Here is a 72,089-nt window from a genome sequence, read left to right on the forward strand (position 1 = left end):
TCTACGCCCACTGCAGGGCCAAGGCCTCTCCCATTATTCTCCAATTACCCCGGTTCTGTGCAACTGTGACAAATTCATCCCCGAAAGTTTCTTGATCTCATCTGCCCATCTCACTTTCTGCCGCCCCCTGCAACGCTTGCCTTCTCTAGCGATCCACTCTCTTACCATTATTGACCAACGGTTATCTTGCCTTCGCATTACATGCCACGCCCACGTCCATTTCTTCTTCCTAATTTATACTAATATGCCCTTAACACGCATTTGTTCCCTGACCCACTCCGCTCTCTTCTTGTCCCTTAATGTTACACTTATTATCTTCCACTCCATCGCTCACTAAATCATTCTCTATTTAATTTAAACCCTCTTAGTGAGCCTCTGTGAGGAGGGAAGGAACCCCCTCTGCGGGTTCTTGAGTAGTGTGTATTCAGTGGCGACTGGGGGTAGACACAGTAACCAGTTAATCAGACGAGGGCGCTTTGAGAGGTTATAAAGAAAACATGTATTACAGAACAAAGCACGATGCAGACAATAATACTTAGACGATAGACTACCAGAGAGCTAACAAAACACAAAACGTCTAACTAATGCACAGGAAACCCTATAAACCTAAGCGCTAGAAAAGTGCTACAAAAAAGTTCATAACGAGTTCACCGTGACGTGGCGTAGGACTCTGGGCGTCGGGTTGTCTCGCTGCGTTGCGCTGAGGGCCGCGTCGGGAAGTCTTGCGTGCTGGGCCGTTGACGGTGCAGCTCCGTCGCTGCTCCTCCAAGAACGGTACTTGCCGGGAGTGGTCGTGGCCGGAACGGTCTTGGCCACGTCACGGAAGGCCGCGGGGAGTCGGCACCCGGGAGCCGCCGGTAGACGATGCTCTCCAGGCCATGGTCTTTCAGGACCGGGGCACGACGCAGCGCGTGTGCCTGCCACGGGCCAGGGCACTGGCGAATAGGACGCTGGTCAGGGGAGGCCTTGGCGTCAGGTAGATCCCTCCGAGCTTGGGTCCCAGAGACCCGATGAGCCCTCGATCTGCGCCTGGACGCCGCTCTCCTCGAACCGTCCTCTCCGAACTTCTCCACTGAAATGGCCGTCCTTCTTCGTCCCCGTCTGGCCTCATAACCGCTCCGTTGTGGCCGGCTCTCATAGGCCACTCGCGTTCACCGTCATCGGCTCGTGTAGCCTGCCACTTCTTTTTCGGCCCTGCCAAACCGAGGACAATCCCTTCACGGGCATGTGTCCGCGACGTCGTCGTCGTCGTCCCCGCCGACTGAGCGCTTGACCTTACAGCCTCCCAGTCTCTGCCCCACAGGTGAGTACCGGTAAAATGCAGCCGTCATACACTTTCTTCTTCAGGGACAATGGTAGGCTGCTATTCATTATCTGACAATGTCTGCCGTATGCACTCCACGCCATTCTTATCCTTCTAATTATCTCTGCCTCATGGTTGGGATCCGGGGTCACAACTTGGCCTAAGTAGATATATTCGCTTACCACTTCACTGTCTCGCCCCGTATCATAAAACGCTGTGCTGTCCCCAGGTTATTGATCATTACTTTGGCTTTCTGCATATTAGCCATTACCTAAACACAAATGAGGCAATTCCAAACAAAAAGAATAATAGCTTAACGTTGAATTTTTATGACTGTGGCTAAGGCGTTGCGGTGCTGAGCACGAGGTCGCGGGTTCGATTCCCGGCTGCGACGGTGCCTTTTCTGATGGAGGCAAAAAGCAAAAACGCCCTTGTGTACGAGATTTTGGTGCCTCTTAAAGATCCCCAGGTGGTCAAAATTATTAGCCCTCCACTATGGCGCGCCTCATCACCTGCGTTGCGTCGGCGTGTTAAACCCTACAATCCATCAATAATTTTTGAGGACCGATACATTTCCTAGATATCTGCCCTTGAAACCTGCTGGGCATTTTCCGCTGCAATATTTTCCTGTCGGTTTAGTTACATTATATCTCAAGTGGAGGCACCGGGAAACCGATTAGGCACAAAATAATATGCCACCCATGAGGGGGATCTCGAGTTGCGTTTCATGGCTTGAAATAGGGCACGGTTTTAAGCGCATAGCTTCCCTTAATTCAAAATCGGTGGATATGGTTCTGCTGACGACTGAGAGTGATAATGCAAGTAGCGTCATGGTACAGCCAAGCGCTGCTTTCCAAAATGGTATTGTCCAGTGAGACGCGGAACAGGCGCGGTGAATACAGATATCAGAACGGGCATCAACTGCATTGTGCAAGCATACCCGGAACGCCGCTTTTTGCTTTTCATTGGCGTTCCTAGGTGGCACCGCGTTGCAATTCGGCCACCGTTATCGTTCTCTGTTTACTTCTGCACGGTCTCCTACAGTTAAAGCTGAATAGTGAAACCATCCACAATGTTGTCGACAGATGGATCTTCATATTTGGCGTGACGCTGCACGAGGGTGGAGAGGAAACCGAGTGGATGCGGTAGATAAAATTGGTTTGGAAGCACGAGATTCTATTCAGTATAAGAATCGGAGGCCGATTCAGAAGCGCGACAGCGCAGTTCTTGCGCATGTTCCCGGAGGCCGTGCAGGCATCGAATGCCGGTTAAATCACGATATATGGTTCGCCCCTATTAAAGCACGATATCATCAATTCACCATGCCATATTTGAAAATCCTGAGGGTACGTACTGGCCTACCTAAAAGCACAGCGACATAAAATAAAACCGTTCCACTCATTGTGAAAGCTGTCGGAAGTGCAGAGCAGTGATACGCCATACAGGGCTGCACCGCCGTTATCCGTTTACTGCTACCACACGATGCAAATAAAATTTCCCGCCGTCGCAGTGCTCGCGCGCCACCTGCCTCCAACTGCTCCAGCGGGAGTTCTGTTCTCTTTGTGCTTCTCTCCCCGCAAGTGCCCACGTTGCACTGCCACATTTTCCGCAAACGCAACGATAGGACTGGATGGCAGTGGATTGGATTGGATTGGCTTGGCTCGGGTTGGATTGGTTTTGAATTGGATTGGATTTGGATTGGATTGGATTGGATTGGATTCGCATTGGATTTGGATTGGATTACAAGCAGCAGTAACCATGATAATCAGCTAATCATCGACAATTAGGAAAGTTAAGAATAACCAGCTGAACCTTAGCTCACCCTACGTATATCCTGTCATAGCCGAGCTAAGGCATTCCTGAGCGCCAGTGGTTCACGAGTTTCGAGCGCTTATGACTATATAAGCGCTCGAATATCTGTCGACAACCTTCTGGATGGTTTCACTATTCAGGTTTAACTGCAGAAGACCGTGCAGAAGTAAACAGAGAACGATAACGGTGGCCGAATTGCAACGCGGCGCCACCTAGGAACGCCAATGAAAAGCAAAAAGCGGCGTTCCGGGTATGCACGCACAATGCAGTTGACGCCCGTTCTGATATCTGTATTCACCGCGCCTGTTGCGCGTCTCACTGGACAATACCATTTTGGAAAGCAGCGCTTGGCTGTACAATGACGCTACTTGCATTATCACTCTCAGTCGTCAGCAGAACCGTATCCACTGAAAACCGCTTGGCTTTCGAAGCCTCTGGGTTAAGCCGTGCTGAAGGGACCGTGAGAGGCTACCCATAACGCTGTGGCGATACAGGGCGTACGGATAGGCCAGGTGGCGCGCCGGAGGGCTACTAATAGCGCCGGGCGCGGGGGAAAATCGCCCTAAGGCGGCGTACGCGTACCGGGCTGCCGTGCGGCCGGTGCTGGTTTCGCCCGCTCTTGTCGAATGTCTTGGCTGTCAGAAGCTAAGTACACAAAGATGTGGATACTAAATTGACTTTTTGCATTCGGATCTGCGGTCATACACGGTCCGTAGCATCCGGGACGTGCTCTTGAAAGGCGGGAAACATCAGCCGCTGTAAGCATGCCGCGGCTGTCTGCGCCTAGCTGAATGAGGCAACTGACGAGACCTGCACACGCAGACTCAAGCAGTGGGGAAAACCATCGAAAAAAAAAACCGAAGCCGTACGCGAACAAGAGCGTCGCGGACCTATTCCCAGGTAATTTGATTAGGAATGCATTCGCGGCACTCACCCCCTCACCATGGTTTCATGTTTGATCGATTACATAGACGAAAATGCTTGCCGTAGTGCAGGATTCCGAATTAATTTTGACCTCCTGAGTATCTTTAAAGTGCGCCGAAATATCGAACACACGGGCATTTTTTCTTTCCCCCTGCATCAGAAAAGGGGCCGCCGCTGGCGGGACGGGGCGCTCGCGGCCGCGGCGTCGACGCTCGACTACCGTGGCCGTCGACGCTCCACTAACACGGAACTCGACGCCCATGACCGCGGCGGCCGCGAGCGTCGCCTTCCGCCTCAGTAAAAAGCAGCAAGCCCTGCTACAAAGCTTTTAGTGGAGAATTCATGTCTGGCGAGGCCTCGCTCTTCGACGTGTTCAAAAGCACGTCCACAGGTGAAAATTTCTCAGGCGGATTTGGCGAGGTCAAGTTTCGAGCAGCGTATCGACTCCGCTTCGCCCACCTTCCGTAAACGGAGGGCGCGTATAAGTCAAGGCGAAATATGGTCGATTCTAAGCTTCATCTTACCTCTCGTGTCTCGCACCGCTTACCCGCCGCGTTTTGTAAACATCGGGAAACAAAGTCGGCAGGTAGGCTTAGTTGGCCTGGCTCTCACTCCTTGCGTTGTTTACGAAGTGCCTGCTGCATATTCGTGCGTCTTTTTTGGCAGCCACGGGGAGCCATCAGAGATATTAGAAAACAAGGTAATTTAGTGAAGTTGAGCTACTCAGTCATAGAAGAGAGGAAGAGAAATGCTCACTCACTTTGTCAGCCGCACAGCCCTAATCCAGACTTCCCAGCGAGCTGTCTCGAACCACTTTGCCTTTCGTGTTTTAGACGCTGTTGTGGCACCCAACTACACAACAGTATCTAGTGCCCTGTGCTTTTGCCTTAGGCATGCTAGTTTCCATTACGACAAAGCAGGAAGCAGCGTCCGACAAGCTAATCTCCGCAAGAGCGTACCCCGTGTACGCCGACGAAATGTGAGCGAAGCCTGCAAGGGGAGTAAACGGCGCTGCATCTGCGCGGTGAAACTTGAGCCGTACGCCCCATTGCTTGGTTCCAGCGAAAGAGCTAGGACGACAAGGCGAGTGCCTAAAGTGCTTAGCACTTAAAACACTCTACGGCTATTAACAGCTTCTCGACATCGAGCAATTATTACCGAGAGGGCTGATGAACCCAACACCATACAAGGATCGACACAAATTGACGCCGTAGGAAATATTATCCAAATTCAATAAAAAAACACATTCAAATACCAAACAAACCAATCTCAGTTTGTTTCTAGGAGTCTTTCGGGCTAATAACTGTCATTAAATCATCACTAAAAATGTGTACGACATTTTCTTTGAGCAAAGGCCCCAAACAGTTTTTTTAGACCTCCAGTGTTTGTCTGGGGAGTTTCTGCTCGCAAGTGGTAGTCGCGTTGGAAAACAATCTTTTCGTTTTCTTGGTTTCCGTGATCCTATTTTTATGACCTAGTCATCCCGCAAGAATGTTTTTTTACCTAGCGCGACGCCTATTTCTTTTAGGCAGGGCGTTCGATGATACGGTAAAAAACATCGTTGATGACATCGTTTCACTCGGCGCAGGCAAGCGACAGTAGACGTGAGGGTTACCGACAATTGAAAGAGCGGATGTTCGCATCCAAATCTAATAAAGCTCGGTTTTGCTGAAGAAACATTTGAAATGATGAAATTTATATTTTTTATGAAGGGCTCCCGCAATCAAGAAAAGTTTGTGTATTCTATAGCATGCCACTGGGGATGGCCCCGGTCGCATTTTTGGTATCGTTCCTGACAGATTATATTGGACGATCTCTTGGACTGCAGCTAGCAAGCACCAATTTCGGATAAAATTATTAGGGGCATTTTCAGACAACTGAGAAAACGTCTTGAGCTTGATCTCAGCCATGCAAAGTCAGACACTTATCAATGTTACGGTCAGCGCACTGGCGAACAAGGAACATGTCCTTACCAGTCAGTGAAGAAATTTGATCTATAGCAATAAAACTGAGCGGCTCTTGCAGTGATAGGAAACTGAAAAAAATTGGGACTTCTAAGCAATACTGAGGGTGTAACCAATGCGAAATAAAAATTACGGAACCAATATGCCAGTATTCCGGGCGCTATCATAGCGGCGGGTAGATATGGCGGCTATCGCGCATAGGGGTGAGACTGCGTCGAATTGTGTGGCTCGCCGCAACGTGCGCTGAAATATCTTGTGTTCTCATCATCATCGCCATTCTCTCTCATTTGCGCCTTATACTTCCTCCGATAACAATATCTGATATCGCTTTCGGGAGGCCTGTATGTAGGCCTAATATAAGGCATCCGTTAGGTTGAGAACTACGACATACAAGCAGTCAAACATTGTACGTTGATCTTCAGGTACAGGCTTGGAACATTTCAGCTGAATTGTGACGTTAGGCCTAATCTCATTCTTGCGTATGATGGCACTCGCGTCATCCAAGAAGTCATTTAGCAGGAACGTACTCTGATAGATGTCTAGTTTGTACTTCTGTGATTAGGGTGTTTCAGTTACTCATGCAGGTCTCTGCACGTGTCTCTAAAACACTATTGTATACCAACGACCAGAACACACTTACGAGATGCACTTCAGGCAGCTATAGTCATCGAGTCGTTGCTACATTGGGGATGCGCCTGTGCCTAGCTTTCGGATGTCCCTGGGTTTCACTAACTGTACACTTAAAAGTACCCAGTTTTCGTTTCAACTGCATTACTATATAGTTCTCCCTCGTTATCACAAAATGGCATTACTCGAAATATCATTTTTTTCGAACTTTCTTGTCGTCCCAACCCAGACGCATGCATTTTAGGCCGCATTGCTCGAAGAGCACGAAGAACTTCACCCGCTTAGAGCGAAGTGGTGAGCGGTGGCGTGGCCTAGCGGCGGCGACCCAGCGGCGAGTCAGGCTGTCAACATGGCGTGTCAACGCACAATGGTGTTTTCCAGGCGCTTTTCGTGAGCCGGTCATGCTCGATTTGCACCATCCAACTTTGAACTTTGGATTCTCTATCTAAACATTGGTTAATGGCGGGGACGCGACGGTGCGGGAACACCCACATTCGAACCGTAGAATTAGCAGTGTGGTCGACAACGGGACGTCGGAAAACTCTTGTTTTGCAAACTGCACGGATGCACACCTCGGGAAAAAAAATGCCCACTGGTCATGCAAAGCGAAGAGTGCCAAAACAGGTCAGTTTTAATGATTGTGGTGGGTACCCACAATGAGCGGTTAATATTTTTCTTCAGCTCAGCAAACACAACCTCATGCTCGAGAAACGGCATTTCCGGCGCTTTCCAGCACGAAACCCTCGTACCGTTCCGTGACGCCCGCACCTCCGCGCACCCACCTACCGCCCCCTCCTGAAAATTGGCGTTATCCTCCTGCTGCTCTAGTCACTGCTCTAGCTTGCACACTTGATGTCAACTCCTCGCCCCCTTGCTGCCCGTTTCGACGTCGCCCGCTGCGTTTACTGCCTTTGGCGCTGACGGAACGTGCCTTTGGATGCGGGACTAGGACTACCTACGTTACCTGCGAAATAAATTTGTATGCATAAGCGGCGACCAAAGCCTTATGCTATGCCTGGTCAAACAGTAGCTTGGGTTGCTCGCTCCTGGCAGGCAGTTGAAATAGCCAAAGCTCACTGCCTTTTTTGTCCGTGACTGATGTTTCACTTCACTGAATACATTGTGTTTTGTTTCTTCACAGTTCTAACGCAATAAAAGCTCAACTACTTCAGGTTTTTTAGAGTGGTCGCTTGTATTGTAATACCGCCTGTACCAAAATTTTTTGCTGTCCCGCTCACTTCGTTATAACGAGGGATTACTGTTTTCGGACCGGTTTTGAGCCAGTAAGTTTAGATTACCAATGGCGAGAACTTAGAGGGCACTTTTAAAATCGCTAGTTTTAAGAACTAGTTGGCTTCTGTTGGCTCTTGTAATACATGTATAACAACTCAATTAGTATTCATGAGGATTAATGTGTCGATGCGAGATAGTTGGTGAGCCATCATGTGAACTGGTTTAAACGCCAAGCACAACTTCGTGGTTTTCCCAGGACAGAGGTGCCCTAACAACTATGCTTTATTTCGCGTTAGCACAGAGGCCCAGAACACAGCTCATGCAGTCTCCACCGCGTGAAGATAATACGCTTCGTGTTCAGAGAACAAGGGTACGGTATGTGCCCCCGGGCAACTTTTTATTTTTCTCTTTCTTAGTAGGCCACTTCCCCCTCAGCGAAGGAATTCTAGTCCCGAAACTTCTCGAGCGCGTTAATCCTCTTACGTGTGTTTATAAGCCAACTCAGAAGGCACGTGCGCACTCGCGTTCGCACAGAGGCCCAGGACCCAGCTTATGCAGTCTCCGCCGCGTGAAGATAATACGCTACGTTTTCAGAGAACAAGGTTACGGTATGTGCCCCCGGGAAACTTTTATTTTAGGGGCGAAGCTCCTAAAGCCGTGGGTCTGTCCATCCCTTGTGTCTCGTGGTATGTGACCGCCGCATGCTTTCGGAGATGTCGCAAAGTGGGCCGCGTTGCATGCGCAAGAACCGGCTGCAACCGGCAGCGCAAACTCGGCACCGGGAGCGCGAGCTTGTCTGTGTTCGCCAACGGAGGCGCGAGCGCACGTGCACTGCGAGGGGGAGATCACGCAAGAGATTACGCCACGAACGCAGGCAGTCGTTTTCGGAGATCGAACGAGACGCAAGGACCTTTGCTCGTTTCCTCTCGTCTTGTTCGGGCACAAGTTCGCCCTAAATAGAAGTTCTTTCTTTACCGTTGTGTCCCATCCTACGTGACAAATTGTGGTGGAGGTGCGGGGTAGTCCTCGATGGCGCGTGGTCTTTCACCAAGTCTGGGCCTGGGAGCATTGACTCCGAAAATAAATTTGATTTGTACAATGTACGCACACAGTCTTACGTCTTTCTTAATGATGTAATGGGCGAACTTTCACGGGAGAGTTACGGTTACCGATGATCTCCCCCTCTCGAGCTTCGCCCCACTTATCATCATTCATTCCGTGGATATGGCGTGATTTTTTTCTCTTTTTTAGTAGGCCACTTGCCCCTCAGCGAAGGAATTCTAATCCCGAAACTTCTCTAACGCGTAAATCCTCTGACGTTTGTTTAAAAGCCAGCTCAGAGGGCACGGGCACACTCGCGTTCGCACAGAGGCCCAGGACCCAGCTCATGCAGTCTCCGCCGCGTAAAGATAATACGCTGCGTGTTCAGAGAACAAGGGTACCGTATGTGCCCCCGGGCAACCTTTTATTTTTCTCTTTCTTAGAAAAGCCACTTGCCCCTCAGCAAAAGAATTCTAATCCCGAAACTTCTCGAACGCGTTAATCCCCTGACGTGTGTTTAAAGGGACCCTGCAAAACTCTTCGTGCAGTGCAAGTAAACCTGCGCGACGTTTAGATTAGACTTCCAGGAACACCCGAGTCAAATATTACACGTGTACATGAAGCGGTAAGCGCGCAAATCGCTGTGAAAGACGCGGAAAAACCAACCGCGCTTTCTTCAATTCTCCTTATTATGCACCCCTGGCATGGGCTCCGCGACGTCAATCGGATCATGCCTGTCCTGGCTGTCCTATTGGCTGTCGCTGTTCAACTTCGCGGCTAAATTCTGGCATTTCCTGTGCCGATCAGCCGTCGCCGGCACTGTGTATGCACCTCTTTTATGTCTGAACCTGTCCGCATGCTTTTGGTGTTTCTTTTGTTTTGGGTGCGCGCGGAGTTTGAGTGATGAACTAAATATTCCACTTTCAACGAGCCCACTCGACAACAAACGTTATTGCTCCAAAAACGCCCTACCAGCCTGAGCGCTTGCTTGCGAGCAGGCCACAATGCCTGCTTTTTTTGTGGCACCAGACCGGAAATAGACACGTCCACGTTGCGGGGGAAAAGGACGAAACTCCCCGGCCTGTGACATATCGAAGGCCGCCGAACAGAACACCGCGCGCCGCCCCCCTCTCCGGGAGAGAGCGCGCAGCTTTCGTCGCGTTGTCCGCGGTTGAGTTGAGAGGGAACATTTACGCGCGATTTTTCATCGCACGTAGTTTCGTAGAACAGTGCTGCCAGTGTTCTTCTTGCCAAACGTAACTCTTTGATTGGAGCTACACGGGGTTGTGCAGTCAGTAGCGTAGATTATCTTGTCCCATCGTGTGCAACCATACTATATATGCTGCCATGTATGTATGCTGCTGCATTCGCATCGGCATACACATGCAGCTTATGCGATTCGACTAATTTGTCCTTGCGTGCGTACCATCGTAGAATTTGTTGCACTCACAGTTTCTCCGCCTCCGACATGAGTCTACTCCACTCAGCGCATTATGTTTAGTCTTGTTTTGGGAGTAAATCGTCTCCCGTTACGTCAGTCTTTCATCGTCATTGAAAACTTATCTTGGCGCGGATCGTAAACGTGAAGTAAGCCAAGCTGGTCAAATATCTTGGCCGCTTCTTGTAACACTGTCCTTTTGATCAAGCGCGTGTTGTCTGCGAAGGAAACCCTTTTCTCCACAGGGAAGAATATTACGTTATTTCACTGCTTCCACATCACGACGAAACGCATTGTGTTTCCCTTCGAGCGGATCTTCACGTGATCACTTTTCCTTTAATTTTCGTGGATCATTTGGTTGAGTCTTTCTACATTGGATGTCCAATTTTATAAATTCATGGCCGCCTCGTTGACCACTTGTTTTGTCTTTTTGTACAGCTTGACCGCAGTTTCAAACGTGGCGGCCAAATCATTACACCATCCTCGGAGATCGCTTGTCGAAGGATTTTTGTTGTCTCTAAATGCCTTGCAGACACTTGGTTTATGCGATGATCGATTGTAGCTGCAAGGAAAAACGGGCTTGGTGTCGTGCCAAACGTCACTTAGCCATGGGCCATGTTTGAACTTCGTTTAGTAGCTGTCATTCAGTGTCTTGCTCGCACCACATAAATCTCATGGCGTCCCTTTCCTGTTCGTGGATGGAAATTTCTAGGAACGCCTTTTCTACATCTCCTACTAGGGCCATCTTCTCTTTGCGGAAATCGATGAGCCCCAACAGCATATCCTCATTGAAGTTAGGTCCTACTTCTAGGTTGCCGTTTAACGGCGTTTCATTTTACGTGTGTGACGAGGCGCCAAATGCTACACGAACGTTTGTCGTAGCTCACTCCTCTTGAATAAACCCGTAATGTACGATGTAGTTACATAGCCCAGTAAATGGTTCCGACGAATCTTGCACCTCTTGCACGACTCCAATCCTTACATATTCTGATATCACCTGGCCGTTTCAATGCAGCGTGGCTTCGTTTTTTTTTAACCTTTTCGTAGTGTTGGAAGAGTATTTGTTTAGAGCTTTTCCTTTTTGTCTCCAGATTGGGCTCTCCTTCCACGGCAAGCTAACTTGATAGAGACCATTTCGGTGCGCTATCTTCCGCTCGAAGTCTTCTGCGATTTCCCTTTCCTGACTATTGAACTGGGATTTCTGATGACTATTTATTCCAGTCTCCACAACTGCTGTACGTCTTGTTCAAGTTCTGTTTCCGGCGTTTCGACTTTCAGAAGCATGACTGCTTGGTTTTGCGTTAGTCACGTTTTACGTTTTCCCGAGGGACTTTGCACTATCCAACCTAAAGTTGTTTCGACTCTCATTAGTCTGCTTTCAAATAGATGTGTTTTAACAGTACGGAACTCTCAATAATAATCGGAGCCGACTACTATACCTGTCGCCTATGTTTCTGTCCTCTTGGGCCTGTCATCAGCTACGTGTAGCTGCAGTTCTATTTTTCGCTGATGTTCAATTGGGATGAGGTTACCTACGGGGCCATATCACGACGATCTGTAGAGCTTCGAATAATGTTGCTTTTTGATTGTCTCGGTGTGCTATAGTCACTTGAACTACGTCCATGTATTTGATTTTCTCGTCTCCTGCGAATCAACCGATTGTCAGCTTTTCCTGACGTAATAATTTTGTGTCTATTTCTTTGTCAATCCAGATTCATTTATTATAGAGTTATAGCAGATCGGAAAAACGGTTCCGGTACGGTAACGTCTACCGTCTGGACGCCACTGCGCATGCGCAGAACCCTACCGTATACCGGAGCGACTTGGCCGCGCGGTACCGAGACATACCGTGTCCGTCGTTCGAAAGCGGGCGGCCGCTTTGGAAGAGTTTAGGATACGTACGATTGGCTCACGCCTAGTCGAACGGATTGTAAATATGAGATCGTTTAAAAAAAATAAGGTTGCAACAAGTGAAATCCACGGGATTCTGACAGCTCAAGCAGCAAGCGAAACACGGTCCCGGCCCAACTGCCGTGGCTTGTGCCGTCGAACGACGCATGTCCGATGGCTTCTTCTAGGTTAAATAAAGGCGATACGCCTACATAACTAGTATTAACAGCAACATGGGCCCGTCTACAAATCGGCGAGTGAGGAACAGGCGGTATCAGTGCGAGGGACTCTCAAATAAAACGAAAAACTGGAAACAGCCAGCCGTATGTACTGAGCCTGACCTACTGGCACCATCTATTGAAATGGCGTAGAGTTAAAATGCCGCTCCATGTTCACGCAGTCGCAGTTCGAATCTCCGTGGGGGCGTTGGATGTTTTTTTTCTAATACTGTCTTTAGCGCTTTTGAAAACTGAAAACTAATATTTCAGCACAGGAAGCGCCACAGACTCACGAAAAATTGCCAAACGACGTACAACACAAGTCGCTCCCAGTCACGGTAGCATGGCCGGTAGTTACGGTCTGCTACAGTGAAATCTCGATATAACGAACTTCAGGGGACCGCGGAAAATTGCTCGTTATTCTGAAAGGTCGTTGCAGCGAAAACCACAAAATTTAAAACAACAAATAACATTTCAATGCCTAAAATGACATACCTTTAAAGCTGTGCATCCTTGAAGTCGTTTTTCAGAAAATTGCACAAATGATCATGAAACAATGTACGTTTATTTAAAGTATTTGGCAATTTTCTTCTGGTGCGTGCAGCACAAGCTTCCTAGCACCAAGCACTCCAACTCTTCCATATACCTGTGTAACGACTCCGTGGCCGCGCGGTTTTCCCCGGAAATCTCTGATTTTAGTACGCTGTCCAGTCGTCACGTGCTGGTCGCAGTCTTCGAGTTCTATCGCGGCACCCTCAGAGGCATCGTCGTTCATGCCGTCCTCGCTGCCTTCTTCATCCTGAACGCTCATGCTCTGGAGATTGTCCTCTGTGGTCAGCTCCGCTGATGTCCGTGAAGATCCAGTAAGCAACCCGAGCAGCGGCGGAACGTAGAAAAACTCGAGGTGGGGCGGAAATAGCGCGGCCGCGGCTTTCTGGACGGAGGAGGCCACCCATGCTTCATTTTTTTCCTTCTCCACAACTTATTTTTTCCCTATCTCGCATCGGCTCCCGCATTGCGCGGAGCAAGTTGCAAGACATCCTCTTCTGCGCTGCGCTTTGCCGTGTCGTCTGCTAGCATACGGCTACGGTTGCCCCGATTGTTTAACGGAAATCTAAGAATCTCCGGTATTGAAAATGTGAGTTCGTAGTACTGAGGCGTTGTTAACATGTCACCGAACTAAATAAAACGATTGTTATTTTGAAAAGTTCGCTATTCTGAAGTACGTACTAGTGAAAACATTTTACAATAAAACTATAAGTAGTCGGCGTGGGATTTCTTAAATGCTCGTTAATCTAAAAAGTTCGTTACTGTGATGTTCGTTGTACCGAGATTTGACTGTATAACTCTAAAAACGCGCCTTCCCGGTACGGTCCCGTAGCGGCTACCGTGTACCGTACCGGAACCGTTTTTCCGATCTGCTATAACTCTCTATTGACTGCTGACTTCCGCTGTCCAACAGCAGACGGCAATGTCGGCCAGGCGTCTGTTACCTATCCATGCTATAGCCGCCTGCAAAAGTACGAAACCATGCTAGATATTTTCAGCGGCGTTCATAGAAGACGTGGTCGTCTGCGCATGCTGTGCTTCAACCTGCATCCGCTTTTCTTGCCGTCGCGTTCTACACACTGGCGCATAATGTCGTCCCTTGCATTGCTTGAAGTTCACGCGTGCTCAACATATCCGCGTGGTGTTATTTTTTAACGTGCACCTGAGGAATGCTCTATTTTTTGTTAGGCTGTCCTTTTCGGCAATTTAGGGCTCCTACGACAGTCCCCAGTCGCCTGGTGTTTCTACTTGCAAAAATGGCAGATTCAGTCCGCTAAGCTGTTGAAGCTGCAAGTTGTGCGCCGCTTCTTAATGTGATCCTTGGGTTTCGGAGCTTTATTTTTCTGCTCACGCTGTGTTTCGTCCCTAAAGCATAACTGCTCCCGTAGAAATGTCAATATCCTTTCGAGCTTTTCAGAGCACTCTTTTCCTCTTGCATTGTTTTGCACGCTGGCTTTCATTGCAGAGAGGCGTCCTATAGCTTCTTTCGACTTGAACTGCACTGACAACTCAGGCGGAATATCTTTCGACGTTGGCAACATCGATGCGTAATTTTGTGGTTCCACCTTCTGAGATTTCAGTCCGAATGTGCTGAACCGCACTTTCTGAAAAGACGGAGGATGTGGTTAGTTGATTGTTCGGAAGTTGCTATCTTTAAGTTAAATAGCTCGCCCATGTGCGGCTCCACTCATTGTTGTAGGTGTCGGAACGTGTCTTGGAGCATTTTTGTACAGTCATCGTACTTTTCCAGGGAGGGGTACTGAAACCCTTCCAAGTAGCCACGGCTTTTGCGGTAAGAGATGCGCACAAATATTTGAACTTTCGTCGTTCTGTCATGCTTCGTCTGAGGTTTACTGCTGATTCATATTAAGTCCAGAAGCGGTTCCACTGCAAAGCGTTTCCGCCAACACCTATAATTTCCAGCTTCAGTAGTTTAAATAGCTCCATTGCCTCTTTCGGTTTAGTAGATGCTGCCACCTGCATCGCGCTGCAGTTCAGACTCATTTGCACATGCTCTCTAGTTTTGAACTCAAGAGTAATCATAAATGTTATTTTTATGTCATACAAAATTTTTCTGTGAAATTCTGCATTGGCTGTTTCTTCGGTCAGATATTTCTCCATTTGCTCGTTGGCATTCTTGATGCTTTCGCTTCATCCTTTAATCTGCGCCTCAGTTCCGAGTAGCTGTTCTCTGCTGGCTCCTTAGTTGATTTGATGCTGGGCTGCGTTCATAAACAGCGTGATCTGGTAGCGAGAGAAACGTCTTCCTCGGTTTGTTTTACTGCTTTGATCATTTTTCTGCGGGTAACAATTGTGCCGTACGTGTTAACTGTTCCGATGCGTCTGTTTCCCGCTTGGATTTCGTCGCTCAAATCAGAACGGTCCCCTGCTCCGCCGCCGGTTCCTTCTGTGCCTCTCAGTCGCAGGCCGACATTCCTTCCTGGCGGGGAGCAGAGTCAGTCCTAGTCATGGTACCATTTGCTGATAATAGCGAGACCGGTGATGGCATTAAACAGAGAACGTATGACGAAGAAGTAGAAGGAGTACGCGTTCGCGCTAAAGACCAGTCTTCTTGATCTTCGTAATCGAGCGTCTTGATGATGATATGTTACAGGCCATAGTTTATGACTGTTGGCTAGTGATATGGACGAATGACCTAGAACCATGGTTCTTCCTATTTGAACCACAGTATCCATAACGACATTTTTAGATGGCCCAGTATATGTATGTTTACTAGTCTCGAAGATGTATTTTTTCGTAGGCTTCGTAGATGCATCTTTCGGCGTGTGCAGTGCCTCACATTTCTCACTTGAAGCAGCAATGCAAACTCTCCTATACCGTCCCTCTTCTGGCGAACAGCAAACCGCTAAGAGAAATGCTCTACTTTGAAATGCTATGAATTTGACAAGGAATTTATAAACGTGGTAACACCCTTTAAATGAAAAAAAATGCATTGCATCGCTGCTAACAGGCGGAGTTCAGGAAGCTTTCGTTGTATTTTCTTACAGCGTAGCTGATGCACGTCAAGCCTGTTGGTCCATCTGGTGTCGATAGTACGTCAGGAAGGAGTAGAAGGTGGTTACCAAACCCATCGAATAAGGGAGCAGTGTTCTCACTACCAGCAGACCTGTAGAAACTATTTGCCATACCCACCGACAGAATGCGCAGTTGTGTCATAGAGATGGGTTCGTGACGGAAATGAAAAGAGACTCCCGGGGCTGACGTTTTACATTCCGCTTTCTTTGCACGAACTTTCAAATGTTCTCCCCGACGGCGGTACCGCTGTCGAGGGGGCGCCCCTTGACGTTTAATCGAACACCAGACAACCACAGCTCCACTCTTTCAGCTGATTTCAAAACACCGCGGGAGTGGGTTTAATTTTTTGCTATGTATGTCATTGCAATGATGAGTTAGTTTGAAAAGCACTGAATCTCGTTTCTGGGAATTGATTAGCAGCACCGTTGTTGCTGGAGACAATCTTCATTCTTGTATATATTTTGTAATTACGTCTCGCGAAGTGGCAGGAAACAGTCAAGTCGACGTTACTTTTTGGCGTTCTCAAACGTGCTTTCAGAAACTGAACTACTTATATGCTAACCCAACAGTTTTTTTGACGAGGGACTTTGAAAGAGCTGTGTCCCGTATCACCAATGGGCAACAGCGGTTAACGTGTAACTCGGAAGAGCACATGTAAACAAAACTCGGTTGCCAATCCACTGTACCGCAACGCCGATGGCCACTGCGACGGCGACCGCTGTGGTTAACGCCACCAAGTAATGCGACCTCATAAACGTGGCATCCTGTACTACCTGAGGATTGCTTAACACGCCCTACATCGCACATCCTAGTTGTGAATAGGCGTGAATCCAGCCATAGGTGTTTTTTACGGAATCACCACTCTTTAAGTCACTCAACAACCTGAATCGTCACCCTGGGTGCATAACGAAGCCGGTTCTCCGACAAAGGACACATCTACACCACCATAGGCCCGCGGAAGCACTTCGAAACAAACCCGAAACACGACAGTTGACTTACCGTAAAGTTCCCAAAGAACGACCACCCAATGTACAGAGATTTCAGGGAAAACATACGGGGTTGGCTAACTTTCGGCCCAAGTTAACTTTCGGGTCATTCCGTGCACGCCTATACTGTGCCTCGCGCCGCCAAAATTCCGTTCCTTTGTAAACACGCAGAGCGCCTAACAAAGCCTGGTCTCCTACCTATTGACGAATCCCAGCCGCCAAGTCACCAGGTTAAGACACGTGACGTACTGAAACTTCGCCTAGTGACTTTGAGCAGAGCAACTGTCTCAGACAGAGCTTCTGGTGCCCTCTCCCTATGTATAACCCAGGGTTTGACCTATTGACCGACCTTCAGCTCCCGTCCGCTTAGGGGATTCTCATGGCGGTAATCGCGGTCGTTAAAGTGTCCACGGTCGCCCTCCGGCGGCTTCTCAAACGAACGCTAAGAAATTCCCCTCTGAAAGCTTACATCCCTTTCAGCTATTATGGAGTGACCGACGCGTTTGTATGAGTCGTTTCCGGGCCCGCTCGTCGGGTGGACCGCAAATCGCGGCGAATAACAAAGAATCCTCCGCGGTTTGTCCTTAAGGCCCTCGCGCCTAAGTCAGCTCGGCCGTCGTAAAAACAAACACAATACAGGTAAACAAGCTAACCCCAGCGGAAGATGCCTACTTGCCGGGTGGTTTTAGTTAATAAGTTAGGGGCCCGAGCATAACAGTAGGCGTCAGTGCATTCGCCAAGTGTATCCTGGCAGTAAGTGGAGAAAATTGGTTTTAGGCAAGTAATCACAGCGGGAGAGAACACTGGCATGAAATTACTTAAACTTAAAAGAATTTCCCAAGATGTAATGAATAGAGAAAAAATAAGGAATTGCAGAAAAAGCATGCCAGTATGGTGGGTGCCACCATACGGCTCCTTAGTCATGGTGAAATTAAAAAGAGCGCGAACGACGAGGACAGAGGAACACAAGTACACTTTACGAGCGTTTGCGTTCCTCTATTCACGTGCTTTATGCTCTTTTTAATTTCCTGATCACATGCACCAACTCGGCCACTAAAATATTCTATTAGATATGGTGACTGCCGCGAATTCAGACCCAGGCGGCACAGAAAGTGTGCCCGAAGACCGGCCCGTCTATGGCCGCTTTCTGGCATGTCCGGCCAGCATCCAGGTTCTGGCAGCCACTGATCATGCGTTGAATGGCCAACATTCGGCAACCAGCGCTTCGGTATTTTTCCGTCCGCCCGTGTCCGGACGCACAACGGCAGCTAACCGGCTGCCAGATATTCAGTTCTCTTACGGCTGCCGATGTTGAGAAAGAGAACGGCCGTAGTACGGCCTTAGGGCATCCGTTTTTTCTTCGGGAAGCGGTAATCGGCCGAAGCACGGCAAGCGACCGGCCACAGAATATGCGTATTCTTGCGGCAGTTGGTGTTCGAAAGGAGACCGGCCGGAGCGCGGCTGCCGTGCATTCGTTGTTTCAACGGTGAACCGCGCGTCCGGCGGTAGAATATCCGGCAACCAGTGTTATGAAGGATACCGGCCGACATACGGCCCCAGAATATACGTTTTTCATTCGGTTAGCTGTCCTCGGTCGAATTACGGCAAGCGAATGGCCACAGAATATTTGGCAACCGGTGTTCAAGAGGAGACCGGCCTACGTAAGGTATCTGGTTATACGTCATTTTTTCGGCAAACGCCATACAGCCGAACAACGGCACGCACCTGGGCGTCGAGAATTCATGCACAGAAAAGGAGACCGACCGGTTTTTTCCTGGGGGGAGAAAAAGCCATTAGTGAGCCGAACGACGGGGACGCGTTTTTCATCCGCTCCGTGTTTCTACGTTTTAAATGAACGAAAATCGTTTGTCAAACAGTAATGAGTGTTCTCGGTGAACGGGCAAGGTGCAACGACTCACTGGACGTTACCAGGTAACCTTTTAGGCCAGCGAAATGTCATTTATTGCCACAAGAAGACTGTGCCACACCGACGGGTGAGCTAAGCCTCGCCAGTCATCGCCGCTACCACGCCTCTGCCGCCGGCTTCGACGACGCATCAGCTCGAGGCTATTCACCCCCTCAAGAAATGGAGAGCATTGGAGACATCGACCCGGCAGAGATGTCCGATCCGAGATGGAGATGGTTCACCAAAATAACTGGCCTTCAAGGGCGTCGAGCAAGCGGCCACCACGCAGGAGGTAAACCGCCACCATGTCAAGGACTCCCCACCAAAGAAAGGCAAGTGCGAGCAAAAGCGCAAGTTATTCTGCTTACAATTAAACTGCGACAAGAAATATTGCACTATGTTGTTGGTGATAGACGTAGAAGAGACTCGCTCGCCCTGCACTATGTTACTTGATGAGATTTTACGACTGCCTATTTAGAAAAAAAAATACTTTAAATTTGCGATAACAACAGAGCCTTGTCACTGACGAAGCCTAGCTGTTAATTTAGTTCCGATGTTTGAAGGCGAGCTTAGCTACTCTTGGGATATGACTCATTTGATTAAACATAATCGCCAGCATCCTAGGAAACATGGATTTTGTCAGGATTTTCTTGCTCAACGCAGATTGTTGAGTTCACGTACGATTTGGCTCTTGCAATAGATAAGCTTAAAGTGGTTGACTGTATATTCTTGGACTGCAATAAAGCAAATGATGGTGTCACAAACTCGAGCGTAAGACGTCTAAAAGTACCTTATAAATTTTTCATTTCATTTGTACAGCGCCTAATTCTTGTTGCAGTCGTTCGATTCATTCAGTTCGGTTCCATTCGCCCCGAGACAATATGGAGCTTTCTCGAACGAAGAGACGGTAACACGATCACTCCCCGGCTCGCCGGCGAGAAAACAACAAAAATAAAACCTCCGCCTCTCCGGTTTCGTCGAAGCTTCCAGTACTTTCGAGGAGGTGCGCGTGGCCTTGCCAGTGCTAAAGAGCGTCGATGATTCTAGAAGGGAGAAGAGTGAAGTTATTCGCTGACGGCGGCGGGCGCGTTGTGTGGTGTGCTCTCCATCTCCGCGCCGGCACGGTTATAAAAAGAGAAGCCGCGCCTAAGCAAACCAGCTACGTTTGGCAGTCGTGATGTGACAACGGCACCTGTCAGTTTGTGCATCACACCATCGGCGACCCGCACCCTGGAGGACTCCAACGTACTCCCGGGCCTCGAATCAACGTGATCGTCCCGGACGACCTGGCCTACAACGAAGCCGCCCTTCCCAGGTAGCCGAATCGCCTCCGACAGCGGTGCATCGTCCGGCCCGGTCGGTGAATATGCTGGGACTCTGTCTCTCATAAGCATCGAACTGTTCGTTTTCTTTTTTTGTTAACTGCTACGCTTCGTAATATTCATTTGTTAGCGCTCCTGTTTGTATCATTTTGTCTAATTGGACTGTTTCTTGTATTTGAATTCCATCTAAGTTGTCTGTCATTATATCTAAGTTGTCTGTCATTATCGATCCGTTACTTCGGGCTTGTGTTTGTAACTTGCCTGTATAAATATAAGTCTTTGTGCTGTTTTTCGTTCAGGGCTCTTGCTCATTCTTGCCGCTCTGGTCGGCGAAAGCCGCACATCAGACGGCCACCCCCTTTGTCACCTGGGCCCTGTGGATTCGGTGGGGTTTGTTGGCTCTCTGGAGTCGACTTCCCATATCTTCCGACAGTGCACCCTAATTTAAGGAACCGGGTGACAGTTGGTGTTCCATATCACACTTCTGCGTAGTACATTTCATCCTATGCACTGAATGAATCGGTTTTTGCATTGGTATTACTATTGGCCCTATAGCTTTGTTCAAAAGTACTGTGTAGTTTACCGGACTATAGGGAATGAATGTGATTCCGTATACCTGCAGCTTTATTCGAATTTAAAATTATCCTGGTGTGCTGATTCAGAAAAGTTTTTGGGTGTTAAACAGTGTGTTAAAGGCACCTTTACAAGAAAACCTTCTTTCCAATTGAATAAGCATATCGTAAATTATGCTGCTCTGACAACGGCCGAGGAATATAAATACCTAGGAGTTTATTTAGGGAGTGGTTAGAGGTTAAATATGCAGGTTCACACCATAAAAGTTACGTCTGCATATGTTTTTGGCTTTCTGAAACGAAATTTCAGTGAACCTCCATCTAACTGAAAAGAACAACCGTATTTCACTCATGTGCGCTCAATCTTGGAGTACGCATGTGTTTTTGTGGATCCCTACACCAAAGAGCTGGTTGATACGCTCGAAAACATACAGAATATGTCAGTGCGATTCGTATTAGGTAATTGGCACGCTCAACTTAGCATGAGAGAAAGTAAAAGTAAACTGAAATGGCACGAAGTGGAAGATCACAGACGAAACCACAGGTTGAACTTTTTTCGTTATATCTATCATTCGAAAACTGTAGTAGAAAGGGGATAGGTATGTACAAGCTCCATTCTACATATCGCAAAGTGGGACCGCTAGCTTAAAGCAAATTATTAACTTTCCTGTAAAGTTACGCCTTGCGCGATTCATTTTATTTTACATCAATAGTGCAGTGTAATTATCTTCCACGTATGATTGCATTAACTGTTTATATTGACGATTTTCAGCACGCTTTGTAGAATTATTTTGTTATTTTGTCTCATATTTAATGCTTAGTGTTATGTATCCCCCTTCTGTAATGCATGCAAAGGCAAGCAGGCATCAAATAAATAAATAAATAAATAAAACAATGAATAAATAAATGGATAAAAATAAGTAAATAAATAAATAAATAAATAAATAAATAAACAAATAAATAAAAATAAAAAATAAATAAATAAACTTCCAAAGGCGCAAGTCTGCCTCCAATAGGTTGAGAACCCTACGCATTCAGCCTTGACCAATAAAATATTTATTGCCCTATTTGTTGCAGTATGCAAGGTTACCTATATGCATGCTACCATTGCTATGTTATTGGTTTGAAACAAATTATGTAACTCTAATTTTACGCCTTTCCTTGCGCGAACACACAGGGATACAACTGCAGCCGCCTGAAGCAGGGCGTCATTCGCAACGCGTCTAGAATTTTTGGAACGTAGTATGACATTAGAAGAAAATTAAGTTCTTTTGTACTATTAAGTGGTCTGGACGTAACTCGTGAAAACAACATTAAAATAGATTGAAAATGAAAGTACCTGTTCGCTCCTGCTTAGGATCAGCCCTGCGCAAGATCATCAGAAAAGTTGATCGAGTATAAAATGTCTTTGCAAAAAAATGGGCAAAAAATGGACATACTTTTTTGTGAAGGAGTTATATTAAATGCTCCTGAGTGTTTTGTTGAGAACCAAAACGCTTCGTAAAGGCATTCACACCGGATTTATATACATCAAATTTGGTCAAGCAACTGTTATAAAATAGTTTATGTAGTCATAGCATGAAAGTGTTCCGGAATATTTCCCTAAAAGAAATTGGCTAAAACCGGCGCAATTAATCTCTCTGAAATTCAACCCACTAAAGTATGCGCCCTCCGCCGCCCCCCCCCCCCCTCCACCTCCTCTTTCCCCGTTTATTACAGGTAAGCCGCCCCACAGAGGATATCAGGACCTGGACAATACATCTATTCAAGCTCTACAAAGAACTGAATATTTTCTATGTTCGGCAGTAAAAGAGGCACAGCAATTAAAGGAACGACAATTTGTGAACACTGCTTAATAAACGAATTTTGCTGTCAACTGAGGCTGGTAATTAAGCAAGGCTGCGCTGAAAGCTTAACGGCTGGGGGTTGCGCGCGAGCTCACTTTGATGTGGCTGCATTGGACACAAAATGCTGGGTTTGTGCTGCTTCTGCACTGCGCGAATGAGTCATCTGCTTGCGCGACATGCAGTGACCGGCCTCAGTACAGTTAACGTACTGTGGCTGAACTCCAATGACCGTAGCACGGCGGTATTTCCGGCAGCTTTAGTCCGGCTGGAGTCCGACGACCGTATCTCGGCTGTCCTCCGGGGGCCGTACTTCGGCCGTACACGGGTGGCTTTAGAATGGCCGGAGCCCTACGGCTAGAATCTGGCCGTATGGCCGTAAGCCGGTCGACTGGCCGACGGACACTGGCCGTTGGACAGCCATGGGAGTACGGCCGTATACGGCCAAAAGGCCCACATTTGGACATGGGCCGAACATGGCTGCCGGAAAACGGCCGGACAGAAAATTACCGGCCAAAGTACACCGGCCTGTTTTAGGCCGAACAGTCCTGTGCTGCCTGGGGAGTCAGGCTACATCGGAGTGCGTAGCTCGGTGTGCCGCGTTCGGAAATCTCGTATGCTCTCATCATCGTCGTCATTCTATCTCCTTGGCGCCTTTTGTAATCGCCGTTTACAATAACCGATATCACCTTTGTGAGGCCTGCCATCATCATCACCATCATCATCACAAGCCTATCTACGCCCACTGCAGGGCAAAGGCCTCTCCCATTATTCTCAAATTACCTCGATCCTGTGCCAACTGTGACCAATTTATCCCCGCATGTAGGTTTAAAGTTAGGTAGCCGTAATATTCCGCTTTACGACGTGCAAAGCAGTCATTGACGTAGATGGGAAAGTGCAAGGTTAGAACGTTTCTTTTTATCACACCGCTTGGGCTAATATCATTCCGTGCATGCCGGCTCTCGCGTCCCCAAGTCATTTAGCAGCAAAGTAGTGTGATTTATCGCCTAATTGTTTCATCTGTAATTAGAACGCGCAATGCATTTTTGCAGTTCTTTGTACTTGTCTCTCACATACGATTGTAATTCTACGGCTAAAACGCAGTTATTACATCCAACGTTGGTTAGCTGTAGTCATCCAGTCGTCGTGGGAGTGGGTATGCGTTCTTATATTGCCATCAGAGACACTGTGTTTATATTTCTGCAGAGTCAAATCTACCTAGCCATTGTTACAAACGACGTCCTTAAATTATATTTCTTTTTGCCATGTCGGCCATGTCCCTTTTTCTCTCGCTGCCGGGAACATCGGCACATAAAAAGCTATGAATTGTTAGGTCGTCACCACACAGATTCATGGATCTTATAAACGTCAGCAGAGCCCTCGATCGTAACTTTGGGGCCAATGAAGGCATGCATTGATAAGGTGCTTGAAACATAACACATTCAAGGATTCTTTAGACGTCAGCAGTGCGCTTTTCGTAGTTGATAATGTTAACAAGCCGTGCATTGCGCGGTACTCAAAGAACACGCATTCAAGGACTATATGCAGGTCACTGAGCGCATGTTGCACGTTGTTGTTGATACGTGCAGAGACAGACTGGTTTCGAAAGCTAATTCAGGAATACGAGAAAAGGCACACACGTGGCGGAAGTTTTTTAAAAAGATTCTTCTGACCTTCAATTCCCATATGCGTGTGCTTGTTCCTGAGAGCAGGGTCAGTTGTCGGCTACGTGTGTCTGTTTTCAACCCCCATTCTGCATTCCTTGCCGCAGGCTGTGGCACATAAAGAGAGCAAACAGAAACGAGGGCGCCAGATAAAAAACAAGGACTCAGGCTAGAAACGTTTCGAACAAAACCGAATAAGACATCTGGCGCACTTTTTTTGGAAACTCGAGGCATGATCTCAGTCATGCCATGTATCCTCTGGTGCAGCTAGAACCGTTGCCGAAAATAAGCACAAAAACTCGCACGTGTGCGGGCTGTTATTAGCCTGTTCCTTTAAATTCCCATGAAATGGCTCACATTCGGCATTTGTAGACCTCATGTTAACCACGAATTTCTCCGCATAGCATACGCGGTAGGAATTTTGAACTTCGCAGGTATGTCTTTCAGGCCACATTTTACAGCAATATTTGACAGTTGTCATGGGCAGCCTGTTGTTGAAGATTCTGTACAAATTGTTTTTCCAACCATAATCGACACTATACCATTACTTGGCTCTTTTGGTATTTCTTATTGCGGTGAACACAGTAAAAACTTCTTCATTATCGATCGCGCCAAGCTTTTGAGGTCACCAGGAGTTCTGAGGCGGAGAGTATACTAGGAATAATCTTACGTTTAGGCAGTAGCTGCAACCCACCGGCTTCACGCCACGTAAGCGTCACGTTGGATCTTGGGGGCTATGGGAGAGCGAGAAGGGGCGCGGCCTTTGTGCGGAAGCACTGAATAGTTTTAGATTGATTTTCTTGTTCGTGACGCTAAAACCATTTCTTAAGTAATTTACCTAGGCCTATCGGTCAAAACGATTGAAAGATTACATGATGCTTTTATTCCCCGCCGGCATCAAGGTGGCAGGCAGTATTTCAGACTGCTAAGCAATCATTATAATCAGTGTACACTCGGTAATCTTCGTAATGATGGACATTTCTAAAAGCACTCCTAAAAGTTCATGTTACCTTACCATCTAATATGCTTAGGTTCGTACCTAGATGCCATACTGTTAAGTTTTTAATGGCAATATACTTTAGAGTAACCCACCAAATCATATTTATTATTCCGTTGTAGCAGTACGTAGTGTGTTCCCTATACGGAACTTCAACATATATTTATTTAAGCAAAACAAACTAAGATGCATTTCAGAACTGTGGTGAAGTTTACCATTTTCAGTAGCGTAAATGTTTTGAGAAGACAACTCAGCGGACGCTACATTCATGTTTGAGGGTAAGGTGACGTAAAACATTGAGAGCACCTAGAACTGCTAGGTTGTCTATTTGTTGGCAGTAAGGCAAATAGGCCATTCTAAAATGAGTACTGACGATTTTTCGCGCATTGTCATTGGGAATAGGTTTTATTCATAGTTGACCCTTGCACAGGCTGCTGTTGTAGGAAGTTTGAACTGAAGTGTTATTCCTTTACATCAGCGTTTCTTTAAATGAAAAAAAATGTAATAACGCGACCTCATTGTGTGTACGTAATTCCTGCTTACGCATATTTGTTCCTCGCAGTGTCTTGAGATGCTGTCCAAGAAGAGTTTTAACCGACTTCTCATCGGAGCTCTGACAGCAGTTGCTCTAGGAGTTGGCGTTTGCAGAGCACAGGATTGCCAAGCAAACCCAGATGACTGTGATGCTGCTAAAGTGAGTTTATTGCGTAAGGCCTAGGAACGCACAGGCCTTATCAAGCAAATAGTTGGAGGGCACTACCAGATAGTTGCTGTTATTTGATTTGAAATGAAAAAAAAAACAATAGACTTTTTTTGAGACTGCCAGAAGTTGAGAAGTTTTGCATCACAAAGTAAAGGACTCCGATGGTATTATGACCGCACGGCCGTGAAAGCGCAGTCTTCGACACACGCGTGATTCTTTCCGCGTGAGCTTTCGGTGAAAGTTTTTGCGAAACGTTTGGCTAACGTGCTTAACATAAAAATCGAGGCATGTAGCCCACTGCGGTAGCGCAACGTAATTGTATACATTCTAGTGTTAAGACGACAATGACGCTATGAACCATGCATCCAATAGTCTGCTACGAAAATGAAGCGCTTGAGCAGACGCTTCTGAGTCCTCAATTGTGACTAGTTGGGTGGTAGTTAAAGTAGAGGTTCCCGTCCTGTGGCAGCGAATGGGGGGCCACTCTTGACGCGTTTGTTCGTGCTTCTCGCTTCTACTCAGAAAAACCCTCGAAACTGCGTCAGAACGGTGTCACATTCTTTCGGTGTTTTGCGGCCCTTAGTTCGCGTATAGCGTTCCACAATCATTCGTGTAATGCAGTGCTAGCCTGACATCTTCCAAGTGCGACAGCTCCGTGCAGCGTCCGCGCACTTATGATGATGTTTGTGTAAATTGGCTTGGGGGAACAGATAATTTTGTTGCGGTTTTCCGCGGGAGTCATAAACCTAGAGGGACGTAGCGACAGAATTGGGTTGAGGAGTTGAATTACTGCGGAACTATCCGCCCACCCCAAGGCCTTCTTATCCCGCAGTTCCTGCAACCACTCTTCCCCTACATTCACCCGCTGTCTATTGGATATAATAATATAAAAAAAGGCGATTCTTTGACTTCTTCAACGAAAGGGTAACATCACCATAAAACCGGTATAGGGGAACAATACTTTGCATTGTCACGGAAAGACATGCCCAAAAACCGAAGTAACAGTTGTGCATTACTGGGGGCAGTTAGGTTTAAGTCTCTTCAAGATTATGGTTGCTGTGCTTTCCTGGCACCAAACTCTTTTTTAACTTCAAGCCACACCCGGCCTTGAGGTAATCATGGTGGAAGAGAATAATTCGGCCGCAATTATGAAGTTTTCTTTTTTGTACATATCGGGGATCTTCAGCAGTAGGCTAGGATTGGTTTCACGCTTTCTCTGTGCCGCTTTCAGGAAAGCACTGCGTCACCAAGATGAAGCGGACGAGTTCCGAACTCTGTGCGCTGACAACTCCAACGTTTTTACTGCTTAGGTTACGAATCCATTGTCCTAATGCTGGTGTCAAACAGGTTGCGCAGTCTTAATGTTAAAACATTGCTGACATGATGTTTGAAAACTGAAGTAATATGATAAAGGCTTTCCTTGCATATGATGAAATCTCCCAGCTAGTATCAACCGTAACCATTCAGTTTAGCGTATTTCAAATTCATTTTGATCATTGCGTGCACGAGAAAGCTCTGTACCGAAAGCTTTTCATAATCAGCATCGGATTGACGCCATCTGCTCCTCTTCGCCCAAACCTGCCGACGTGAGGGCTTCCGTGACGTGCCAACGAGCTGGCGGCGGTTGGCGGGTGCTGGTCGCCGTGTGTATCCCGTCAAGATTTTGGGGCTGACATCATGCTGCTCGGCGCGTGGATATGGTGGACACCACTGCCGGTCTGGTGGCGTCAGCGAGCGATCGCGCGCGCGGGTCCGCACCGCTACTTGTGTGACGAGAACGCTGAAGTAACGAGCTCGCTCCTGTAATGGCTGTAGCATCCGGGTTCGTTTTGTGCAAACCGAAACTGACAGGGATAAACGAGGCTGTAAATATTTTTACGCTGATATCGACAGTATAATGTGTCATTGTATGATTAGTGGGTTGGTAGGCACCGGTGAGAATGGTCCTTGTTCCGTTCCTCTGTGAGAGCGTGGTCAGCTGCATGCCCATGCAAGCAACGCCCGAATTGGTCTTGTGCAGCATGGTGCAGCGAACTGCTCTTAGTCTCAGCCACGTTCTAGGCCCCTGAGCTTCTTATGTCGTTCTTTTTTCTTTTGTTCTTACTGACTTTTCTTGGCTCTATTTAGCGCTATCGATCGAATGAGAAGCAGAGGGATTATTCTTGTGATGATGAAGAAGAATATGATGGTGGTGATGATTATGATGATGATTCGATTTTTAAGGCGCAAGGCCGACTGTAGGCAAAGAGCTACAAAAATAGTTATTTCACGAGAGTGGTCTCAGAGGTATTACTGTAAAATATACGAAAAAAAACACATCAAAATGAAAGAAAAGGCAATGAAGATGCCTGATGTAAGTGCAGTGTTGTCAATATTTCCTGTGAAATGTGAGGTGAAATTTTTTAACATGCGTAACAAACTGGAACGTGCGCTTATAAAAATTGTGGGGTCGTCATGGGGAACGATTACTCTACTTTCTCTTCCATGCACAAATTTGTTAGGTGTAGAACTCTTCATTCCTTTTCATTGAGATTAACATACTTTGATTTAGGAATTGTAGATTGTTTTCAGAACCATGTTCTATATTTTTAGTATCTTAGAACATCTCACCCCGAAATGAGTGCGTCCAGAATTATGGCATCATGCTCGAAAGTAATCGAGTGATTCTTTTGGCCCGACGAGCGCGTGTAAACATTGTACTACAATACTGGGCGACATCGAAATGTCCTTTAGATGAACCGCACTGTCTTTTCATTTCTCGAGGGAGTCATTAACTGCACTTGGGTGTGGTTACTCGAGGCAGTCATTCAGGGTGGTGGCTGCGAGAGTTGTCTCTTGGAACTGTCAGAGCGGCTGTGGCAATGTCCTGATGAGTGGAGAGCAAAGCAGGCGGCGCAAGGCAAGATCCCGTATGGGCGAGCCTCTGTCCTGGAGTGGCGTCCACTGTCTGAGTAAGGGTCTCCGCTCATTTTTCAGGGTTTTGCTGCACCAAACAAATTATAGTAACCCAACTAAATATGGAAGCTGTCAAAGTGGCAAGCATTGATTCGCCAGAGAGGCTGTTGAACCCTCTTTTAAATAGTTTCATTATCCGACTGGCGTTGATAAAAAAAAAGTAGTCAAGAGTCAAGACTCAGCCCCTTAAGAGGCATCGAAAGAGGCGCTATATCGAGCTCTAGTTAATTTGGGGTAATTCATTCGTCGATTTATGTTGGTTCCTTATTTTATATTTTGTGTACTTACTTGTGACCTAGCAATGGCAGCCTCCGTGACAACTCGCAGCGCAAATATCACCTCCAACACTTGGCGAATGCGGAACGTGTGCCTTTGTGCCGTGATAGAATAGACATCACTGCAGAACTGCAGACTAGACAAAGCGGTTATGTTTTAAGTGCGAATGCACTTCTTAGTCGAGCCTATTTCGTCCGCCGCCGTCCATCCGCCCGCAGCCTAGCAACGGAGCTAGCTAGCGTGCCTAGCAACGGCGCCGGATTTCCGACGCGTGAGGGCGCTCGCGTAGCGCCTCCTCTCCCCCCTCGCCTACTCTCCAGCTCGCAACACCCTCTCTCGGCGCGCCAGCCAGGCCACTACACTATATAAAAAATAGCAGTATCCGGCGCCCGGTTCGATCCGAGGACGTTGCGGCCGCAGCGCGACGCTCTACCGACTAAGCCACGGAAACCACGCTGATTTCGGAGTTAGGAACGCTCCTTATATCTTTAACGCATTCAAACTACGTCGTCAGCAGCGTTGCGTTGGCGACTCAGCGGCGTTATAGCGGCTTGATAACTGCGTGGTGTACACGTCATACTACAAACCCGATGGAAGATATGGAAGAGAAGGCGGCGAGGCGGTGGGCTGCGGGTGCCGAGCGCAAGCGCCGCAAGCGGGCCGACAACCGTGCATTCGCACTTTCACATTCTCCCCCTCGGGGAAATGCGGGGGACTTTTTTTGAATCCTCTGTTTGGGTACGTGACGCCGTGGCTACAGTTGCTGGGTGCGGTGACCACTCAGTAGCTGCGACCACAAACGGGGGCCCTATGGTGCGCCGCATTTGTTACGTAGCCGAATTAGACGTCAGAGAGTCATTACCGTGCATAACACGATACAGGTAGGATCGTTGTATTATTTAGGGCTGCGGTTTGTACTGATGAATGCCGTGAATGCTATGCTAGCCTTTAGTCACCCCTCCTTACAGCCTCATCAGCCCTACAAAGTTCCAAAATAGCAAAGATAGCTCTCTAAATTAAATAACAGATATCGAGTATTTGATATGTCTGGTATCTGCATATCTGATATCGGTAGCAATAATTTTCAAGCCTATTTTTATACTTGTATTGCTGGCGTGCTAAGGCTATCCACCCGTCTCACACTTTCTTCCCGCTAGCGGTGGGCTGTCTCGGGACGTCTTAACACAAAGCTATGCGTTACGAATATTTTTGTGTGGGCTTGCAGGTTCATGCTGAATGAAGGAGTGAAGGAAGGAAAACTAACTAACGAGGGCGACCAAGCAAATATCAGAATGAAAATACGCGAGCCTTAATGTAGGAAATTTTAACGCAAAAGCCGTAAACACCCATCCTGGAAAAAACTCTCGTTGTTGTCCAGAAAATGGGCGCAGCGGCGGCGAGTAAACAAAAACACGTGCGATCCCATGGGAGTTGAACCTAGGTGTGCACAGTACCAGGCGATGTATCTACCAACCACGTTATTTTCGCTTTTTCAATAATTGGTCTGTGTTATTTCTGCACTTGGGAAGCGAGAACAAAATTTCTCATTATTGTTCATTTCTTCTTGCCACATACCTCCTGGGGGATTGGCAAGGAACCTCGATCTTTGAAGGAAGATTTGCCCGCTTCTCAGAATTCACATAACAGTGAATGGAAACGTAATAGTTGTGAGATGGTGCGTACCGCATGACACCTCAACGGGATGGCACGTGAGTAGTGCAGGTGCACATTTGCCGAACAGAATACTGATACTCGGGAAGCTGTGGTTTCTGCTACGATGCTTGTTGACGTAAATGGGCCCCGAATTAGACGAGGAAACAAAAGCGTGAACGGGATGCATGCACGCTGTTGGAGAGAAGGCGGGTCAAATAATTTGCGCTTGAAGGAGAAGAAACGAAAGCAAAGAAAGCAATGCAAATTCTATGTTGAAGCAAAGTAGTTGTTGATAAGTTGTGTTTTATCAAGCACAGAAAAGTATCATTAGAAGGCGTTGCCTTGCCTTCTCACTTTCGGCGCCACAGTTCCTCTCATAATTCTTCAGTTGACTCTCATAAACAGTAACCCTCGACTTCTCCTACAAATCGAGTATCAATAAATACGTGTAAATTTATAGGAAACCGAATAGAAACCAAGCCACAAACATGCCGGCCGGAAAGTGTAATCTTTCTTGGCTTGCCAGGTACATAGTTGCAACTGCTTACCGCCGGGATTGTCCGCCGCGACACTGCGTGAGGAGCGCTGTGCACGACATTTTGTCTCCATGTAGATTGGCTAATACCATTGGGAAAATTTATTTTAATTATATGTTAAAAAAATTGCGGTGTTGTGAGATTAGTAAATTAAAAGAAAGAAAAGAAAATATTTTCGATAGGATAGTCTTCAATGAGCTACACAAACGCAAAAATGTCGGTTTACCAGTCACTTGATTTAACAGTCAAAAAGAGTTCACAAAATGCTCTAACAGGGAAAAAATAGAAACAATGCCGTTCCCAACTTCTAAATGGCTGACATAATTGATATACGTCGACATTACTCTCCGCACAAGGAATTTTAAACATGTCTGAAGGAAAATATTATACTAAAACCGCAATTACCAGCCTATTACTTTTAAAAACACATCCTTAACTCGTTTTTACGACAACAAAAAAACAGCAACGGGTTAAGAAATTTGGCTGCAATCCACGCTGTGAAGGTGGTTGGACTTCGAAGCTGTAAACGCCATCCGCAATCATTACCCATGCGACGTCACTTGAATTCAGTAATTTCTTTCATTTAGTATGGCGTTCCTGCTGACGCGGACACGAATTTTTTTCTGTTAGAGGTATAGTGCTTCGCAGTAAAAACGGGGATGACAGATGGCGAGATAAAGACAAAGTAAAACGAGGGATATGGACTTGATAGCTAAAGGTCGAACAACAGAAACAGCAGCAGGGGGCCCGTGAATGAGAAGTAAACCGGAAATTAAAATTGTTGAAGATGGGGAGTGTAAAAGAAGTGTTACGTGGCAGGAGTGGCCGAAAAACAGTTTTGATGACATTTTAGGTGATGCAAGCTGTTAATCCGCGAATTCATCAGGTTGGAATCTCTTCGAACATAGGTCACTGTGATTGAGTGCTCGGACATGTCGGGAGTCGCGCTGCGAGTACTACGGTTTGTAGGTCTCGAAATTTCGCAAACAAAGTGATCTTTTTTTTCTAAATTACATAGTTCAATCTAATATTGTCTTTTTGTTCTTCTATTACATATTTTAAGGATGGTGGCCTCCAGGAAGGCAGAACATGCATATATCAAAAGACGTGCTCGCAATCGCAGATGGTATATTCAATTTATTCAAGATGGTGGGCCACTTTGGTTCTTCAATTACCCAGGGAAGGGTGCGGAGCTGGGTACAATTTTTCTTCAGTCTCAGGCCGAGGGCGAAATTCATTAACGACGATGAAGGGCTATTTAAATTGGTTCGTTCAACACTGTACACGAATGTAATACGAAAATCTAAGCAACAAGGGGAATGACGATGACTGTTACTGCTGCGGATAGTTCACTTTTTGCAGATAGATAGGGTAACATAATATTTAGGTTTTGGTTTTGAAATATTTCCACCGAATAGTGGTGATGCTATTTTCCAGTATTCAGAGACCATTGGGATGGTTGGCTTCTAGATTCTAGTACAGCTTTCTGCGCAACTAGAAACAGCAACGGCCGTGGCCTAACTGCTTGTGTTCGCGCACTAAAAATACAAGTAAAGACAATTGTGGAAGCTGTGATTTGGACTTGCTAGTTACTTGTTTAACATCTCTTCAGACGTAGAAAACGTCGCAATAAGGAATATTATTCTGTCCGTATACCCCTACCACCGCTTCGAGCAACCAAGTTGGCAATATTAACATGGATTTTTCAAGAATGCAGCGGAAACATCTACATTTTAAGAAAAGAAAACATTACCGCAGAGCTGTACTAGAGGATAGGAAATCCTTCCTGGATAATAACTCACATAATAGAGGATAGGAAATCTTTCCTGTGCAATAACAAACAGTAGTCCAAAAATAATGCAATACCTTTTCGCCGCCCGTGCCAACAAAATGTATGATTTTTCGAATGCCCTGCAGGTGATCAACTGAAAAATAAGATTATCTTACAGAGCGTCTCATAGAAACGTTCTGAAAATGAACAGTGCACCATATACTAGTTGATACTGGCGGATGAGTCAGTGGCCGAAAAGGCTGCCACATGTAGTCGGGACGAAAACGCTCAACAAAACACAAGGTGCGCTGTTACGTTGGTATCAATGCTAACCATTCGTTGCCGTGTACCCCCACAGGCAGGAGCGTGTCACGGCCTGCATTTCCCCTAAAAAGTCGATTTGGCGGATGTTCCACGTGTCGGACGGACTTGAAAAACCAAAAAATAATAACAAATGAAAAAATAGCAAAAATTGGCGAACACGCTGCATTGTATGCAGAAATGCAGATTTGGCTGAAGTGGCACTGTTAATCGTTTCAATAGCGTAAACAAACAATATTGCTCCAACTGTTTCTCTAAAAACAAACCAAATAGAAAAATAGAAAAGTAGTACCAAAAATTGTAACTCCCGGAATTTTGACAAAAATGCACATTAGGGGGAAGTGAGAACTTTAGTCATTATAAAAGCGCTTTATGTGGGCTTAACTGATGTCACAGGATATTGCAAACCAAAAATAAAAAAAATTGAAAAGTAATCGTGGGAATGGCGAACCGTGTAAAGCCTTGCATTTCGAGAAGAATGCAGATTAGACGAAAATATCACGTGTATTCGTTAATATAGGGTAAAAAAAGATATCTAGTCGGACAGAGGTTTGAAAAACCAAAAGTTTTCGTTGTAATGAACGCACAACCTACACAGGCGGCACAAAAGTGCTGCACGTTAGTAGACAATTCTCCGTATCAGTGCAGGTTTTTTTGCAGACAACAAAATGGTTGAATCAATAGCAAGGATAAACACATTCTGTGAAAAGTTTAAGACACCACATAAGTGTCACTATTATTTTCCTGCGATTGATAGTAATTCAGCTTCACCGACTTGAGTGCACTTATTGCTTTTCGTGACTAACTTAGTGCACGTTTTAATTCCTTTGTTCACATTCCGCCTCGCGTTTCCTTCTAAAGGGCAGCAATACGGCCACCTTGTTTAGTAGTTAGGATAAGCATGCTTCGTAGAACTAAATATATCGAACAGTAGATATATGCCGAACGTCTGTGCCACCAAAGCGCATCATCTTTCGAATATTCATTCCCGCGCACCTATCTGTTACAGGTCGATTAGACTGATTGTAGGGTTTAATGCGCCGACGCAAGACAGGCGATGAGGCGCGCCGTAGTGGAGGGCTCGGCATTAATTTCGACCACCTGGGGTTTTTAACGTATCTGTTTCAGAAAGTCCTTCGGTAACTTTGTCGGTTTTGTCTCAGTATGACCAGCCAGAAACAAGCCAGGAAAAAATTAAAGGATAAAATAAAATAAAAAAAAATAATAAAAATAAATTCTTTTGCAATGAAAGGGGCAGCATGCAATCTTAGTGCCCGACACCTTTCCTTGTTTATCATTTTCTTTGTTAACGATGGCCATTTTTTGATGGTATTTCTCCCGAAGCAAATGTCTTGAAGGAGCCATCTTGTCGGCAATCAATGCCGGTGTTTTGGAAAAGAAACTGTTGTCGAATACGTTAGTGCCAAATACACCAGCAGTCGTAAGCGAGTAATTGACGCTAAATTGAAGCAAATAAATTATGCTGGAGCTTGTATCCGGTAGGGATGGATGAAAACAGGGTGCTAACTAAGCAAAGATTCTAACAACCGTTGCGTTGCCCAACCTATGCCGGCCTTTCATTTTTGCTTAATCAGGGCCAATTTATTCGTAATAGAAAGCCAAAAAGATGGCGCAATTAGGGATTGGATAAAACCACCTTCCTTGTGGCAATTTTTTGCAGCTGCTGGTGGACTACAACCTTACTAATGTACGAGTGTCTTCGTCACCAAGTCCAGAGAAGATCTGCGAGCAGTACGTGAAAACGTCGCTCTCTGAAGATGGCCACACGGCTGAGTTCAACTACACATACCGATATCCTGGCGCAGACGACAGCCCGTAAGTGCAGAAATGGTACCGGGGACGGATGGCCAGACTGATGGTAAACTATTCTCTGGTGCACCTCGACGACGCAACCAATGAAACAGTAGGGCTAACTCCTCAATACGCTGCTTGAAAGCATCCCCTAGTAATAATAAGTCATTTGTTATACGTTCGTATGGTCGAAATCAAAGAAATGTTTGGGCTGAGGGAAGCCTTCTTGTAAGTGGGTTGGAAATTAATAGCGCGTGCTAAGCCACCGTTTCTTTATTGTGTACGCTGTTGAAAACATAAACGAGATGGTTAGATGGTTGCATTTGCAAGGTAAAAAAACCGATGAGCGTTGCATTGCACGCAGGAGTGGGTGGAGGCTTGCATGGGCAACGGATAGGATTGAGGTAGAACCAAGGATACCGTTATAGATAAGGTAAGAAACAGTGTAAAGATGCCATTTTCAAAAGCGAAATCTTTCATTTTTGACGACAAAAAAATTGTTGTTAGCTGGATATCATGCGATAATTTTGCACAAACAGATCCAGTTGCGCGTCATGATGCACCAATTTCTAGCCGCATATAAGTGTTGGTATCCTGCAAGTTAAATATATCCTAAAAAGGTTTGATCGCTCTGGGTAATTGCCCCCAAATCATTCGTTGCGCTTTCTTTCCTGCACACCATTCTGACGATAGCGGGACTGATTGTCAAAAAGTGGTGCCGGTGGTCAACGAAAGAATGGGAGGGAAGCCGTCGGCGGTTGCACTTTTTATCGTTGTTCTCTTTGAATACCCCGGTTTATAGAGAGTAACACTCAGTAAGCCATAGTTATTGTTCACGTTAGGGGAATGGGTTTTTTGGAGATAAAACAATTCATACATAGAAATGTTTTCATCTGCGTATAACAGCTATATCTTAGCGAACGCGGTAAACTTAGAATACGGCGACTGATAAACGCAAACAATATGAAAATGAATAACGTCTTGGAATAAAGAATTTGAGTTATTGTTTATATGGTAAGCTAGCGCATGGATAGAAAACCGTTAGTGAAGCTTTAATGTTGAAGCCACCACTGATGGCTCAGAACCGTGATGAACATATTTAGAAAAAAATGCTGGTTTCTTGGGAAGCGCAGTCAATAAAGGCATTTCTGTCCCAAAAGCAGGCAATAATATAAAACGTTCACATTTTTTTCTAGCATGTTTGACAACCAAACAATCACGGCTTCCGGCAATACAGTGCTTCAGGGTACCTTCGGCAGTGGTGAGTGTCAAAGACCGTAAATGTAAATTGTGCTGACATTTTGTAATACTACCTGATCCGTTCAACAAACCGAGTTAGGGCAAAGGTCATCCAAAACAACAGTTCGCACATCAATTGCCTGTGTCTGAAGAGTTTTAATGGAAGGCGAGAACATATATGTGATCGGTGTACTAAATTTAGGTTTAACAATTGCGTAGGGACCTTTCGGCACGAGCGACATCAAGCTGGAAGAACGAATGTTTGTTCTTTGGACAAGCCGGTTAATCATGGTAGGAGTATTCCTGGAAATGTTTGTTATGGAGACGCAGTATTTGGAGCTTTGTTTTTGTGGTATTTGTATTCGTGTCAAATGTGTTTGTGGTATTTCTATCCGTCGTATTTGTAACTTGAAGACGTGGTATTTACATCCTAAGAAACAACAGCTGAATAAAGATGATGCTGGCACAAACTAGATAACTGTAGCCTTAAAGGTATACCACTTCCAGAAAATGCCTTGTTTCAAGCGAAGCAGCGATTATACGAAGCCTGTGAAGGAATATGGGAAACTAAACTATATTAACAGTGATAATGTTTTGTTGGACACAAAAAAATATTTTCAAGGAAAAATTTTTTGCTGTAATAAAAATACACTGCAATGCACTTGGAGGACACCTGAAAAAATTATTGGCGTACCCGTGGAGGCATCCACTTTTTGCCTGCATGCCATCAGAATGCCCAGCAGAAATATTTGTGACGCGGGTTCCTGCTATATTGCACAGGCCAACAACTGAGGACTTCCTACTGAAGATATAAATTATAGATTCTTTTGATTGAAATTCATGATTCAAATTGTTTTTAGTGCAAGGATGATGACTCTTTCATCCGCCGAAAGTTTCGAATGACTACAGTAGTCTTCCCTGAATTAGATAAATAGAAAATTTTGGTGTGTCTCTTTATCTTTTTGTATATCGGTCTAGGGGTTCCTTAATTCAGTCGTCCATAGAAAAGTTACAATACGTTTTTCAATGAGAAGTTTATATAAACAAGTTTTCGAAAAAACTAAATCTGTAAACTCTGTGCTTACTTGTCAACATTGTTCAGCTAAAATGGAACTTCATGCACATCTTAGAGAGAGCAGGGATACGCGTAATGCTTGCAGGTTTTTTTAAATACCTGTGTGCCGCGATCCAGTGAAAAAATAGACCTTGGAAACACTTTCTTGGCCAAAAATACACGAAACACTCGCAGCCAACCATAAACGTTGTGTTGGTATTTGAAGAAGTCTAACACTAACGAAATAATTCAGTAGATGCTGCTGGAGTAGTGGAATGCGAAATAATTGAATTACGTGAGCAGAATCCACTGTGTTTATGGTAGGATGAAGAAGACGGGAGGGGGAGAGCACGAAAGGTGGTGGGGCAGAGAAGAATGGCGTTTACGTTGCAGGGGTGGCAGAAGCCTATTATCTTTCGACCGCAATTACAATTACGGCTGAGTGAGCAGGTAGCCGGTCACTTTTTCGTGGCTGGATTGCTCCCAACAAAATTCAGGTATCCGGATCTCTCGTCTATGATTTCCACTTCGGGTTGTTTTTAAATGCGGCCTTGTCATCGGAGTTTACGGCAGCTTACCATGCAGAGTTTGGCTACATACTTCATGCCTGAAAGTCAAATTTATAAGGTTTTTCATGATTGCTGATGCCCTGCTCAAAATAAAAAGATCCCGTTCCTCCAAACCACCGTTCAGCATACAGCGTGATGTATTCACCAGGTATACCAACATCCGGGCGCATGATGCCTCCATTGAAAACGGTCATACTTGTAACGACTAAAATGGTAACGTCCCCGCCCCTCTGCACTTAGCCGAGGCAGCACACTCTGTCTACAACAAGTCACCTAATCGGCTCTGCCTGTGTTAAGGCTTTACCGGCTCTTCCTCCGAGCTACCGATGTCAATGTGATGAAGTAAACAATACTGGTAACGGAGATAGCGTTCCAAACCATGGAGAAACTAAAGTACACCGTTCTCGGCACTCCCCTTAACAGAGACCATGCTCCGTGTGATGCAAAGTGCTTTGTGGTTGATGCCGCAAACATCACAGGCCGGCGAAAACCGCCATCTCTGTCTCAAAGCGGCGGGCCAAACATCAAGCACGCTCATAGTATGTGTCGCCACTTTAAGCCTGCCCAACAAGCAGCCAGCCATGTACCGTACAAACCAGCGGTTCTCATCACTGCAACATGCAACGACCCTGCTGTGTACTATAGCAAGGACACGGGTATCCCGGGTAACGTGTTGAACACCCCATGGAACTACGTTGCAGAGGAGCTAGGTGTCTGTACCTGCGCAACAAGAATTAGCACATACGTTTTTGGCATGGCCAATTCCGACTGAAACTCCTGTGAGTCGTCAGGGATGCTGTGACCTATTTAATGACCGATCAAACGTGACCCTTGAACCCCTCTGAAGTATGAATATTCTCCACATACTCAATAGACTGGTTTTATTGTATCATGCTAAGAGTCATATGGTGGTCCACTGCCGCGTGCTTTCAGCGGCATGACAAATTGGTCTCGGCATCAGCATGGCGCATAGGCGGTGGCTTGGACAGCCGTTTGAGCAGCAAAAACTGGTGTTTGGTTTTGAAGCCAGTGTCAACGGCTCTAGGTTGACCTGTCGTTTAAATCCACAAAAGAAGGCGCATGGCGGAAGCCACCGTCAATGTAAAAAATGCGCGCAATAACAATTTCACCAACTTGCCCAGGTCGCCGCAGTCGTAAAGAATTCAGCATCATCCTGGCAGCCAAAACGTTGGCTGGTACAAGCGCCTTTAAAGATTCAGTGTAACCGTCATGCTGATGGTTTGTGACACCACTAACAGGGTGTTTATCACTACAGCAGCATTTTCGCAACCTCCATTCTTGGGCCCTGTCGCTCTCCTGCTGGCGCGGCACTTACGTACTCTGGTTAAAGGACAAACCCTGCAACAAGTTTCCTACCTTTTTAAAATCCTAAATGCTCGCAGAGCGTAGTCCAAACAGATGTGCAGTACTTAGAATAATGAATCACAAGGAACCTGAGACACAAAGTACCTCTGTATGACGATCTGGTAACTTGCAGAATGAGTCAAAAATATTCCTTTTCGTAGTCCTGGCTCTCCTGAAGGGCTAAAATAATGTCACTAGAAGAACGTAGAAGCTATGTTCAGGCTCCGGTCCAGTTGCAGCAATAAACACTTTCCATGGCCACTTTCGAAGAAAAGCCGCAAAAGAAAAATACCAACGGAACGCGGGTTTCCTGCAACGAGAAATCACTGAGTGTCGCTTCGTGCTCGGGATAATTATACCTTTCACAATGCTTTATGAAGCGAAAAAAAAGAGTAGTAGCACTTATTAAAAGTGTTGCAGAGTTCTTTTACGCTGCTCTTTCATCTCGATTTCACTGAGCGAGAGAGAGAGAGAGAGAGATAGAGAGAGACATAGAGAGAGAGAGAGAGAGAGAGAGAGAGAGAGAGAGAGAGAGAGAGAGAGCTTTTTATAGTGAACTGGTGAGGGGAGCCATGCTAGTGACTGGGCTTGCTACGCAAAACGGTAAACGACTACTGCATGAGTGGCGAATGTTGGACATTACCGGTACAACAGCGAGAGGGCAAACAACAAATGCTTAAAACGAGAAACAAGAAAAATGCTGCTAGCAAAGTTGGAATGCAGAAATAAATTTGAATACAAAATCGGTAATGTAAGTAAGTAAGTAAGTTTATTTGAGCACTGTAAATTACACACATTGTTAATTCTGCGCCGCTTAAGCACTAGCGTGCTTGAGTGCGGCACAGGCAGCCGGCATAGTTAACAGCAGTGCAACAAAACGCGATCACTCACGTACATAATAAAGTTCGAAACATTTGAACAAATAAATAGTTGAAAGCACAAAAAAAATTTAACATCTGCCTCAAAAACACATAAAAAAGAACGCAACACAATAGGCATTGTGTGAAAATTACCTACAGCGGTGAATAACAATACTCGAAATATCTCACAGTTGTACATAATGCAGATCAATAAACTTCTTGACAAATAAAGCACTTGTCATTGATCAATTGTAATACTTATCGTATTAACATATCATAACTAAACTCGAAAATCACATTTAGCATTTCCATACACAGTTCACATTCTTCCATCGAGACGCTTGAAAAAAAAACACATACACGCAGAAAGTACATTTCATATTGTTTCTAGGCATACATTTTTCAAGGCGCGCTTCACTCGCTTCAATGACAGAATATTAAGTGCGTCAATTGGCAGGTTATTAAAAAGGGAAGGAACATAATACACTCGGCGTCTCTTCTTAAAATCTGTGAAAATCCGTGGTACATTGTAATATTAACTTTTTCTCAAACCAAACGTACTCTTTGGTTTAACCTCTTTAAACCGATTATCGTAATAGTGGTTTACATAAATTACGTAATCGCGTAACTTTTCCACTGTAAGAAGATCTACTAGTTTCAATAGGCTTTTCTTGTCTAGATCATTTGAATTGGTACCGTAACATATAGTCTTTGCACACTTGAAGAATATTTTATTTATTTGTTTTTTGAGTGTGTCAGAACAAAACCCGTAAAGGGAAATCCCGTATCTTAAAAGCGACTCCCCCAGTGCTTGATAAACAATCTTTCTTAACTTAACACTCGTACTGCTTTTAATTTGATACAGCTGAGCGGCAACACAACGTAACTTTTTACATATGCTCTCGACATGAACGCGCCACGACAAAGTCTCATTTATTTCCAATCCAAAATAGGTTGCAGTAACACATAGCTTCATTATGTGGGTTATAACAGACCAAATAAAAATCGGTCTATAATTATCAATGCTGCCTTTCTTTCCTCTCTTGTACAGTGGCCTAATAATTGATATTTTCATTTCATTGGGTATTATACTCGTGTTGAGTATCCCGTTAATTATAGCCTGGACCACAGTTCTCAATTCCTTAAAATTTCTGAAAATATCTCTCGGCCTTATTCCATCCACACTAGCAGGTTTAAATATTGGTATATGGTTAACAATACACCAAAGATTTTTGTCATTTCTGGCAAATAAGCCGATTATGAGCATGTTGACCTACTACTTATTCCATCCGAAGATGGTACTTTCTTTGCTCCCCTAACTCCTTCAATAGCATGTATAAAGTGGGCATTGAATGTATCATTCAAAGAGCGGACGTCCCTGTTCTTAAAGTTATTAATAATGGTGTCGTCAATAGACGTTTTCTTTCGTTTTCCTATAAGCTGATTTAACATTCCCCAGGTGTTTTTCGGGCTTCTTTTATTAATGGAACATTTTTCCAAATAGTTCCGGTTTTTCGCGAGCCACAGCTTTGCTGTGACTTTATTACGAATTCTTCTGGATTCTTCCTTCAAAATTGGATTTCCGGATTCCTCCTTTCAGCATTTCCATATTTCTTCTTTTTCTTCAGAAACTTTAATTATTTATCCATCTATCCATTCGCTTTGATGCTTCTTCGTCTCAAGCCTTTCCGTTTAGAAGCCGGGGAGTAAATATTGTTCAGTTCCGTCACCAGGTTGTGATACATTTCTACGTGGTTATACTGCAATAAGGAATTCCAGTCATATTCCTTAATTAACTTGTCAACGATACAAGTTCTTATTTGAGTCATCTTCTGTTCCTCCGTTTGTTTCGTAGCTATTTTCTCAAGGAAAGCTAGAGAAATGAAGTAGTGGTCCGCAACTTTTTTTTCTATTAAACCAGACAAGCTTTGTATGGACGTTGGTATTGCAATATGATCAATGCAAGTTTGTGTAAAGGTTTCTCCTCGCCATTCTTCTCTCGTACAGTCGTCGATTACGTTACTTAATCCATATCCTGCTAACAAGGTTAAGTACGTATGAACGTATGGTTTCTCCGGAACTGCTACATCTATATTGAAATCTCCAACAAATATGAGATTCCTATTATGAAATTTGTTAATTACTTCTTTCAGTTCTAGGAGAAATGTATTGACACTATTGTTACGGGGCCTATATATGGCACAGATTACGTAACTAGCTGACTTTGTGTTTACCGAGAGTATTAACGATTGTGCAGAACTAAAGGTGTAACTTAGCAGCCCGCATATGCGGTTACATTTAATAAACATCGAAACTCCTCCACCTTTCCGTTTCTTTTAGCAGAAGTTGTACTGTATGTACCCATTCATAGTATATTGACCGCACTCCGATTCTTCGAGGTTTGTCTCGCATACTACTAATGCATCAGGAGTAACAGTCTGTCCACAAAGATATGTTCTTAGCAGGTCCCAGTGTTTCTTCACACTTCTCGTGTTTATATGTAGAAGACTAAACCCAATATCACAATCCTGATCGGTCAGTGAATCTTGAATATAACCGTCCAATTCCTCAAACGAAGGGAAAGTCTTAGACATTTTATAGCTTGTCGAGGTCCGCCTCGCTGTCCACTCGAATTACTGTTTCACCTGGGGCTTTCCTAGTTAGTACTTTGACATTCTTTGTGCAAACATACTGATACCCTTTTGCTTTGGCTATCGGCTTTGTGATCCAAAACAGTTTTTTCACTCGCTGTGTTAGATTTTCGTTGATGAAAATGGACTCCGAACTGAGAGCCAGACGTTTCTCAAGCCACTCGTCTCTACAGATCTGCGCGCAAACTTTACAATGATTGGTGGGACGTTTTCTTCTTTTCCACGTAACCTATGTACAGCCTCGATTTCCTCTTTGTCTCGAACGGGGAGTTCCAATTTTTGGGCCAGGTTTTGTACTACTTCCACCAAGTCTTCCTTCTTTGCCTCTGGTAATCCATAAATTTTCAGGTTACATCTGCGCGAATACTGCTCTGCGTTATCGACAGTCAACTGCAGGTCCTTTATTTCTTTTTCTCGATCAGTCACTTGTACTTCAAGTGAGTCGACTTTCTTTTTCAACTGTTCGATAGTTTTGCCTTGACCATCCACTTTCGTCAAGATCTCGTCGTACTTGTCTGAAAGCAGTGACATGGCCTTTTAAATTTCCTGAGTTGACTGCTGAGACATGTCAAGTTTAGCTTCAAGAGCGTCATTTTTTACGACGTGCATGTTCACGATCGAATCCACAGAGTCAATTTTGTTCTTTAAGGCAGTTACTACTTCGTCTAGCTTCTTTATCTCCCTTACAATTTCGGCGCAACATGCATTTGCCTCCGTTGGGCCTACCGCGCGCTTATCATCGCTAGTAGGCGTGGCAGATAGCGGCTGCCTTTCCTTACGCACTCGGCATGTAGCGCATTGCCAACTATCAGCTTCTTCTGAAGACATAGCCTTCATGGTTTTTTTCGTTAGTCCAGAGCACTTCCCATAATTATACCAGTTTTCACACGCTCCGCAGTTTATACCTGCATGTTCTGCAGATACAGCTTTCATGCACGCCAAACAATCCATAGACATCTTGACAGTTTGGTATTGGCAGAAATAAAATTTGAATACAAATACGGTAATGTAAACCCTGAATCTAAATTTAAAACAAACGGTGTTAAAAGAGAGTAGAACAACAACTCCCCTCTTCCCCTCCAAAAATAGGATAAACACCACAGCGCTAAACCGCCTATATTTCAAGACATGTGCACTGACTATGGTCAAGGGAGATTTTTCTAATTCAGAGTGTTGTGAGGACTGGGGCAGAACACTTGTTGTCCCAATGAACTATCAGCACTATTGGTCCAGGGCCAAAAAAATGTCAAAGTTCAAGCCTGCTTCCCCGGGGTACAGCAGACAGGGAGCTGGCGGCAGTCTTTTGCGCCGCACGAATCGAGGGCAGATGTACAACAGCTGATTTACAGTGTAAGGCACGGCGCAAGTCAGGCACAGCGGTGAATCTCCCAAAATAACTTAAAACTAAAACTTGAAATAAACTCTACAGTCAGGCGCAGTCGGTGCGGTACTCCTTTAGGCAGCGTGCAAAAATTGAAGTCACCCCAACTACCTCTATTATAATTGTAATGGACCTCGAGGTCCTCCGTCTGCCAAGCCGACGAGAGAGAGCGGAGAGCGGACGTCTGATGAGAATGAGGGCTTTAATCGAACTCGCTGCGGGTGTTGCGCGAGCGCGTGCCACCACTTCCTTCTCAGATGAACTGATGATGATGCAGCGTCGTCTGCTATAGCGCTGAAGAGGAAGTTCCAACAATCTCCCGCACCGACAGATGACGGGGGTGCGCTACAGATGAATGGTCTCTGCAGAGCGATAGAAAGCAATGGTAGATAGAAATAAGATATATTTACACTATAAATACAGAGAATCGGGGGCTAAGCAGCCATCTTGACGCCCCGCCTGGTCGTCTTTGTCTTCGTCTATGCGTCAGTTGTGCTATGTGCCTGCATCGACGAAACAGCAAGGCTATTCCCTAGGTCAAGGCTTGGTTACCACGCGGAAACGTCTTGTCGCTCGTTCGTTGGTTCGAATGCTTTTTACAAGTGTCTCATCACCAGTTCGGTCTCCGAAATTTGCTCGTCGTTGCATTTTATGATGTTTCCAATGTCTGAGCAGCAGTCAAGAGTTTTTGATTCCTCGTTCGCTTCCACGCATGATCGGAACACGATAGCGTTGACACAGTGCGTGGCATGTTGTCCTAATAGCAGCGGGCCTTGAACAGTCCAGCCTAGCAAGATTTACACTGCTGTAGGCGTCGGCGTCACTGCCCTAACGTTGCCTGTTACAAGTTCCCAGTTAGGCTCTGCCCCAATCAGGATCGATATTTTGCTTTCGCCGAATCGTTGTGCTCAGAGGGTCTGCTTGACCAAGTGCATTTCTCTCATCGTCGTGATGACTTGGTCGTCCGGTACGGGAATGGGCTCGTTGCATATTGTGTCAATTTCGAGCACCTCAATCCTGACGGGCCTCTCTGTCTTTCCGCTATCTATGGACAGACGTACTTTTCGGAAGGTTTTTGTCGCCTTTGGACCTCGGAAGGCAACCACAGTGAAGGTTTCCTCTTCTAAGAACTCGCATCCCAGTTTCTTGGACGCCTCTGTAGTGATGAATCTGCGTTGGCTTCCGCCGTTGAAAAGAATCCGGTGGCGTCCCAAGAATGCGGAGCCTGCTACTGTTGCAGTCAAAGTTTGGGGGAGGACCGTGGGTCCAGTAGAGGCCACGTTGCTGCTGCTGGGGGCGTCTGCTGTGCACGTGTTGGTTGCATGCTTTTGAGCACACTTGCGGCAGCGCAGTCGACCTCGGCAGTCCTTGCACAAGTGGCCTTTTTTCAGACATCAGAAGCATCGTCCTTGCCTGGTGAACAGCTGCTTCTTCCGTTTTAGGCTCCATTCGTCGCTGTCCCAAACCTCAGAATGATGCTTCACGGACTGGCAGAACAAGCACCGTTGAAGGTTGTTCGCCGAGCTTTGCAGAGCCGATACGGTTTGTAAGTTTCAGGGCCTCTGTTGTCTAGGTGGCTGTTGTGGTGCCACGGCGACGTCCAGTGTTGTCACAGCTATTTGACGCTGCACAGCTTCTTGACACCGAACTTGATGGTCGAAAAATTCGAGAAGCTGCTGGAATTCTTGTTCGGCTTGTGCCGTGTCGTTCTGTTTGTAACTACGGCTTGCGTCGAGCTGGATGTCGTTGAAGTAGACGTCGGTAACTTGAAGAGTTCGTGGCACTTCAAGACCATGTCGTGCGGTAGGGTTCTAAAGACAACCTCCCGTAGCATCAATCAGTAATTAGCGGGACTGGTGCCAAGGGCCGTCAGACTTCGTACATGCACCTGTATCTGATCGTTGAGACGTCAAAGCTGCTGTGTGTTGCTAGACGACGAAACCGGTTTCATGCCCAGAAGGCTTCTGAGATGATCCTGGACGATAATTCTTTCGTCTCCGAAGCGCTTCTTCAGGATGTCAACTGCGTCCTTGTAGCACTCCTCGCTGGCCTGAAGCCCAGAGATGGCTGACGCGGCTGCTCCAGTCGCGAGGGAGTTCAAATAGTTGATTTTGTCCGCACTGCTCAGTTCGCTGTTGTTTTGCACAGCCAATGAAAACTGCATCCTGAAACGCTGCCAGGTTTTCCGGTTCCCGTCAAACTTGATTAAGTCAAACTGACGCAGCTTAGACTTGCTGGTGGCCGGAGTCGGGCAGCTCATCGGTCGTGTGGGTAGTCTGGATGCAAGGGCGTTCTGCAGCTCGAAACGCAGGGTTGCTGTAGTGTTCACGACCTTATCGCCGTATTTCCCAGTGTCCAACGTCTCATTATCCAACAGAGCGTCTGGCGTCCCGTCAAAAATTCCGTCGTCGAGCTTCCTTATCTGCTAGTGGACCGCTTCGATTCGTCTAAGCAGAACGCTCACCTCGGACGCCGCAAGTCCAGGTTGCCCTCGAAACGCTGCTTCCGCTTCGATAATTGCACCGTCCAACTGAGAGCGGAGGCTCGAGCGACGTCGGGGTAGCCGTTCCATGGCGGTCAGCTGGCGGCCGGGGATTCTGGGACCAAGGTCACCGGCGCCGCGTCTGTTCAGAGGGCTTGCGGGGTTCCTCTAGCTCCTCCGGCTGCCAAGCCGTCGAGAGAGAGCGGAGAGCGCACGTATAATGAGAATGAGGGCATTAATCGAACTCGCTGCGGGTGTTGCTCGAGCGCACGCCACAGCTTCGTTGTCAGATGAAACTGATGATGACCCAGTGTCGTCTGCTACAGCGCAGAAGGGGATTTTCCAACAGTCATCATCATCACCGTCGTCGTCTTCATGAGCCTGCTCGAGTCCACCGCAGGAAGAAGTCACATTGCGGGTCAATAACCTGCAGTGGGGATTACCCGCTTTGGGGGTCCTGCGACTCCAAGATTTGTGCAGTCCATCCACTTGCGAGGATAAAGGAATTACTGCCCTCTCGGGAGAAAGGAAGTTGAGTAGTGTTGCGCAGCACGTGGCCTGTCTTGACGAATTCGTCCGATCTAATGATGACTTCTATGCCCGAGTCACCAGGCTGTAACCAAACCATGATGTGATGACCAGCGGAATGCGTTAGTGTGAATTTCGGCAATTTCGCATACAAGCTGCCTGCGATAGTTGGAAGGCTTTCGGAAGGCTTATAGGGCGCTACGCCGGTCGAAGAATATTACACATTGCCGGCGGGCATGATGTCCACTGGGGTAATTAAGTACAGCCCTTTGAGCTGTTAGTTTGGTAGTGGTTGAGAATGTTTCGCGGCTTAGTTTCTCGGGATAGTGTACAGTGCTGACGGGATACAGACGCTGATAGCTATTGAGCCCGGAAGAACTTACACTACCGCATAAACGTATGTGAAGCCTTCTTAAGTGCTGAAGATGTACCCGAATGTAAAAAATTTCAGTGTTGCCACGGGCATTACAGATTTTTATGGATCCGGGAATTGGGATGCATATTTTGTAGGCCGCCACTATCCACTGTGCTACGTTGGCTTGAGATGTGTGTGATAATTCGCCAGAAGCAGGTGTCTTGCAAGCTTTGTTGAGATGTCTGCCAAAGGATGCGTATGGCACAAAGTCTAATAGCTCCCTGAATACTGTTCTGACGCTAAAGTTCTGGATCTGGGTGTAGCATTACTTCTAAGATTACCTCAACCTTCCATATCATATCAACGTTGTTATTACCGTCCAGAAACTGATACTTTTGGAAAATTTTAAAGTGCTGGCATAAGGTTTTTATTTGTTTGTGTACTGGTAGAGGGGAAATTTACTGTTTGCTCGACGGTACTGAAGCTTCCCGATGCTTAACCTTAGCCCAACCTCCTACCCGCCCCGGTGATGCATAAGAAGCTGGTCTGATCAGGAGTAAAAACAGAAAGGGAGTGATGGACAAGAGGCATTTTTGCGCCGCCGAAGTTATCCGAAGAAAACCAGAGAGCTCGATTTTACATGCGGTTGCAGAGCTGTCACCACCTTACCTGATACGACATTTGTCTGACGTTTTGGAGCGGGCTTTGTTTCCAAACGCAGCGCTAAGCAATACAGTGCCGATGACGTAACTAGTGACAAAATCCATTACAGGGCAGTTTTGGTGCTTGAAAAAGACGAGAAATTATGGCTTCATGCACCGTTTAGGCACGGTGGTTTTCAATGCGCGTATCATAGCAACTTCCCTTAAAAAGTTTCTTGCAATTGCCTCGGCGCTCCTGGGTCTCAGGGGAAATTAATACCCTTTAATAGATGCGACGAATCACATCGTCGGAGCTATGTCCCTTCCTTGTTGTTGTTGCGTCGTCCACAACCCCACTGCGCATGCTCGGCTTGCTGAACGGCCTGTGCTGAGCTTGGTGAGCGACAGTGTAGCCGGTGTCTTCCTGTGCCGTCACGAGACGAGCACGCTTCACGCGCCTTCGACGTGTCATCGTCGTCGGCGCTGGCGTGCGTCGGCGAGTCTCGGCGGGCCGTGATTGCAATCAGCCTACAATCATCCGGGCAACGTGCATCGACCTCATCTTCAGCAACGTTAGGGTTCATCCACTACAACAGCCCTTGACTTTACATTTCATAGTCCGTACGGCGGTCATAATCAAAGCGGAACGCCAATAAAACCATCTCCCGTAGGATGCTTATGGTCGAGCCTGTTCCCTCCCTTGTGTCGCCGTCCACACCTCCACTGCGCATGCGCGTCTCTCCTCCATTCTGCTACTCACAGCCGTATAAACCAGGTGTGCACACACACTGCGCGCTACTCCACTGCGGATGCGCGTCTCTCCTCCATTCTACTCCTCACCCTACCCACGCGTCTCCTTAGTCTAACACCACACACCAACTGTACTCACACTACTTACTTCAACTCTACTTACACACCGACCAACCCCCACTGCTGCTTCGCATCCTCCTCAGGGTTCCCCCCACGGGAAAATGGCGACATTGTTTTTTTAATCCTTAATAGAGCACCCGTGGTATTAAGCAGTAATAGCATGTTATTGTAATACAATAACAGTTGACCAATACTATACTCGGCTACAACTTAGAAGGACAAAGTGCCTCGTCACAGCACCGCCTCTTCCTTTGCCCGCCGCAAATAGTGCCTAATGTGCGTATGTTTGACCTGGCATGAGTCGCTTACTCAATTTTTCGGAATTTATGGGTTCGCATTACTCCAGCGACAAAAAGTATGCAATCCCACGAATTAACCATGTTTTATTTTAAGCGGCGGCGAGCGTTGGCGTCCGTGCTCGTCCCTTCGGAGGAACGTTACAAAACACCAGTTATTGCCGTTCTGAACATATACCTGGTTACAGGAGGTATGTGGAGGTTGCCCGTCATTTAAAACACGTATTAACAGGTTGTCGTGCTACTCATACGACACAGTACCCCCACAACTCTCACCCTCAACACGCCCTGTTTTTTGGAAAAGCTCAGTCGCTCAGTCACTCGGTCTGCAAATCTCATCGCCTTCATTGGCAACTTTCAGTGGTGACAGTAATACCCTAACCGCAATTACTAACACGTCCAATTAAACAAACCTTCATCGCTTGGGGGTGAATAACGTATTAAGTTTCTGTCTTTCCCGGACAGCCCGCCGGTTTTAAGTGCAATGCACTTCTTAAGCGACCCTGAACCTGCGTCCACAGGCGATGTCCGCATCACATACGCACGTGGGGGATTGGCCAGGAATCTCCTCGTCTTCCTTGGCAATGGGGGGAGATGGGCGCGCGCTGCCTGGCCGCTGACATGGCACATACCCACGTGGGGGATTGGCCAGGAATCGGGCGTGGGAAGGGCTAATGCACCCGCTTAAAGGAGTACTGACACGAAATTTCAAAGCTGAGATCCGCTCTAGCAATCAAGTACAACGACAACACAAATAGGTGTCTGTGAATAAATGCATCTTTCTTTCTTTGTAGTTGTGTGTGTGTGTGTGATCTCTCTTTCGCGAACATTACCGAACCGCGCAAATTCAACTCGTGCATTCGCACTTTCACATTCTTCCCCTCGGGGAAATGCGGGGAATTTTTTTTGCATTTACCCCGCGCTATCCATAGGAATAAAGTATGTTAGTGGTATACGTTTTGAGGTTTTTAAGCCACTTCCTTGGTTTCAGATCCAGCCACAGTAATTTCGTTTCAAGTTCTATTCATCAACGCAGCCTTCTGTTACGTCGGTCAAGCCAACACCAGTGACTCGCGTAAGACATTTACTTTACTCTGTACATGTGTCATAGAGGAATACCTAAGTGATTTTCCAAACATAATGGCAATTTCGGAAAGAAATTCTTATAAAGTGTCAAAATATTTCAGATAATCTAAGGCTATCTGTCTTAAGGCAAGCCGTTTCTATGAAATGCTGCCTACTTCAATACAGTACACGGCGGTAACTCCCTTATTGCAAAATTGTATTCAGCGAGGTCATATAAATATTTTCTCATCTGGAGGCAACTATGTACTGTGCTTTAAAAAGAAAATATCTATACCTAAGAGCGTGCCGTTTATGTTGGAAAGAGTGGATCAGCGTCATTTTGTATAAAAAATATAAAGCTCGTACGTATTGCTGAATATCTCGGTCGATGCCCGAAAATTAGAATAAGCCAGTTCATGCAAGGCTCGTAGGCTCCACATCTATGCAATATCTGTAGATTCTAGGATCTCTCTCGCTCTTAGGCTTCCATGTAAATATTTCGTTGTCATTGCAGAACGTTGCTCACAATTTTTTCGCCTATTTGAAAAGTAAGTTAGGTGCAGTGCTTTTTGTTTCACGTTTCATTGAAGCCCAACCACAATTGTCAGAAGAAAATTATTTAATCACGGAATTGCAAGATATTTAAAATAAAAGGAATCTTTATAATTTTTATGAACTGAACTGAGGCTGTCCAGATTCGACTTGAGAAAACGGGACTTGGTCTGCGGATAGGCCATACCCGTGCTACACATGCGTACCTATTCAGAGGTACAGAACAGCCACGGCGCTCGAGATGTCAAGGGTTGTTATCCCTCATTCACGTACTAGTTGAACCACAAATACTTGACCACAATGAGAGCGCCATTTTCCTGAATGGTACACACGCATGACAACTCAAAATACATTGTTATTTCTACCTGACGAGCCAACGTTTTCTCTTAACCGTGTTCTAAGTACATGTCGGTCGTGGATTTCTTAAGATAGATGTCATATCATCCATGAGCCCAGTCACCATCTCACCCTTCAGCCTTAAAGGGTCTAACCTTGCCATGGCAAGGACGGTGGCGTGGGGTGTGGTATCTCTTTTACTAGGTACTTTGCACCAATTTAAACTATGATATTTTTATTTATACATAAATTTTATAACCTACTATTACATTTATTGTCTACTTCATTTTCATTCTGAACAAATCCTCATCATAGTACTGGCGGCCTCTGTCCTTGATGTCCTAGCGCAAAGAAAACCTAGCATAATCATAATCAAACGGGACTTGGTATTTTTAAAGTACCGCACACTTGTGCAGGATTATCATTGACACATGAAGCTTTCTTAGACTGCTAATGGCTAGTAACACAGTTTACCCTAAATGAAAACGTTTGGTTCTGCCAAAAAACATACGTTATCACATTACATGAACAGAATATACAATCGAATCTGGTTAAACCGGACTCGAAAAGGGTCCCAAACTGTGTTGAAATTAAAAGAAGTTCGAGGTAATGGAAGGTGCTTGAATTGAGATCATACCTGCACCGGCACACATACAATCAGCGAGCACAGCAACGGGAAGCCCACGAAGATTTATTTGTACCTATGTGCATTCCAAACTAAATCTTACCCATCATTAAGGAAAATGGTCCCCATCATTAAGGAAAATAGTCCCGAATGCCCGCCTTCTTTTCAGATACTTTTGTTGGGGATATGCGCCCCGGCTCCTTAGATGCCTCAAAACGTAACAACGTGACGCGCTGAATCTGAACTGTGTTAAACGCCTAGCATCTCACTGCAATAAATGGAACCGGCTTAGCTGAGCTAACCTTGGATATGCAAAGCAAAAGCTTGGTTTAGTGGGTGTCTTGGCTTTGCCTGGTTAGACTTTTATGGAGCTCTATTTCGGGCCACGGCTCAAAGCCGTTCGGTCCCGCGCAGCGTTCCCAGAAGGAGGCCCAGCCTCGCTTTCGTTCTCAGCGAACGCGGCGTTTCTCTTTCATGGCGACCGCGGTGACAGATGAGCCACATCGCCCGAGGGGTCCCAGCGGTGCGTGCGTGAGAGGCGCCGGGTTTTGTCGGCTGTCGATCAGCTGAGCGCCCTCTCGGCCGCCGCCGCGACAGCAGCGGCCGCAGTGTGAGGAGAACGACTTAAAATGGGGCCTTGTGCGGAGCGCCATTAGCGGGCCCGGTGAATCATGCGGTGCGCATCGAGGGGTGTCTCACCGGGGGTGTGTCTCAGGTCAAAAGGTTAACTTGCACATCCTCCGCGAAACTGCTGGACGCAAGTAGCAAAGCTTTCCTTTATAAGAACGACCACAAAGACCACTCTACGCTGCCGCGGCTTGTTTTTTTTTTTTTGTAACTGCGTTTTTTTTCGCAGCCCGGCAAGGAGGCTACCCGCCAACACGTGATGAGTTGGTCGTTTGGTTTGTGTTCATTGGTTACGGCAGACTGAATGGGAAGAGCCGCCGGAGATCCCGCCACGGCGGCACTGGACTCTCCTTAGAGGAGAGGGTGGGAAGAGTCCTGTCCAACCGTGCCAAATATCGCCGAGACTATCTCATCGCGGTCTGTTTGAATTAACTGTCATTTATCTTTGCATGTTTAATTTAACGGGCTTCTTCTTCTATTGAAATATAGGTAACTTTCAAGGACTCCAGTGTCAGTTCGCATAAACCGGAAGTTTGTCTTAAGCGTATTCGTAATATTAAGATTCGACTGTATTTTGTAATACGAAGTTTATTATCTTTCAGCGTATACACTGTTTGACAATCCTGATGCCCCACAGGAGGAGTACTTCAAGTGCCTGGACAAGATCAGAAAGTACTCAAACGACAATATCACAATTGTTAGAGATGGGCACCTGTGTGCGAAAATTCCAGATAAGCCGTAAATTTTAGGGCTGCACCGCTGCTGCCAAAATTTATCGTGATTATGTTCGACGCTTGTTTTAATCAATAGGAGAGGACATCTTGTAGGCAGCAGCGTTCACCTGTTACTAATGTTTGAATTGCAAATTCTGACCTTTTCTTTCTCGCTTTCGGTGTCAAGGTATCTTTCTGAAGTATTTGTAAGAAGTGAACATCAACATGATATATCACCGCGTTTTGGTTGGTAACGAGAATTACCTGTTTTTCCTACTTTAGCATATGTGCTTGTAGAATTGAAGCGGTCCCATAAATACCTCTCAAGCCAAATATCATTTGCAGATAAAATCTAAGAAACGTTATGTTGTAATTTGTGTTTCCTCGAATAAAATGTTCTTATTGGGGATGTACTGGTAAGCGAAGGATGAGCACATGTTTTCTGTTACATTAAGAAATGTATGAAACTTTCTGAACAATTTTGCCAATCATAGGATTTTAAATGTTTGCTTCCATTGATATCCGTATTGCATGTAAATGTTGTAATAAAGGTACCTGAAAGAAACATCAATAAGCATGTTATATTTAAAGTTTTGTGTAAGATGAAAACCTTAAATTGCGTAGTTACGTACTTCCCATTTTTTGCGGGGTAGAAGACTTCAATTTTTGCTTTCATAGTAAGAGCGGTGTTGCACTGGAGGCCAATGTCACACACGTGGAAAACAACTTAGAAAGGCTCCAATCGTATGTAGTGTTCAAGTTGCTGTTTAGGTGTTGCCTTGCGTTATGAGCGAATAGGACGATTGGAAGTAGGAATCTTAGTATAGTAAAAGCCGAGCAAAATATTTGGCGGCACCTGATAAAGCCGGGCAGACGAGCGACATCGCCCTGCGCCTTGCAAATTCTTTATATACGGAAGCGCCTGTGTCTTGTTGTTCTGCAGACAGCTTAGCTAAAAAGAGCCAGATGATCACAAGTTTCCTCCGTGCCCTGTCATGTCACTTCACATGCAGAGGTACAGGATTGGCTAAAGGGGTACGCGCTGGCTCATAGAGCCACGAGAAAGGGGTAGCGGATATGCGACGCCGCGTTGCGCTAACATAACGTTTTTATATGTAACGTTTCCCGCCGGCAGGGGCGTGAGAGAAATGTGTTTCATAGGGAAAATATTTTTCATGGGGGGATTTTTCATACAACACCGGGAAAAAGAAACACAAAAGGAAAGAGAGCCTGCACGCAAACATCATTTCAATTTTATTTTCTTACATAGGTTTGAAGTTTTTGTGTTTTAGATGTTGAAATACGTATGAGGAGTGTGAACGATGTGGACGACAAAAAGACAGAAATAAGAAGGACAGAGGGGTAATGGAACGCTCACAACATTTTCGGGTGTTCTCACACCGAAGGACCCGCCATGGCTGCGGATGTGTCCACCTATTCCCGAAGCTTGACGTACACAGAGTTCAGCGTTCCATTGCCCGTAGTTATGTCGAACGCCTGTGTTTGTAGTTAGGTCGGACCCGGTAATAATTTATGTGTAACATTGGGGATTGGTCCTAACCCTTGGGTATGGGAATGCTGAGAACAAAAAGCAACGCGGAGAAGAATGGCTGGAGGAGAGGTTGCGGCTACCGAAACTTCAGCCTATATATTGTCAAAATAAAGCGCTTGGCCAAGGCTTTAGGTCTAACTTAGAAATGAGAAACGAAGAGACAGAAGTATTTTTGGACCAAAGCGTTATGTAGACTTGCTGCGGGAAGTGAGGTAAACAAGGGTACAGATCGGTGGTGGAATGGAGTAGAGAAGTGAGCTATTCAATGGAGATGGTAGTACTTTGTCATGGGTTTTCTGGGAGAAGAGTTGGGGGGATTAAGGTTTGAACGAGGGAGCAGACAAATCACTGTAAACTGCTTCTTCAAGACGTCTTCGTAGACCTAAAACGAATTGGTTGCATCAGGATATTGTGCTCTGAGAGATAAAACCTCTTCTAAAGAGTGAATTTGGCTGAAAACCAAATGACGCAATGTTGATCACATTTGGCGGAAAGCATCCTTGTGGACAGCGTGGTGTGGTGGCATGCGCGTGCTATTTGCGTTGGGTATCTGCGGTGTAACTGCCCTTATCTAGGTACTTCTTGATAAATGCATCAGCAACTCCTGGGAGGTTAGGCGGACACTGAACTCAGCAAAGCAAAACTCATCTACTAAACATTCTCACATACCTCAGCCAAGGCGACGGTCAATTTTTCTCACTTTATAAGAAAAATCCTGCGCGTGCTGGGTGTTTGTGAGCAGGAATGAGAGCGGATAATTTAATTCCGATGCCACATCCACCCTCGCTCGTGATTAAGCTTCTGGGTGCCAAAACTGTCTTGTTGGAGTGGTTCGTCGGCCAAGTTGGTGGCAACACTAATACAATTACTGTCGTAAAGTGAGGACGAAAAATTAAGGAATACACACTACATCTTCGAATTTCTGTTTGCGTTGATAATTCTTTGGGTACATTTCTTTCGGCGTAATGATCCAGGCTTTCAAAATTGTTTTCAAACGCTCACGTGGAACATCTTCACACGAACACCGTTGTCGATACGGAGCTTCCATTTTGCATTCCCGAAAGTTCTTATCTGCTTCCTGAAAGCAATCTTCTGACGCTCCGCCTTTTCAAGCAGTCAGCCCTCGCTTCCACTCGGTAGGTGCTAGGAGAATCACCGGGCTAATAAATACTATGCCGCCTGGAGCTAGGAGAAACAGAGAGAATGGTCGGTAATGGTGCTAGTGAGGTAAGCCTGGGAAAGCCGCGCAGCTTGCTAAACAGACGGTGGATAAAAGTTTTTCTATGCAGTAGTTGGGCATGGTCGGCTGAAAAGTCATTTGCCTTCAGAGTTTAGGCGCACCAACTGGCAATGAGCGTAGCAAACTTGGTGAGTTTAGAGGCAAAATTTTCATCAGCAAATCCCTGAAGGAATTATTTATCTGAAAGGGACACGTAAATAAACATTTGTTATAAAAGCTTCTCCTTTGATCGTATGGTGAATCTACATGAGAAAAGAAAATCACCCTGTAGCAAGCGTCCTCGGTGAGGCGATGGCAGATGGTGCTTTCTAAAAGTTAGTGTTATAGGATATACCGTATGAATTACACTTGGGCGTATTTTATGACTACTGACGACGGGGTGTAGTGAGTCGTATGACGCTTACACACCACACGTAATGAATGTGTTGAGATCGTTTGGTACGTGCATGAGTTTTATTTCTGCTGTAGCTCGGAAGGCCTGCATTGTCATCGCAAGACGCTGTAAAAGGGTATTCACGCGAAGGAGAAATCCACCGTTTGGCTCCTAGGAGTGCGCATCCCGTGACCCCTACGTCACGGTTTCTCTCCGGCGCACCGCTCCCATCGGAGCTCGTACCTTCTGCTCGCGAGCTACAAACGATCCGATGCTTGGCCGCAGAGGCGGCGGAATTTCGTCTGCTCGTCGGGCACCTAGCCGCGACTGAAGTTCTAGAGTGGTTGCAGGCACTCTATTTTTCTTGCTTCTTATTTCAATGGCCGCGAAAATGCGCCGCGCACACGACAGGCGCACTGAGCGAGCCGCGTATACCACCAGCACGGTCGCTGGGCGAGGGGCGGCCGCGGCCGCGAAGTGGCGCAGACCGGCCCAGGTAGCTCGAGCGATAGCTTGTTATCGCTCCCCGAGGCGCAAACAGAGCTGCACATGCGAGAAAGGGGATAATGATGTGATGGAAAGTTGCATTAAAAATCAACATCTGCGCCACTTGCGAGAGCGGCAATCGAATATTCGCCGCCTAACATCTGTATGCGGACTCGTAGGCGGACTGGCCGGCTGCCCCCAGCACGCGCATCCCCACTCGATCACTGCCTCGCGCGTGGCGCGCCGATCTCTACCCGCGGTACGTTCTCTACACACGGTAGCCAGTACCAGAGTCCTTCAATGCTTTGAAGGACTCTGCCTGTACGTAGGGGCTTTAGCACGAATTGCCGCCGTAGCGGAACAGGCGGTGCTACGGCAGCTCTGCGTTAGAGATAGGCGACTGCAAACACTGATGTCCGTCAGACAGACGCATCCTCCCTGTGAGCGAAGGAGTTGGCCGAGCGGAAGTCCGCCTGCGGTGACGTCAATACCTCCCTCGGATTTCTCCGCTGAAATTATCCGTCGTGTGAATACCCCTAAAGCAGCGCTTTGGATTCGCTCGCTTTAGGTAACAATGCAAAATCTATGTCCCAGGAATATTTGTCCTCTTATCCAGAGCACATCACTCGGAGAGAGGCTTATACTTTAAACACCACCAATGGTGCACATAATTTATTAACCATGACAATACTCAGGAAAAGGCACAAAAATGCATTTTATGGCCCTTCGTAGGTGTGGTTTGGAGAAGGTTTCTTGACAATGTATTGGAATCTGTTGCAGCAAAGTGCGACGAATCAGTTTCGCACAGCAGTGGATAAAAATTATGCCATCGATTAAGAATACTTTGTTGGAGCGGCGGATATTCTTCCCCTTTCTTTACACTGTCATCCATGCCTTCTGGAAAGGGACATGAAAAGAACATGAGACAAGATTTTACCCATCGGCTTCTTAAAAGTGTTACAGGAAGTGAAGAATGAATCGCGGAATCACTTGGTTCGTTTTGTCAACAAACAAGCAAATGTCTGCACCCTTTCTGTGCCTGTAATCAAGCACACGGCTACCAAGCCGAATTACTGCAACTTTGACGGCCACGGTGACTACGCCGCTAGTGCTGCTGACATCGCGCCCTCTGTCCTATGCGCCACGGCCTCCTGTGCTGCCCTGATATCGCTCAATACAACCTACTTCCCCCCTTATTGTGATCGAGGACCCTCAACCGCGAGTATCGCTTCGGGAATCGCCACTCCTTCTCTTCCGTCTTCGATGCCTATGCCGAATTTGTTTCCTATTTGATCAAGACGCCGGAATCGCCTCCCTGACAACGGAACAAAACATTTCTGCTAATAAAAATGACATCTAAATAGCCCCACGGGCCTTCCAATCGAAGGCAGAAGCCAGAACTAACCCCAAAACGCCCCACAATTCGCTTACATCAGAACCACCCGTTTATGCTTACCAAAATCAAGTCAGGCGTTTCGTGACTTTAGACCTCTCCGCACACGACATAAAAAACTCAACATTAGTCCGCTCAGAAAACACTACTTTCATGGTATTCAAAAAACGCAAATTTGTACTGTCGAGTTTGTGGTCTCTACCTCACAATATGCACCACCCTAGCATTGCATAAGGCATGCACTCATGCACATTGCGAGGAGCCACCGCGGGTTCGAGCTATTTGAGAACGCTCACGGAACTGAGACGCCGTCGCGCCAGCTCAACACCGCCTCTGTTGGGCAGGTGGAGTAGGGGGCGACGAAGGAATAAGCCCAGTGTAGTACATCAGAAGGCGTTTATTCGCGCCAACCCCTTCCGTTACATTTCAACATCTCCGTGGGTGAAATGGGGCGATGGGCAATCTGGCGCCACGCGCAAGTGTGCGCGTCCTCGGCGCGCTGAACCGGTGGGCTCAGCAATAAGGGCAAAATCTGGGGTGCTGGCCGATGGGCTCGCAATAGAAAGACACTGTCCTTTCGTTCCCAGGCGCGTACCGCACGACGCGATCGTCGAGTGTCAGGTACGGCTAATATGTGAGTGAACGGACTGAGGATCAACCGAAGGCACGGGCCGGCAGCCGGAAGGGCTAGCGGGCTTAGAGCCGGCGCAAAAGAGCTGCGACCGGGCGGTGAGGAAATAGTTACGCACCTTCGGCTGTCCTCCTGAGCGTCTCCCCGAACGAACCCCCGCGCAGGGCGCGCGTTCGCGTCCTGGCGAGGGTGGTGTTCGGGCATCGTTCAAACGGGCCAATGAGGTGAGGTTAGCTCCAACACCAGGGCGGAGCCCCCGCTGCGTGACAGTGTTTTATCGCCGCAACAGTTGCAGGAGTTTTAGAATTCGGCTCGGCTCTACACAGCGGCGCCGAGACGAGCCGGCAACTCGTAGGAGACGAAGGAGAAAGGGGGAAAAGAGCCGCGCAATGCCTCGGGCGCCAGGATCCCCACAGGTTCAACAGGCTTGACTGCCAGACAATCATATTTAGCATAGCAGGTGAAACTATGAAGTAATGTAACTGGCAACTGCATTTACAATACACTCTCTAAAGAAATCAATGTCTCTCCGCTAATTCTTCTTACCTGTGTTATTATTTCACTGCGTTGCCCAGTATACTGGTTCTTTGAAAAAATGAAGCTTCCCTGTTCCAATCGAAAGTGCCCAAGCAGTCATCCCAATCAAACCCAATAAATCCAGTGCGGAGACTCATTACTGGCTATCGTGTGAAGTCCGACATGCTTGTACGTGGAGTGCACTATTGATTCAATGGGTACATTTGAGGTATTCTAAATGCTCCCTATGCTAGCCTAAAGAATTTCTGCGGAACTGTTATTACATATACGACCAAAAAGTCTCGCTCCATTCACGCGCACACCGCATTCAACGTTTGCGGAAAACAAATTTGAAAAAATGCAGAATGTGCGGTTTCGCATAATGCGTGGCTTTTATAAAATACGGACACCGCTCCACGGCGTTTAAACGGAACCGAACCAAACCGAAAACTGGAACGCAACCGGTCATTCTTGCGGACCTGTTCCTGAACCCCAACCATTATTTTTGAGATTGCTGAAGTCGAACCGGAACATAACAAAAAAAATCAACAATGGTTACCGGTTTACGACGAAACGGTTCGAAAACCCGTGTTAACTGCCATGCGGGTTTGTCTCTTTCACAAACCATAAACTTCGCCATATCTTCTGCAATTTTCCCCTTCGGATGAATCAAGAGGTAACAAAGGCTATATTTGTGGTCACAACCTAGTGAAATTTCTACGCAAGAATATTGCAATGGTATTACGATGCTGTAGATCAATCAGGGTACAAGGCTGGGCAAAAGAAATGTCACAGTCTCGGCACCCTACAGCAGCTTTGAAGCACCGACTCTTCCCTTCCCTCGCTGGGAGCGTGCAGGGGCACTGCGACATTGCTGTACTGCGTAATGGTTAAAGGGCAAACCCTAAATGTGCCTACTTGTAGCACCTCAAAAGTGGTAAAATTTCGATCGGTTGACATAACTGCAAGAACGAAAACAACAGTGTCACAAACTGGACACCCAAAACAGAGAAAAAATGTCTTCATAGAAACAATGTGTTCATATCGTTCAAGAGTATCAGCTTTATAACCGATCGGTGAATCCCGTGCACTAAGAAGAAGGAGGCAGCATCTCCACTCCGTGGATGATGGCGAGGGTGCGGAGTAGGTGGACTCGAAATGACATCCAAGTTGTGCCCCGAGTAACATCCGATTTGCGCACCGACCTTCATTCGATTTGAGCGGTGAGTTGCGCCTTGATTACTCCTTAAATAAAACTTCTACTCATGGCTCAAATTGAATTTCGCTTGATGTTCGCTTGATTGTGATGTGCGCATGGATGGACGTGAACGGACCTTGGTAGGTCCTAAGGTACTCCGCACCACTACAATCGAGTGAGTAAGCCGTATGACTCTCGGGTACTAACTCACGATCGTAGCCCACTGTGTAAGACGACTGACACTAGCTCTGTCTGGTCTACCAGACACATTTTCGAATCCTGCCGGTGCCTGTGTGAATTTTTAGCGATTGTAAATGCTATGCGCACGGACGCGGACGGACATTGTGCGGTCCTAAGGTACTCCGCACCTAAAAGGCGGCGAAGCGGGGCCGCGAAAATAGGCCTCCAAAGCACAAAACAGGAGATAACAAAAGACACGTGCGAATGCAAACTTTCGAGCGTCAATTTGAAATTCGAGAGATTGCATTAGTTTGGATTGAATTTTATGCTGAGCGTTGGGCAATAAACGTTCAAGTTCACTAATTGCCAGTAGAGCCTTTCGTACTATAGTATGTTGTGCAGAGAGAGAGAGAGAACAACTTTATTAAGCTTCCTGCAGTAACCCCTACCCCACCCTCTTCGGATGGAGTCTTGGGTCGACGAGGCCGGACGTCTTCTTAGCGGCGAGAGTCGCTCCCGGTGGAATTCGGCGCACTCGGGTTCCCCCTTTCTGCCTCTGGCCCGTCCGGTCGCTGCCTCTCGACCGCCGCTAGACTCTGCTGGATGGCCTTGCGTTGCACGTCGTAGTCGTTGGATCTCTTCGCCTCCTCTATGTGGGGCGGGAGAACGTCGGCATTGTTGGCATTGTTCGCGCTTATGCAGTCTTTTAAGATGTGGGCCAGCGTGGCCCGCTCCTTCCCGCATAGTCTGCACACATCAGTCACGTAAAGCTCCGGCCACAGGTGCTTGGCTAGCACTGGGGTAATCACTGAGTTTGTAGTTGAACGAGCACAACCGCCTCTTCCCTAGTCAGGCCGGGGTGAGGCAGGGTCATCGTTTGTCTTCCTAGTCTATACCATGGGTCGTTTGTCTTCCTAGTCTATACCATCTATAACTGGTCATGGTGTCCTGGTCGGGGCGATCCACTTCGTCGGCGACCGTCGTTCCCGTGGCACAGCCGGCTAATCCTCGCGCCACGGCGTTGGCCGTCTCGTTGTGTTTGGCGAGCCCCAGCAAACTCGCCACCCCTTCGCCCGCATGTGCGGGGAACCACTTAATTACCACACCGTCGTTGTCGCTGTTGGTTTCGGCCTTGCGTAGAATACGCGCTGCCGCACAGCTCACCCGTTTTTTCGCAAAATTGAGCACTGCCGTTCGCAAATCACACAGCACCGTCTTTGTTCTTGGGTCCGCGATGGCGACTGCCACCGCACCTTCTTCGGTTTGGTTCGGTGACTTGGTCTTCACACTTGCCGCCAGCCTGGTCTCGCCGGTCTTGGCTTCGACCACGCTGACGCTGAAGACGCCGTTGATGTTTTTGTAGCTGGCCGCGTCCACGAATACTGCCCCTTCGTCGTTTGAGTGAAGTGCTATCAGCGCTTTAGCCCGTGCTTGTCTTCTTTCCTTGTTGTACGTTGGGTTCATGTTCCGTGGGATCGGGCTTACGACGATGCGTTTGCTCGTCTCCCGCGGTATCTGCTCCCCCGTCTGCAGACCTTCTCTGACGCTGACGGCTAAGTGTTGTAGTATTTCTCTGCCAGTCTTGGTTCCCGATAGTCTTGTGAACTGCGCCGTCTGCTGGCCTTCCGCTATTTCTTCCAGGCTGTTGTGGTGTGGGAGGGCTTCGAGCTTCTGCCTGCTCGAGCCTCCTAGGAGCCCCAACGCCGACCTGTATGCCTTGTGCAGCATCGCGTCGACTTTCTTCCGCTCGCACTGCCGCCAATTGTGAAAGGCGGCGACGTATGCGACGTGGCTGACCACGAAGGATTGAACGAGTCTTACGAGTCGTTCCTCCTTCATCCCACCTCTTCTGCTCGACACTCTTCTTATGAGTCGCATCACCGCGCCGGTCTTGGCGTCGAGCTTGGAGACCGTCTCTCCGTAGACCCTGCTGCGTTCGATGAGCATTCCTGGTACACTGATCCTGCTTACTTGGGGAATGGTGTGTCCCCCCTGTGTTCTTACTGTTATATTGTAGCCGTCTCTCGTGGGCTGCTTGTTGCGCCTCGCTCCCTTGGGCGGGATCAATAGGAGCTCCGACTTTGCGGGGGAGCATGCCAGTCCCGAGCCCCTCAGTTGTCTTTTACTGCTTCCAGTGCTGCTTGCAGTTTGCTCTCGATGTGGCCGTCGCTGCCGCCGGTGACCCATAGCGTTACGTCGTCGGCGTAGACTGTATGTAGTACCCCTTCGACGCTCTGCAGTCAGTTGGCGACCCCGATCATTACTAGGCTAAAGAGCAGCGGTGAGATTACCGCTCCCTGCGGCGTTCCCTCGCTGCCTAGTGTCTTCCCTCGTAGTTGCAGGTCTCCCGCGCAAATTCGGGTTGTGCGGTCGGTAAGGAAATCTCTGATGTAGTTGTGCGATCTTTTTCCCAGATCCAGGCGCGATACCTGGGCAAGGATCGCCGAGTGCCGAACTTTATCGGAGGCATTCTGCAGGTCCAAGCCCAGTATTTCTTTGTTGTCGTTGGTGTTTATGTCGTAATCTACGATCTCTCTCTTTAGCTGTACCATAGCGTCTTGGGTTCCTAGCTTACTCCGAAACCCGATGAGTGAGTCCGGGTATAGTTCTGCTTCTTCAAGATAGTGTTGCCACCTGTTCATGAGTACGTGTTCGAGCAGTTTGCATACGCACTACGTCAGCGATATCGGCCTTAGGTTCTCGACGCCGGTTGGTTTGCCCGGCTTCGGTATTAGAATTGTTTTGGCTTCCTTCCATCGGCGCGGTACCTTTCCGGCCCTCCAACATTTGTTGAAATATTCCGTCAGTGCCGCGACCGTTGCGTCGTTGAGGTTTCGTAGTGCCTTGTTGCTTACTCGGTCGGGTCCCGCCACCGATCTTCTATTGAGGTCTTGAAAGACGTTTCGTACCTCCCATCCTCTATGTCCCGGTCTATTTACAGAAGATGGTTAGCAACATGCACAATCGGTATTGTGAATGATTCCTATGACTTTTGGAGAAAGTGCGTCGTTCTTGTACAGCTTTAGAGTTCACTTTTCCCTGCCACTGTGGTATTACTTTTAAAAAACTGTAGTAGTGTTCCGGAATTTGAGAATTGTGCTCTCATCTCCAAAAATAGCGATAAGATGACATGTGAAATAACCGAAGCAGACACGATACCGCAGCGGTGTGACCTTTGTCCCAGCATGCCATCGATAGCCCTAACTAAAATCATCAACCCCAAACAATTAGGCTTGAGAGTACAGAAAACAGCGGTAGTTTTGCACTCAATGTTTTGTACTAGTACTCGCAGTTGCTGGAATAAGAGTGCGCCAGTTAGGGAAGGAGGTGCGGCCGCTTCTCTAATCTTTCAAAGGGGGCACCAGGTCTGCCCACTACCTCTAATCAGTCGGGCAAGTGTCTTCCTTGTTTACAGCGCATTATTTTGGTCATGACAATTTTACATCATAGCTGCCTATGTCCAATCTCCCTGTTCTCGCTCCTGTGTGGAGCGAAAACTCGGAGCGTGTAATGAGAACCTGGGGACTTGTGTTCTGCGTATGGAAAAACATCTTTAAAAAAACGAAAGGTGTAAGTCCATTCATATTTTGGTATGTCTTATATTGCAAATGAAAAAAAAAGTCTTCCAAGCGTTGTAGTTCTGCTTACAAGGGCAGCCGTCTTTAGGAAGATCGGGGAATGTGTGGGGTTGGTAACATGGCATTTCCACATTGTGCGATGCGCAATATAGCATGACCCCACTTTATACTCCTCTTCACCGGTGCCGCTTCTTTCCATAGTTGTGTATACTACTAGCCTCGTGCCGCGCTATAGGCCATCGAAAAGTCGCCGGAGGGCGCCTCAGTTTCTCCTCTATGGGTTATATGGGAGCTGCCTCGCCCTGGTGCATGCCTTTTCCGCAGCGCACGTGCTGCATTTCTCGAGCTAAGGTGAGGTACGGGTGAAATGGCCTTTCGACTTGTGAAACCACGTAGGTAGCATGTGTCCCGCATGTAAGATTAAAACGTAGAGTAGTTGCTGATTTATTTCAGCCGATGATTCTCTCGTCTTCCGGAGACTCGTCATTAACAATTGTCCATTCCATTGGGCGAGTGCCCAAGTGATTTCACGGGCAGAAACGTGTTGTACGATCGTTGGCTCAGTCTCTCCGTCAGCAGGGTGACAGCTGCAACATGTGACGTGGTGTATTTCTCTTGCGTGGTACTTCCTTCACGTGTTCGCACATCATACATCCGGTTTTATAGGCTGCCGGAACATTGAGTCTTGCAAGAGTAATGACAAAAACGCAAGTGATTCTCGTTGATATACTATTTCCAACTCCTGAAATAATCAGCTGCTCATATAAAATGCGAATTTGAAATGCAGGTTTCGCTAAAGCGTAGCGCTAAAAACCACGAATTTCTGTTCGCAACGTTCACTGAAGCTGACTGACGGAAATATTTGAGGCGTTTTTTTTCGAGAAGAGCCAGCTCCACCTAACGCGAATTTGAGAAACAAGTGCAACTTTGTTGGCGGACCTAAATGGAACGCTCTAAAAGCTATTACATCATATACCTTACGTGTATGCTAGGGGAAGTTTGTGACCACAAGTGATTAAAAATTATGCCAGGAATTTGAGCACTATTGGGAAGGTAAGTTTGTTTTTGGCGCACATTGCTTTGAAACACTCAAGTTGAAGCGACATTCTTATAAAAATTTCATTTATATTCGCTTTCAACAAGGAGCGACTGAGTTTTGGGTGGAAAAGGCATTAAAGGTATGAACAGGCCTTCAAGAACAGTAGAAACATACAAAGAGAGAAGGTGGGTCCTCTTGGCACCATTAGCAGCTCTTTAGGAATTCTTCCCTAGGATCATTTTCTTGGGCACGCCTGAAGGCACTCACGAAGTAAGCAAGCTCTTCATTGCTTTGCCATGAATTTCCAAGATGCTTCACAAGAAGGCCGCTCGCATCTTCTTCTTCACCTTGATGAGTTGGTTCGCACTTTCGGAGAGAGGAGGAGGAGGGCGGAGTTGCCAGTGCTTGTAAGCCGCGGCTATTTAGTTAAGTACTAAAATGGTAAATATGTGAGTAATACAAATAAAATATAACCATAAATAATTAGGCGCGAAAGGTGACACGAAAAGAAATCATTCTATGAAATCTCTCGCTTTTATTTCCTCCACTTCTTCCGTTCACTTCGTCGTTGACATCTGAGGACCGATCTTTCACTGATTTCCTAATTTCCGTCTGAATTGATAATAAGCTAGCTATGAAAAGCACAAAAAGGAACCTTACAGAAACAACAACAAAATTAGCCTCAGCAATCAAGCCAGCAGCACGCCCATATTGGTCAAACGAATTTGGCTCCTTTGGTCCGTGAAACAGCATCGTCTGGCTCATGTTTGATACGAACTACCATCTGCGTACACGTTTTCAGGGAGTTATCTCAACTATGTTCTTGCCACCTCTTTTTTGAGGGAAATTTGCCGGGCTTTTCTTGTCACTGCAGTTTTATCCGACTTAGTTTCGATTTCGCGATCTGGCTCATTTCGAAAAACATGCCGCATTTGTTTGCTATGTAATGTGTACATCGACAAATTTCGGAGCAAGAAAATTGGCCGCGCTTGCACTAGTGATGACAGACTGCAGAAACAGCAAAGGTGGCGGCTGCTCTCCCTTCGTCGGAAACCCGGCTGTTGCACTTAAAACAGAATTTCGAACTTGCCGCTGAAAGTTCGCCTTCACTGGAAGGTGCGAAACATTTTCTCTTCAGGCTTTCACATCTATCCCAAAATACACTGCTTATCACACGCTGGAACACGCTACAACTGGCTCCGTTAACTCGGCCTCTGAAGGGCAAACTCTGCCTCTGTGCTCTTCATTTCAGTTGCGAATGCGCCTGAACTCGCGAGGGGAACAGTACCCGAGAGATCACGCCATGATTCCTGGGCAGCGTGTTCTCGAAGGTCGAGCTAGCCCACGCCTGGCTTCAATCCCGAGATGCCCGCTCACGCGCGCCGGCTCTGTATTTTTTTACTTTTTTGCCACTGATACAGCCTCTAAGTTGGAAACCAAGAATTTGTTGCGTGCAATATAAAGGCCCAGCGGGTGTTTCTTCCTGTCCGTTGGTCTCCAATTATAATCTGCATGGTTTGCTCCTAGCTTGTTCTACGCGCACAGTTGGTACCATTGCTCTTCTGCCTTTCTATCCCCTGTCGCCTCTCGTGGGTCGCCCTGCATGAGCGCTGTCATCGAAATAATCCTGCCACTAGGGTAACAATATTGTTGATTAGCCTTGGCTTTCGCTTTAAATTTTGGAAGTCACAAAATGACAGCGGGGAGCGTCGACTGAACGCGTTTCCAGTGCTCCGCAATTGATGCAGACGTCCACCGCACTGACCGGCCGCACCTGAAAACTGCACGTGTTGCTAGATCTTCACGTACTAGCAATTCCCGATCTCTTTATGTCACCCCGCGCCGTCCCTATCCCTCCCCCAACTACAAAGCTGCCGCCGGAAGCCCGAGCAACTCAACCCCGCATGCACAAAGCTCGGATGGCAATCCTCTTGCCCCGCAAAAGGTCAGGGCCGCCGTGTCGCGATAAATTCAGCGCTGGGTTTTCTGGCAACTAGTGCTTTGCCTACCTATCTCCCCGCTACCATTTTAAGCGTGCGTTGTCAAGGAGGGGTGGATACGTGCACTTTCAGAAAGGTTTCACGCACTCATCGATGACGTACCAGTTGTACTGGGATGAAACATACCCGTTCTGCTGGCTTAAACTCTTGTAGGCCCCAGCAGCAACAGTCACGTTTCCGCGTATGGCGTCATCGCGCCATCGAATGACGGCTCGACGGCCCCCGAAACGGCGACTCTATCGCGACCAGACACAGCCTTCCCTGCTGTACGGCTACTTTCGAAAGACCCATTAAGCTACGACCTCACGAAGGTACAACGTCAGCGGTTCATCAGTGCCGCGTTACAAAAACTACGGCCAAGACTGAAGCCAATTCCGCATAGCCCCACCAAAAAAAAAAAAAAAACGCAGCGGCGACAACAGTGACTAGATGAGCGTGTAGGTTGAGGACTTAGCTTGGACTCTTACGTTATGTCGTTTTATTAGGGGAACTGTAATTGTTAGTCATGGTTTGTTTGTTCAGTTTTTGCTACGACATTACTTTCCTTATTAGCTCGGGTTTCTGGGTTGTTTCGAGAGTGAATATTTGTGCTTGCGTATTTTCTTGTTTCACATACATTTTAAGTGCAATGCACTTCTTAAGCGACCCTGAACCTGCGTCCACCGGCGATGTCCGCATCACATACCCACGTGGGGGATTGGCCAGGAATCTCCTCGTCTTCCTTGGCAACGGGGGGAGATGGGCGCGCGCTGCCTGGCCGCTGACATGGCACATACCCACGTGGGGGATTGGCCAGGAATCGGGCGTGAGAAGGGCTAATGCACCCGCTTAAAGGAGTACTGACACGAAATTTCAAAGCTGAGATCCGCTCTAGCAATCAAGTACAACGACAACACAAATAGGTGTCTGTGAATAAATTCATCTTTCTTTCTTTGTAGTTGTCTGTGTGTGTGTGATCTCTCTTTCGCGAACATTACCAAACCGCACAAATTCAACTCGTGCATTCGCACTTTCACATTCTTCCCCTCGGGGAAATGCGGGGAATTTTTTCCTGTCCATCAAACGTCTCCCGTGTCTATTGTTTCCTGCGTGCCGACACGTCACGGACAGGAGTCGAGCCACTCACCAGGCGCTACTTGTTTGAAATGCCACAAATGTTTCAGTGGGGTTCATAATTCAGCGAAAACCAGTAACTACGGGGGCGGACGAAAATACCTCGGCAGATGGTGTAGTTTCTCGCGAGGGTATTCGGTGTCGTAATATCATTCCTGAAGAAAAAATAAGGGTTCAATATGTGGTATTGCCATGCCATTAGATAACGCCTTCAAGCTGCGATTATTCTACTACTTGAAAGGCTCGCTACAAAGTGTATATTAACACCGCGCTGCGAATCATTCGGATTTATACAACACAAACAAGCTTCTGTACATATAAACTGCTACGATTCACAAGACAATTATTGAAATGCCTTGCAGCCATGGCTGGCAAAAAAGGGAGGAGAGGTCTGCTGAAATTTATGACAGCCCGCAACAGTGAACCTGAATATTGAGGGAGCAGTAACGTTTAGGCAGGTCGGGTGAAAATCAAGGCCCAGTGCTCTCGTCGAGCCGAAGAACAGTTTGCCTTGATTTTAACGCGAGGTTCGTGAACTGCCAGCATGCAGTACTGCAAGCATGCTATAAATCCCTATTGGCTGTAAGAACACCGCCCTTAATTGTCATTTTCCCCGTTTTGTGCTCTATGCCCTGTTCGTTTTCCCTCACAGAATGAAATAATCTCGAAAGCATTGCGGGCACGGCTTTTCGGTCACTGCACCAAGAACGCTAGCACAGCTTCGTGGAAGGGAAACAGGTGCTTTGAGGAAAGTCATATACCTCCTCGTCGTTTGCTATTGCATTGCCATTAACATCGAGCTTCATCCGGTGTACTGCTATTTTATGCCTCTCCGGTTGGCCGTCGTCATGTGCTTTGGTTGCATTTTAAAGTGTTTTATCATCAAGACAAAATAGTTTTATATGTTTAATTGATTCCTAAAGGCATTTGTTTATCGTACAGGTTCGTTTGCTGGAGCATGACAATCAGTACCGGCACCGGTAGTGATTGTCAGGATTGTCGGTTCTCATTGTCATTCAGTACCGGTAATCTATCTCATAGTGATAATGTCAGTTTAATATATGTTTATCAGATGTATGCCAGTAAACGCAGCCGACTTGCGGGTTACTTTTTTGTATGATAACGAAAAATAGCTTCTGTTTTGATTTCAATTCTCCAACATCAGTGGAAAATTGCGAATTCGCTTGCTACACCTATCTTCTTTATTCTTACTATGTCATATAGGAGAATCGGCTGCTGCGTTAATGCATCAATGCCAACAGCCTGTGGATCGTCTTGATGCCTTCCTCGCGGCAACAACCACGGCGCTTCTAAGCAGCTCATACAGTTTCTTACTATGTACACTAGAGAGGAATGTGGCGCTGGCATCCAAGCGGCACACATCAAGGCCATCTGTGTCCTCTTGGGCCGCCATTAAACCACGCGCGAGCCTTAGTTTCACCATTGGCTTGAATTGAAGCGTTTTAGTGGCCGTGTATTCGAACACAGTGCCACAAACCACAAAAAATGGTGTGTTATCACATAAGTGGAAAATAAAACCGGTGGTTTCAGTCCTCACCAAAAAGGAAGTAAAGCGTATTTTTGCCGGAACGATAAAACCTACTATTCAGCAAGTCAAGCTGGTACAAACACATTAGAGACCCTCATTTTGTAAATTCTACCATTATTTCAAATAATAAGTTGTTTAAAAAGCGGGGAAAAGTTTTTGAGCGTGCGTTTGAGAACGTCGTCTTTGTGGTGAACCGGTGCACCAACCGTCAGCCACAGTTTAACAAAACTTGTTGCTAAGCGAGTTGGTTTATACTTGAAGAAAAAAGCAAACGTGGCGTTAAGGAGTCCTGGGCGAATACAAGACAGGGACGGCCGCAGGCGCCCGTGTCTGTCGTATTTTGCCCTCGTCAAAGAAGCATTTGTTTCCTTTTTTTGTCAGTTGCAAATTTTGCGGCGGCATATTACCCGCTGAGTCATAGGTCATTCGACTGCGGCATGACAAACCTTAGGTAGAATCCCGGCCTGCCTGCGGTGTCACCAAACACGGCTACCACAGAACAGGGGGGATTTCAGCTTCCTCGTATCTCGCAGACGTGTTGATGCATAGTGAAGAAAGCAAATCCCAAAAATCACTTAAGAATCCAATTGTCATACCCAGCGCAAGTCAAATGCGGGGGTCTTCCCATAACCTCCCCCGCCCCACCCCCCCCCCACCCCCGACGACATGCATTCCCAGGTGAAGTTTCGTCTCTAGTATACCTAATAAGAAACGACATGAAGCACCTCGTGGGGTGGTTATCGATGTAGAATTTTAACGACTACCACAGGCGAGTGCGTTTATAAAGGTGCTGAAACCGTAGCCGGATATATTCACCATGTAAACGTTTCAGGACCGGCATCTTCAGGCTAGATCGCCTAAAGAAAATGCTCACGCGTAGGTTCCCTGAGTCCCTCCGAACTCTTAAGCGGAAGGTTAGGCTGCACGTAGAAGTACGCGCTGATGCGCCGCTGCTGACTTGTGTCATAATTCTTTGCGATTAATGCAGTTCGTCAAGCACATTCCGCAGCAGGCACTGATTGTCCGAGCAAGACGGGTAGTGGAACTTTTCGTGTGGGATGGTTCGGTAGCTGAAAGTAACGAATGCTTCTCGTGTTCATGATATGATGGTGAATGCTTCTGGTGGTGATTCCTTGATGGCTATTCGTGGACGCAAAAAGACTGAAGCTATTCGGAACCTGTTCGCGACTTCCCTGTACATCAGTGCAGAAACAACGAGGTGGCGCTATTATTCCGAACTCCTTGGAACGACTTTTACTTTGCCCGCGAGATAATCGATGGTGCGTCCTGCGTTTTTGGTGGGACCTAAGCGGGTAAACTTATGATTCCAATCTGGATCCGAAGTATTTTTGTTTCTGTAGCAACGTACGTTTCTGGACGTGGTCGTCGAGCCATATTGCCTCCCAGCTTCCACTGGTGCTTAAGCCAGCTCGGCGATTTGAGCAGTGCCAAGCATCGCTAACGTGATGCGTGTCGTAACCAAATCGTGCCCACATCTTATGCACTGTACAGATTACGAAGCCGGTATCTGGCCACTGACAATCAATTTTCCGCCTTGCGGGAAGTTTTGTGTATTAGGCTGTATGACGTGTACCGATCGGTGAGTGCCTGCATCGGGATAGGTTTGCAGTATCGGATTCTGACAATTTTATTGTTGTCATGTCTTCCAACTAAAAATG

At 46.7% G+C, this 72,089-nt stretch overlaps 1 protein-coding gene across 2 annotated transcripts; it reads left to right on the plus strand.

Annotated features, from left to right (window-relative positions):
• The first annotated feature begins 24,566 nt into the window (after positions 1 to 24,566).
• LOC144148983 (uncharacterized) lies at positions 24,567 to 54,122 on the plus strand. Of its 2 annotated transcripts, none has more exons than XM_077680504.1 (6): positions 24,567 to 24,763; positions 25,898 to 26,020; positions 35,223 to 35,377; positions 36,550 to 36,614; positions 50,636 to 50,719; positions 53,452 to 54,122. In XM_077680504.1, exons 2-6 carry the CDS (start codon positions 25,898 to 25,900, stop codon positions 53,589 to 53,591), a joined length of 567 nt encoding a protein of 188 aa, XP_077536630.1. In that variant the 5' UTR covers positions 24,567 to 24,763; the 3' UTR covers positions 53,592 to 54,122. The 2 variants fall into 2 exon arrangements, with proteins under 2 accessions (XP_077536630.1, XP_077536629.1); XM_077680503.1 differs by having other exon boundaries at positions 24,571 to 24,763; positions 25,889 to 26,020.
• The last annotated feature ends 17,967 nt before the right edge of the window (positions 54,123 to 72,089 follow it).

This window comes from Haemaphysalis longicornis, unplaced genomic scaffold (genome assembly GCF_048455015.1).
Source record: "Haemaphysalis longicornis isolate Haplotype H1 unplaced genomic scaffold, Haemaphysalis longicornis Haplotype H1 scaffold_8, whole genome shotgun sequence".
NCBI classification, from domain to species: domain Eukaryota; kingdom Metazoa; phylum Arthropoda; class Arachnida; order Ixodida; family Ixodidae; genus Haemaphysalis; species Haemaphysalis longicornis.

Coding starts and splice junctions, on each gene's coding strand:
- LOC144148983 (XM_077680504.1), top strand. CDS start 25,898: ATGCTGTCCAAGAAGAGTTTTAACCGACTTCTCATCGGAGCTCTGACA. Junction 26,021..35,222: donor ATGACTGTGATGCTGCTAAA/GTGAGTTTATTG, acceptor AATTTTTTGCAG/CTGCTGGTGGACTACAACCT. Junction 36,615..50,635: donor TCAGGGTACCTTCGGCAGTG/GTGAGTGTCAAA, acceptor CCTTGGTTTCAG/ATCCAGCCACAGTAATTTCG.